The sequence below is a fragment of the Passer montanus genome, unplaced genomic scaffold (genome assembly GCF_014805655.1).
Source record: "Passer montanus isolate IOZ18808 unplaced genomic scaffold, ASM1480565v1 scaffold105, whole genome shotgun sequence".
NCBI lineage: Eukaryota > Metazoa > Chordata > Aves > Passeriformes > Passeridae > Passer > Passer montanus.
In genome coordinates, this window is record NW_024357059.1 from 1,383,229 (window position 1) to 1,455,317 (window position 72,089).

General features: G+C 38.4%; 2 protein-coding genes and 1 long non-coding RNA gene across 9 annotated transcripts in view; 1 reads left to right on the forward strand and 2 right to left on the reverse strand.

Moving 5' to 3' along the window:
* Positions 1-2,268: 2,268 nt before the first annotated feature.
* Positions 2,269-31,916, reverse strand: GDA (guanine deaminase). The gene is made up of 14 exons (XM_039719042.1): positions 31,598-31,916; positions 26,592-26,680; positions 24,729-24,900; positions 22,207-22,294; positions 20,873-20,978; positions 18,035-18,062; positions 16,526-16,633; positions 15,957-16,064; positions 13,744-13,841; positions 13,152-13,219; positions 12,546-12,692; positions 10,224-10,342; positions 9,354-9,381; positions 2,269-8,631 (listed from the first exon to the last, which is right to left on the reverse strand). The coding sequence occupies exons 1-14, from the start codon at positions 31,811-31,813 to the stop codon at positions 8,561-8,563; spliced, it is 1,446 nt and encodes a 481-aa protein (XP_039574976.1). The 5' UTR covers positions 31,814-31,916; the 3' UTR covers positions 2,269-8,560.
* Positions 31,917-45,132: 13,216 nt separating this feature from the next.
* Positions 45,133-64,006, forward strand: LOC120507108. Its single transcript, XR_005628685.1, has 3 exons — positions 45,133-47,178; positions 47,323-48,252; positions 48,327-64,006. It is a non-coding gene; the product is annotated as an uncharacterized LOC120507108 (long non-coding RNA).
* Positions 64,007-64,041: 35 nt separating this feature from the next.
* Positions 64,042-72,089, reverse strand: part of CUNH9orf85 (chromosome unknown C9orf85 homolog) — an 18,750-nt gene continuing 10,702 nt past the window's right edge. For 2 of the 7 annotated variants that reach the window (XM_039719096.1, XM_039719104.1), the window contains exons 3-6: positions 70,334-70,447; positions 69,429-69,577; positions 68,259-68,405; positions 64,042-65,155 (exon numbers count right to left, since the gene is read on the reverse strand). In XM_039719096.1, coding sequence (XP_039575030.1) covers positions 65,124-65,155; positions 68,259-68,405; positions 69,429-69,577; positions 70,334-70,447 — 442 coding nt within the window. In that variant the 3' untranslated portion in view covers positions 64,042-65,123. Of the gene's footprint in view, positions 65,156-66,553; positions 66,604-68,258; positions 68,406-68,426; positions 68,744-69,396; positions 69,578-70,333; positions 70,448-72,089 lie in introns of those variants that run through there. The other 5 variants (XM_039719132.1, XM_039719117.1, XM_039719123.1 and 2 more) reach the window with 5 other exon arrangements.

Here is a 72,089-nt window from a genome sequence, read left to right on the forward strand (position 1 = left end):
TTTCTTTCTTGGGTTCTCTAAAGTTCTTAAAACTTTAGAAGAGGTAAGAGAAGCAGGAGAGGCAGTGGGGTAGCACTATTTGTGAGGGATTGTTTAGATTAGATTGAAACCCATGATGATGATAACAGGTTGAGTGAGTAAAGATCAGGGGAATGTCAGCAGAGTGGATGTCCTGGTAGGAGTCTGTTACAGACCAGCTAGCCAGGATGAAGAGGCAGATGATTCATTCTACAGTAGGCTGGGAGAAATTTCAGAAGTGCCACCCTTGCACTCATGGGGGATTTCAACTTGGCAAATATCTGCTGATAGTTTAGAAAATGAGGGTGTCCATCCTGAATCTCATGTCTCAGAAGGATGGTCTCCCCTTTTGCATCCTTACCATTTCTATGTCTCCCAGTAAATAATTCTAAGTAATTTATTGTCTGATTCTACTTTGTTATTTCATCCATGTAGTAGGTAATGCAGAAAATGTTGTCATTGAACTTGTTAAGTGTGCTTCTGGAAATGTATATTAAAATTGCTTTTTTAATACCTTTGACAGTGATTCCTCAGGTGATCTATATCACTCATTTGTTACAACTGTGTACTTCTTTTTTCACCACCCTAAAAGTACATCTATTTTTTTCTCACTCAGCAGCAAACCTCTTTGCTGATCTCATGTGGCACATCTGTTTGCTGTTTCACAAGTCATAAAAATACAAAAATGGGATTCCTCCTCAAAAATAAAAGGCCAGGGAATAATTTTTAGAGCACTAAGAGAGTACAGTGAGTATTAATGCTGCCCTTAGCTAGCTGGAATTGATATTCTGTATGAATTATCAGAGAAGTTGGGTTTCTGACAGCTGTGAACTTTCACCATTTTGCTGGGAGGTGAGATTGGTTCAAGCAGGGGCTGAGATGAAAATGTACCTACTGCTTAATACTTTTTGTTTCTAAGAAGAAAAATACTTCTATATTTTGAGATGTTAACACCAATTATAACACCAATTATAAAAGACAAGGCATTGCTTGTATTTCAGCTTGATCTTGCAGCCTTTATGCCATATTATTAAGGTAATTCCTAAAGGCCATATTTAATTAAAAATAATGCAAGAATGCAGTCACATGCTTTGAAAGGAAGAGCTGATTACAGATTACAAGCATAGGGCAAGCAACCTGCATTTTGCATTTTAACTATGCTCTCTAGTCATTAACTGCAAATCCATTAAGCTGAAATATAAACGATCCAGTATCTGATCTCAAACCAAGAGAATTTTTGTTTTCTGCTTTACAGTCATTGGAGAAGACTGATAAATTTCCATTGATGAAGTATTCAGGATTATTCAGTGACTTTTTGGGGGGATTGCAAACTGTTTTCACTTGTACAAACTGTGCCTGCAACAACTCATTGTAGTAAAACAGACAATTATATACTGAGACTTACTGAGAGCATACCAAAGGCTCTCAGATTTTCTAATTGTCTTGGAAACCCTCTACACCATAAGAACTCTGCTCTCATCTGGGACTCAAACTAATTTAAACAGGTAAGTCTCAACAGAGCACTCCAGTGAAATACTGCAAAAGCATTTCTTAATGGTGTTTTCCAAAAGTAAAGCGTCAAGTAGCAGAATTCCCATGCCAAAAGCCTAAATGGACCCTCCTAGTAAGAACAGTAATCTATAAATAAGTTTTCTTCCACTTTCTATTCTCAACTGGTTGATGAAAATACAGAACAGCTTTATTTCTTGTGCACAAAATTTTGAGCAAGTTGATAACAGCTTGCACATAATTCTCAACATTTCAGTATGTAATTAGTGGTCCTCTTATGGCAGTTTTTCTTTCAAGCAAATCCACTTCTGAGTTTCACAGCTGCTTAAACTAGCGAGATTTTTATGCCTGAGCTTTGAAAATTAAGAAAGTGAAGAAATACATATTAAAGGAGATGTGACCCTTTCGTTAAGCTTAAGAAGCAAGCATTTCAAGACAGTATACTTCAACACAAAAAAATATAAAGTGGCTACTGAACACTGGCTTTGATTTATGAAGCCAACAAATCTGGTAATAAAGATACATCAAAATCTGTAAGAGCTTTGAATTAGAAAAAAAAAAAGATCCCCTAAAATAAAATTCTACATACTAAACAGAGTTTGCAAATTCCTGTGATGGGGGGTTGCCCAGGTTCCCCAGAGAATAGGACATGTTGCTGTGTGTTTTTGCCTTCATTGTTTATTAGTCAGCTTGTCAGCTTTCCCTCTCTTCTCAAAAGTCAAGTACAGAAAGAGACAAGAGTTGGTGTAAACACAAGGCCTCTTTATTTTGTTTCAGCAGTACATGACTTCCTATTTAGCATGACCAAAACCAAGCAGAACAGTGGAAATCGCATATACCATTTCTCCTAATACATTGTTCTTCCTTGATACTGCACAAGTACAAAAGGAAGGATAAATTCAACATTAACTCCAGTTAGGCATTTTCACATGAACCAGAGCTTACGCACAACAGGTGACAAGCAGACAAATCAGCATCAGAAAAACTTACTCCAGCAAGATGTGAAGTCTCCTTCGGGGAAACAAAATTTGTCTTGAAGCAAAGGATGCAAACATCCTCAGGTAAGGAGCACATGCTAATACTTCCTAAAAACTTCATCACTAAAAGTTGTTAGAGGAGTACACAACCCAGCTCCAAAGCCACAAGGCCAGACAGGATGCTGTTTACAGCCTTCAGTTCTTACCAAAACTGGCCCCTTCTCCTGCTGTCTTATCTCCAGTTTTTTGTATCTAAATATGCCTAGGAGCACTTGGCCAAGGAAAGCTGCTGATGGCTTAAATGCAGATCACAGTAAAACAACTGTGTTTGTTTGTCAGCTGCTCACAGTTTATGTCCTAGCCTTGACTGAGTTTCATTTATGAGTTGACTCAAGTCATTAAGCCAAATCATTGAGTCTAAGAGCTGTGCAAACGTAACAACATCTACCTGGGTGGGACAGATATTTTGTGTAGAATCATTAGGCAGACTGCTGTAAGATTTGCCCTTTATCCTCATCCTTCTCCCAGCTCCACTCCTTTACCAGTTATTTCCAAACTAAGACTCAGCCTGTGAGAAACCACAAACCAATACCAGAATTAAAGCCAATACACACTTATGACTCATGACTGGATAAAGAAGTGATGGTCTAGGCATGACTAAAGCATTCACTTCTGCAGAAGTGACTGCCTCTGCAGAAGCCACAAAGAACCTTTTGGCTGGAAAACACTAATTCTGGGCATTTTCTAAGAAAGAATTTCCACTGAAGTTAAACCCCATAGATTTAAGCCCAAGTCCTACTATCTAGAAGTTAATAATAGATATATGATTGTGTGATTTAAAATGTACACATTGGTCTCAGCAATGAGCTTAATTTCTAAATAATCTGATATTTAAAACACTTTGTATTCAGTCATTTCAGTCACACCAGACTGTATGTCTGTGCTACACTCAGTTATCAGTGCATCACCAGGCACATGACAGGGAATGATGTCTGGGGCATGCAAAACAGAAATTCTTCACTGGGACCAGACTAATTCAGCCTCCGCTCTGGCCAGTGCTAAATGTTTCACAGGACAAGTGTAGATGAAACATAAAATGCCCTTACATTATGTTTCCTCTGCAGCCATTACAGGTAATTTTGATTTAAATCTTGGATCTGAGCTCTAGAAGCTGTGGAGGGTTACATAATTATGCCATGAGCAAGTATCTGGGCTTGTATTATTAAGCATGTAAGCAACTGCTTTGGAAACTTGGTCAGGTTTTGGACCTCCATGACTTTTAGAAGGAATGACATCCATGATCTAATAGAACATTTCTTGGGAATGTATCTTTTTTTCTGAGCATTTCACACCTAAAATTTCACTGACATGTCATCTTCTTTTTACAAGTTCCTCAGATCAATCTCCTTTCTACTTTGCAGTATTTTGTATTCTGCTATCAGTATTTTCAAATGTCTTCTGAAATTAATTTTTTACCTGTCCTTGGGGACAGTGCTATGTAGAGCCAGGAGATGGACATGATGATCCTTGAGGATCCCTTCCAGCTCAGCTTATTCAGAGACTCTACACGATCATTTTACAGGTGAGTTGACTCCTAACACATACCAGGTTGCAATTAAAGCAGCATAGTTTTTTATTGAAAATCCAGAACTTTAAAAGATGTCCACCTTACCATCTGTTATGGATTGTTCCTGGAAGTCCTTAAAATCATATTTTTAAACAGCTCATCTGAGTAATGACATTAATATCTTTTCCTTTTAAAACTGGAATATCCTTTTAAACAACTTGGGCTTAAGTATTCTTTTAAAATGAATAATCAATGGTAACTATGTTCTCTTTTGCTCAATTTAACTGTAGCTATTCAACAGTAATACCTTTTGCTAATTTGCATTGTATTATGATATTTGAAAAAATTCTATTTCTCTGCACTTCTTTTTACATTAAATGTTACTATTCAAGTTCATAAAACTATTGTATTTTTTTCCATTCATGAGTGTATAATCAGGCACAGAATTTTAGACAGGGTAATTTTAAAGTTCCCTTTTCTAAAAGAAAGCAACCTTACTGAAAAAATTTCAGTGCAGTGAAAAAATACACTTTTTCCCCCTACAAAACCTTAGAATTACACAAAAATACAGCATAAATATAAACATTAGGCCAAGGCAACATTTTAAAGTGCAGAACTCCACTTGCCACACATGAATAATTCAAATAATGCTGCATAATGCATAGGCAATTCTTACTAGTATTTCAAAACCTAAAGTGACACAATGAGACCAACATATAACAGTAATTCAAATGCATTCTATTTACAATAAATAAGTGCTCATCTGACCATAGAACACAGTAAGCATATTGTCCCAACAAGCAAGCTCTACACAAATACCCTTTTTTTTTTCCTTTGTATGAATGGCGTGCTACCATTGAACATAAAGTCATATTAAGAAAGAAAGATCTCATCCACCATCTGGTAAGAAAACTTGTGGGGAGAGACATCTGGAATCTGTTGCATGTACATTTTTCCAGAGGTTTCATCTTTAGTTAATCAATTTATACTGTCACATTTTTCAATTTACACTGATGAAAATTATTCCTATATTTTCTTCCACATACTCATATCCTCTTAATGTTCAGTTGTTTCATTTTAACGTTTGGGGTTTTTTTGGTTGTTTGGTTTTTTGCTGGGGAGTGGTGTTGGGGAAAAGGGAGGAAGGTAGAAGAGGGTTGCTTCAATTTGTGTTCAGCTACTAAGTTCTGTGACGGCATGAGGACAGACGGGGAATAGTTCAAGTTCTAGCCTCTACTAGCATTTTGGTTTGAGACAATAGTGCTGTTCTAAATTACCAATCATTCTCCTTTGCTGAACTTTGGTTCAGTTTGCAGGGTGGTTTTGGTATACAAGAATTAAGCTTATCTTGGAGAAAACTACACTGGAGGCTCAGCTGCCTTCCAAATACACTCCAGTCTCTAAAACAGACACTAAGAATCTGAACCCATTACTTCGCCTGCTTCAAAGTGCTGAGCAGTAGGGGCATCTATCCAAGGAAGCAGAATGTATGTAGTCTTGAGATGCATGTAGCATACATGTGTAAGTCGCAGCAGTAACAGCTTTTACCAGTGATCCTCCCCCACCAAAACAAACATCTTGGCAATCTACACACAGGCACAGAGTCTCAAGGACCAAGACTTACAGTGGGATCCTTAGTGATCTTTAGTGAGTAATTTTCCCTAAATTACTTCTGAGAATTCTGACTATTACATTCTTTGTATGACCTAAAACCTATAAATGTTTGTGCATAAGCCATCTTCCACTGAACAAACTTTTGGGACTGCCTTCAATGATCCCACTTAGCTCTTCTGGCAGCACATTTTTTCTCCATTCAGATCTATTTAAATGTTGTTGTAAAAAGACCCTCAGTTTATTTTTATATTAACTCCTCCACTGGCCTCCTCAAACATCAAATTCAGGCTTCTTTCCTTTACCCCTAAACACCTCAGCATTTAATGTAATGCTATCCATCTTGGGCTTCATTCCTCCTGTCCTGGGCATTGCAGAGTGCTGCAGGTAGCCCATGGCACTACCTGCAGGCAGAATTCATCCTCCAGCTGAGATTCTTAAAAAGATGATTTTCCATTGCTATGTCTGGGTAATGTCTGGATACTAGACATTAGAAAAGCTATAATCAAAAGAGGAGTTCCTACCTTGTCCCTGAATTTAACAAGAGTCAAACTATTCATGACCCAGTACAAATTCAGATACAAAGCTCACTGGCAGCAGTTATTCTTGAGTCCCTTTGTAATTGGCCCAGCAGTGCAGTCCTGAACTTGTTAAAGTTTTAGTGTGTTCTCATATTGCAAATAAGCAACCTGTCCACCCCCTAAAAGTATTTTAAAAATGCTGAATCCCTTTCTTAAAAACACCACAAAATAATGGGAAAACAATTAAGTCAGAGACAGTTAAGGCTACCACTAAAATAAAAGCATTGATTTAATTCATAGCTCTGGAGACAAAGAAGTAGGGCACTAGCATACATTGTACACAAGCCTATGTGATCTTTCTTCATCACAGGAAAGCCAAAGCTGGAAACCATGTAATTCCCTAAAAATAGTTTCAAACAGTAACTGGGAGGATTAAAACATGTGTCTCACAGTTCTTTGGTTTTGAAATGTGAAATTTGGTCAATTAAATTCATGTCAAAATTCATGAGAATAGATGTCCCTGAATCAAGAAAGCAAGTTAAAGAGATGAAGGTTGTTATTTGCTGAACAAGTGTGCTACTGGGTAGGTGACTGGGACACATGCAAAACATAATGGTTGAGAAAACACCCTGATGGAATGTGTAAATCTTAATCCTTAGATCTTGACTCCTAAAGCCTTAGAAGTCTTGGAACATAACGGGTAGGAAGGCTGTACCTCGGCGCGCAGCGGCACGGTGCAGCAGCCAGGAGGATGCCTGAGCCAGCTCTGGCTGAGCGGCTGCACCCAGGTGATGCCTGCGAGACACCTCCTGCTTATTCCCTGCTGTTTGGTACAGCCCCTCAGCTTCGGCAAGGAAACCACATTGAACAGACTGTACTGCTATAGTGCCCAAATTAGCTGTTACACTTCCCCTTGACGCTATGCTGTCTCATGTAGGCAGAATCATAACAATACATAAGCTCTGATAATTCTTTTAAAATCAGAACATTATGAGTGGCGTTGGACAAGCACTCTCTCTGAAGTAGACGTGTAGTGAAACTTTGGTGCAGTGACCTCCCTTGCTTTGTAAACAGAGGTAAGTCCTATATCCCCAGGCAGTGAGATAAAAGTGCGAAACAAGGCTTAGTAAAATCAAAGAAGCTTGAATTAAGCCTTAAACCCATATTCAATACATGTTTACAGTATCTAAATACAATATTGGTCATTAATGACCCTGAAATTAAAGCGGACATTCTTTATGTTGCACAAACATAATAGAGCAACAAGAAGAAATCAAAAGCAGGGAAATATGCCATTTTAGGAAAGAAAGTCACACAGATTTCCACAACAAAAAGGCATATTTTTTTACCTGGAATCCTGGAATTCTACAGGGCTGGAATTATGGCTGCCACATTGAAATACACAAAGAGCACAATAAGCTGAGCTGCTTTTTTCAGTGATGATTTTCACCTCAAGTCAAAGGTGGTAATGGCCAGAAAGAGACCATTTCTCTTGGAAATTTTTAAATGCACTCACTTCCCTTACAGAAAGGAGAAGGGACATCATCATATCATCCTGTCTGAATGGTCGGGAGCAAATGAGTTTGGGAAGATTCTGCAGGATTCTCAACTTAATGAAGCACTCCCTCCAGTCCAGAAATACCTCTTAATTTGTTTGCCTTCATGTAGCCTGTAGAAATATCTTAGTGCCTGCTTCTAATTTAAAAGAAGTTTAATTCAGCCATCACTCAGATCAAGGTAATTCAATGGAGTGTCTGACTACAAATGACAATCCTAAACTATTAAGTAATGACCCTTATTTATTTATAAACACAGACTTCTAACTTAACTCTTCATAAAAAATAATGTTTTAAATTAAGATTTTTTAAGCTCATAGGAAAAACTGAAAACTACATTCTCCAAAAGGACACTGATTTTTCCGTACTTGATAATAATATTATGGAAATTGCATTCTTCCACGATATTCATTACCTGCAAAATCAATTTACAAGCAATGGGTTTTTGTTTTTTTTAAATTCCTATAGAAAATGAGCATCTCATTGTACCACATAATGCTTCCTATACTATTATTAAACAGAGCCACATGTGCCCTCTATAAATAAGTTATTTATCAAATCCCCAATCAATGCACAAATGCTATTTTTACAAAGAAATTTAAATATCCATTCCCTCTAGAACCATGAAAATTTTGGTATAGTAATTCTTGAAAGGTCTAACGAAATTTTCAATGTATGCAAGTTTTTAACATTATCCAAAAGTGAGGTGTCATTCTTGATGATCAGGCACTGTGCTTAATCAATCTTTTCCAAATCAGATGCAGAATGATCAGCAGAGTATTTTGCAAACAGAAAACTGATTTATACAGAGCTTGAAAAAGGAACCACTTGCTTTCCAGCCACATACACTTCAGAAATATTCCGATCATCACCTGAAATAACATGGTCAAAACTGAGATTTGTTCATAAATACAAACACTGATTTAATTAATAACAATTATGCAGTCTACAAAAACAGTTTTGGAACACATTATTTGCAGCAACCATTTCCTAGAACTAAGAAAGTCCATTTGGAGAGAAATAGTCAGGGCTACCACAAAAATTAATAAATATTTTAGCAACCCATGTGCTTTAAAAAAAAAATAAACATAGCATTCAGCTGTTGCAATAGTGTCATGGATTTTCTGTATATTCAGTAGATCCAAACCCCAAAAATATTATGTATCTGTACAGAAAATTATTTTTTGCACAGTATTTGAACTGGCTTGGGAGCCAGCCATCAAGAAAGCTGGTGTGACCCAGACAGCTCCTCAGAAAGGCAAAAGTCTCATTACAGCACGACACAGCTGTGGCCACAGCTGGCACCAGGCACCTCAACATCACAACACAGCAGCAGTGCACCCCTGGTCCGGACACTGCCCAGACATGTTTACAAGCAATTATAAACCAGATTTTATTTATTAATGCCAAATATTAATGCTAATTATTTGGGACATGTTAATGTTCATAGAACAGTTGAATAAATATATTTAATTACTGCAAACAAATGTATACTTAGTAATGTAAAAATAAATTTATTATTAACCCCAACATTTAATTTAGACATTTGATATAGGAAATGAGAATTCAACTTGAGCTGAAAATCAAAACATACCTAGATACAGGAACTTCTGGAGAGTGTCCTTTAAAGAAATGGGAGAAAACAAATTCAGAAAGCAATATGTGCTGTCCCCGATCATAATAATTTAAAGCTTGAAAGAACTGATAATAACACTTCACCTAAATATTCCTAGTAACAGTGAAATCAAAACCTAATATACATAATTTACTTTTTGAAAACAAGGCAAATTTTAAACTTTTTGTAAATTGCAAAATGCTAATAACAATAACAGCTTAAAAGGTTTAGATTTAAACTTAAATAATTCTTTTTACAGAATTGGAATTGTTTCCAGGCAGTCTGACCACATCTATAAGCTCTAGCAACTGCTCTTCACTATCTTTTTTAGTCAGAGAAGATTTTGAATGAGAAGAGGTTTCCATACCATAAAACCAGCACTGCTTTAATGTTAACATAAAAACTATGCTTTTAACTCAAATTAGCCATCTTGAGTTCTTGCTTCATTTTGTAACAGCAATGTAGAAAAGGCAACCTAACCTTTTTCTGGGAACAGGCTACCATTTTTCAGTCTGCACTCTAAGTATTGACTAAAAATAAATTGCTTATTCTTGGCTGCCATTTGTCACTGCAAATACATAACTATAATTTTCATCTTGGGCTAATAAAACATGCATTAAAATATTACATGCATTTTTGCTCATGGTGTTTTGGAACTGTCACTGGGGTCAGCAAGATTCTGAAGAAAAAAACCCATGGAACATCTAGGCTGAAGCACAGACAGCAGGGGTGTAGTACACCCAATTCCTGTCACCAGAATCACTCTCAAGAGACTTTTTCTCTCTGTATCATGGACCTTCACCACATCACTTCCACTAATGTTTGGATCATCAATCCGGTTCTGATTACCTCAAAATCATCAGCAGAGAACAAGTCAAAAGGGCTATCTGAAGCCTTCGTGTTGATTAACAGTGCATCAAATTCTTTTCCCACCTCAAAGTTTCCAATCACATCACCCAGTCCTAGAGCTGAGGAAGAAAATAAGCTCATAAACACATCATCAGGACTATCCTCCTTCCACCATGTAGAAGTACCTGGCAACTTATTTGAAATATTCATAAGACAAACAAAAATTTAGATGGTTACAAGGAAAAACCCAAAACCAAATTGAATAGTATGTTAGCACCTGAGCTCTTAAGAGACTTAAGAAACAATAGGTTATATTCCAAAAACATTTAAACTCCAAATGGGGCAATGAAATTAAGTCAGAAAAACAGTAAAGCATATAATAACACTCACTTGCTAAGGCAGTATTCAACTACATTTTTTAAAAAAGTTTAAGCAATTTTGAAAGGTTGTTAGACATATTGCAATAGTAACATATAGTAATATGATAATAAAAGAAGTATCCAGTGAGTAATTGCAATTAGCAGGAACAAAGAATAATATGGTGTGGAAAAATAATCATAGAAAGTCTCAAGGTCTCATACCTACCTGTACGGCTTGCCTTGTGGTCTATTATTTAGCTTTATTTTTAAAATGTTTCATTACAAGCACAAGTTCTCAGGCCCACATGCCTGAAAATCTAAAACTTAATCTTCAGGGACTGAGTAATTGCAAGTGCTTAGACTACCCAAAGAGAAGCCTTTGTGCCTCTTTAGAAATAAATTAGGACCGTTTTAAGTTCTAGAAATAATCTGTAAATTAAATCTATTTTTCCAATACCCTGAAATTAAGTCCTCAAAGAGCATAATACCTGCAAATAATTTCTTTGTTTTCAGATTGCACTGATAAAGGAAATTCAGTCTCAAAGTTACTTTAAGAAGTCATTGAAGTTTGTGAGTGGCAGGAATATGACAATATCTTAAAGACATTTAAACTCCTACAAATTCTGAAATATTTTGATTACCTACTAGTTTCAACTAAAATGGTCTCATGTTCCTTCAGGTTTTTGAGCAGAATGTAATTTTTAGATTAAACACAAGAGGGTGATAAATGTTTAGAAGTCTTAACAAAGCAAACTATAAAAACAAAAATCACTCATTTAAATTTCTGCTGCTGAAATTTTCTGTATCCAGGCTACTGGAAGCTTGTAGAAGTAATTTATATTCTACCCTTAAAACTGATTCAGTAAGGATAAAACAGCCTAAAATCTATATTAAAAATTAACACTTTACTAAGGAAACCTAATACAGAAAAAGCACAAGAGTAGCTGGGAAGGGAAACGACATAAGAGTTTCAGATTTTATTGATCTTCCTTTCTGTGTCTCAGCTAGTTTATTCTTACACTTTGTGTAAGAGTATATATTGTAGGAAAAAGAACACTATTTGTTTCCTACTCATCTTCTGTCTTCTCTACTTCCCCCATTACACTCCAGGAATTCAAACACAGTTCTGAGAAGACCTGATTGACAACATTTTCACTACATCTTTTAAGCTTCCATTAATAATTCCCAATGGAGCTTTTTGGCAGCTACAGACAGGTTACACTGAGAAGATTTGGGACCAGTGCTTTGGAAGGTAGTGAGCTCATTTCTGGTAACTGAAACAATAATAGGTTTTCACTTACATATGGATTTCCTCTCTGCTAAATCATATCAGTTACACTAAAACTTTTTAAATTTTATCTATTTTTATGTGCACACTGATTACAGCAAAACTGGTTCTCCAAAACTGGATAACCCATATACTATATGATTGCATTCTGCAAATGCAACTGTGTTTTGAACAACCATGGTGGAAAGCCTGTTTTTCTGCTTTTCCTTGAGTGAGGAGTGATTTGCATGGTGTTTTGATTTGCAACAAACTTCCTCACTGACAGCTCAAAAAGCACAGTAAAATTAGAAACTGATGACAAATAGAATGCATGATTTTACAGTAATTGCAGTTTTTCTTCTAGGTGATGGTTGCTGAGAAAACAAATTTCCAGCTGGTACAATAAATAGACAAGCACTTAACAGCCTTATGACTAAGAAGTCTGAGGATCTTTGCAAAGCAAATGTACAAACCTGAAAAGCCATTAAGATTTCGTTATTAAACTCTCTGCATTAATAGAGTACTCTTCTCTGAAAAGCCTAGTATGAGTATGAGAAACTGAAGGATTATCTCTGCCTACCAGTTAGATTTCACCCTGGCACCAGAAAATCTGTGAATCTCCCATGAAGGCAGGGAGACATATAATCAAAGAGAGTTGTAGCTCTCCATATGCACACTGAAGAATTTTCTTCTTACCTTGGCTTCCTCCCAGAGTGGCTAGCTGAAAAGCTTCTTTAAGAGTTAGTCCTGTTTCATTCACTTTATTGATCTGAAGGCTATTAGATGCCACCATTGTTTTCCTTATAGCATCAAGCATAGAAGCCGAATATCCACCTGCAACATCTAGAAGGGATCAGAGTCTTAGAAAAAAGCTTTGGGTATAAGTCTCTACGTTAAATTTCTGTAAGTTTTAATTCAAAGTTCTAAAGCGACATATGTGGCAAACCCAACAAGTTCTACAGCTAAGCATTGTCTCTGAAGGCTTAATTCCCAATAAAGGTGCTCTCACACATAGTCAGGTGAATAGAACACAACACAAAAACAGAAACCTGAAAAGTTGATGTTCAGGTCCTGTTTAAGCTCACAAACAGCAACAAACAAAAGTCTTCACTAATTTTAAAAATTTGTTTTAAAACAGTTTTGGACCAACCCTAGATTTCAATAGTCTAGACTTTCTTACTTACAAGTGGAAAAAAACAAAGGAGGACCAAAAACTGGAGACATGCTGACTTTTAAATATGAACAGGTGAATGTATCTCCCAATGGTTTCCAGAAAAAACACTTTCAGAGCAAACTACTAACCTGTCCCAAGACCAAGCTTCACATTGTGTTCGAGAACCTTTTGCACATTTAAGACACCACTGCACATCCTGGATTGGAAGAAGAAACACGTTCTGTGTGTTACATACAGAAAAAGTTCAGGAAAAGCAGGACTGCAGAGCCATTTTATGACAAAGACTCTCCCTTAATGTGTACAAGATTTGGTTTATTACTATTCTGTCTGGATACCATGCAGTATCTCATGTCTGCTCAATAGAAAGAAGAGTTTATAGTCCATTTCCCCAAAACATTAGCAGACTTCAGGGGGAAGAGAAATGCCACTGACATCTACCACTGACAGAACAGTCAAAAGAAACAAATTTTTAGAAAAGAAATATTTATATAGATATGGATATAGATGCAATAACTAAACTGAAAGACCACAAATTGGCCCAGAGCATGCTATGCAGAAGTGGATAATGAATGGTCATGTCCAGTATTTCATTTCTGGTGTCATGAGGTATCATATAGCTTCCATATCATAGCTTTGCAATGGTAGCATCAACTCAGGGTACTACACAAATAATAGCTTTATTTAATTATACAACATTCCTATTTTCTTTTTTTAACTTACGAAAAGTTAGAATTGGGACAATGTGAAATTGCAGCTCCACGAAGACTAAAAAGTTTCAGCTCTTCGTCAGAAAGATGACAGGCATGTGCCATCACAGTCTAAAGAAAAAGAGAATCACAAATTTACTCAATATTTAATTTACTTCTGTGGCTGTGAGGTTTGCTGCACCGCTTTAAATAACCAAAAAGGACATGTTACCATTTAGTGAAATTAATGCATTTCTTGAATTAAGCTCTTAAAACCCACAAGGGAAAAGCTGATTAACTTCAGTGTGCCTGACATATCATTCCTTCAGCTTTTTTGCATTTTTTAAATATAAGAATGCAGGGTTCTTGCTCTTGCAGTGACTGCTGTGACCAAAGACAAAAGCTAAAACTTCCCAGCTGTCCTGGTGCTGTTACAAGCTTACAATTTTTATTTTGTAGCTAACACGGAGATTAAGTGGGGCTAGGAATACATCAGATAAAATGGAAGGTGTATGTACTCTTAGCATGTTTTCTATTAGCTCTCTAAAGGTTTGCACCAGGGAAAGAGAGAGAGATTAACTATTCTTTATGTAAAATATAATCTAATTTTTTATACAACCGATATATTGCTTTTACTTTTAGGCTGACATAACTGACTTTAAAAATAAGTTCACAAGAAAAACATTGAAGTATAGGATAGGATAATTTAATAGTGGATAAACCAATTATTCCCATACAAATCTAATTTGCGTTACCTCATATGCCAAATGCCCACTGAAAGAGAGGAGCAAGAGTTCTGTTACAATCTGCACATAAAATTGAGCATGGCACAGAGGCTGCTTCCACTGAGCATCTCCTAATGGCACTGTACCCCTCACATCTCTATTCATCAAGCTCACTGTAGCTGAAAACACAAGGAGAATAGCCACGTCTTCAGATAAGGACCTACATATGGTAGCTACTGAAGCATATCCCTGCCAATCTGTACTGTTTCTAAAAGGAAAGAAACATTTTAGCAACAGTTAAAAAAAAAAATCCCTGCTTTTAAAACACTTCCAAAAAATTGATTTGGTGTCTTGGTTTGAGTGGATGGGGAGAAAATATCTGAGGCTCTGCTGCCATGCTTGTGTTTAATAGAATCCTTTTCCAAATATACAGGACTCTGACTCCAGAAAGTGCCAGTAATCATGATTTTTCATGACCATTTTCACTTGTGTGCATACAAGTCACAGAGACCTGTGCTTTTGCAGCAAAAATATGCTCTTTAGAACACTTGCACACCAAATCAGCATGCAAAGGACCATGTAAGAAAATAAAGAATAATTCTGTGTACACACTTCTGTTGTCCATATTGATTTCTCACTCAAAAGGACAGTAAATAAGTAATTTACTAGGGTAAAATTTCAAACGCAGAATTGGGAGCTCAACAGCTAATTCCTAGGGAGTTTTCAGCTGTTATCCTTGTGTGTCTGAAAATTCTCTCACAATTTTTTAAATGAACTTGACTGATTTTTAGGTACTCTGACCATAGTTAGGCTGTTCATATTCACTTTTGCATGGGCAGTCCACTATCTAATTAGGTGTGCCCTGGGTCTCCAGCCTGTCATTACTGTGGGCAGGTATATCACATTTATCTCAACAGCATAAAGCTGTAATGAATTCCAATTCTTTGGGCTAGTGTGCCTCTCAAAGCTCGGTAAAATAAGCTGGTAAAATGAGGTGAGAGTGCTTTTGGATAGTCAGAGCAGTAAAGTGCATCTGTCTGCAAGCACAGTTGATGTTTAGAATTCAACACGGAGGGCTACTTCTCCATAGGAAGAAAGTGAAGCTGGTCCAACGTAACACTACAGAAGAAATCTTCAGGCAAACTGCAAAAACAGGATTACATCTTTGGAATATAAAGATAAATAGGTAATGTACAAGAATTGCCAGTTCCTACAATACCAGCTTTAACTAGCTTCCTTCTAATCCCACTGCCCTGATTCTCTTTGGAGCCTTTAGAAAATGCATCAGGGAGCATAAAATATTTTTCTTTTCACCTCCTCTAAAATACTTAGGAACACTGTAGGTTTGTTTAAAGATCCAACACCTCAACATAGAACATAAAACAAATTTCCTTTTCCCCAGATGTCACTGACCTTGACAGAACAATACAAATTTTTCAGGTAAATACAGTAAACCATCATATTCTAATGAATTCTACATGGACTAATGTAAGTCATATTTGGGAAGTTTCTATGTGGCTACCTTGCTGGTTAGCAGCTTGTTTTTATCATACAGTTCAGTGTAATTCTGGTAGGCAGGAAACATGTCCTCCACAAGTTTGATTTCTTCCTTAGTCTCACTTATGTGACTCTGCAACAAAAAAATGCATAGAGCGAGTCCTTTAAACAGCATTGAACCTGACATTGCAATCTTCTGAGCAATCTACTGGTGCTAAACATACATTCATAAAAAAGTGCTTGTAAAGCCTATAGTTCAATCTAATCCTTGCATCTCTTTTTTCATCAGACCTCAAGAAGTTTTCATAGGACCTAAAGAAGTAGCCCCATTTGTTCCTTAAAGGAATAAAGTGATATGAGACGGTACACATGTCCATCCCAGCAATGTGATGACACAATGGCCCCACTTTGTTTCAGGAAGATGTTAAAATAATACACAATGTTATTGTGAGGTGAAAGAGAGAACAAGCATACAACAGAGTGGATGCTGAGCTCAGGGCAGCAGATATGTATCTCCTCCCAAAGGTTCTTTAGGTGGTCAGCATGCTGTCTGTCCACACCACTTAAATGGCACACAGAGCTCTCAGAGCTTACCTGCACGTGGAGATCGTGGGTTTGTGCTAAATCCCCAAGGGCATTCAGCAAGTCCTCTGTGCAAGAGGGGCCAAAGCGGGGGGTTATGATAGGCTGTACTCTGGGATACTGAAAATAACAGGAGATGAGGTTTGTATTCTACCTATACATTTCAGTAACCATAAGACTAGCATTTACTTGGCAATTACATTTTGTCTTCTACATTGCTTACTGCTTACTTCATTCTTGCCAACTCAAATTAAGCTGTATAGTAATTTCCTTGCTTTCATTAGACATCTCATTACAGAAACAGAGAATGAAAGTGGGGGTTTCTTACAACAATTTTAATAAACTTTATTAAAGAATTTGTTTTTATTAGAACTTTCATCAAGTTGCTGAAATTTCACCAGTCTTCAGCAGCACTGGATACTTTTTCATATTTGCTGACAGTCTAAATGCATGATGAGAAAAAAGTCAGTTGAATGACCAGATTTTTTTCAGTCACACTTCTGTGACTATTGAAGATATAATGATGCAAAATTGCAAGCTTCTACAAAACCAAAGCTATTTTTGTGTCCAATCTTCTTTACGCATAACAGCAACAAACCCCTAAACTCCTTAGATAAGAAGAATGGTGGTATAATCAGATATGCCATACAGTAGGAAATAGTGGAGAAGACACTAAGAACTAAAACAGAGGTTTACACCTTGCATCTCTAGATTAAAATTTTCCTAAAGAAAAAGTTAGCAGGATTACAATTTTGTCACCAGAGGCAAGAGTTTAGCACAAGCCAGTAAGTGATAACTTGGACTGCAGTTCCTTGTATTATCTCCCAGAAAAAAGGAGCATAGGTCTTTGCAAATTAGCCAATTTACTCTAGTGATACATAGTTTAGGCATTACTCTAGTGATATAATCAGTTTAGGCACTAAACTCCAGGCAACTGCTCTTGAATAATTTGAGATGGGATATGAAAAGAAGTCACTGAAAAGCAAAGGCTGATAAGAAAAGTACTACTGTATATAATGTTGGAGTGTAAACTTCTATCTTTACCATAGCAGTGTAAGCATGAATGTCTTTAGAAACACACTTTAAGACATGCACTGACCCAAACCACTAATTTTATAGTGAATTAGTAACTTTACTGAAAAAAATGATGATTTCTGCTGGTGACAATTCCTTCAATTAGTCTGTCTACTTCTATACTACAGAGTGATAAATTGAATTCCACCTTTCTTAACAAGAAAATCATCCTTTCTAGGAAGTCAGGCTTTTCAAACTCAGTAGAGAAACACAGATAACATTGCTCTGCTCTGAGAAGAGAAAACTGATTTTATACTGTTATAAGTACATTTCCCAACATGACTAGAACATTTTTCAGAGTGACGATATCTGTAAATTACACAGAAATATGTATATTTATTGATTTGTCACTAAGACAACAGATTCGGATAGCAGGATTTATTATTTCATGTGTTCACACAGCATCTTCTGAATACAGAAGTGAATTCAATAAAGAACACTACTTACTTTCTTTTCCAGTAGTTCTCTAACAAACCTGAAAAAGGGTAGAAATAAAGTTGCTATAAATCTGCCCTCTATGTAATAAATCATGAAAAATATAAAAAAATATGTACTTGGATACCCCGTTAAACATTTCAGACAGATCAATTTTTATACAAAATGTTGAGCCAGACCTTCAGAAGAAATAAAAAAAGGGAACACAATGAAGTCAGCACAGTGACACCAAATTATGCTAGTTTTGAATTTGACTCCAAACATGATGACTATTGTTTCATAGCAATACTCAGCATTAGACAAGCAGCAATTATTCCGATCTCTCTCTGAAAACCAAACACATCCTACATTAAATTAATTGAAAACATAATTATAACCTAGACCTGCAATACTGAAGAAAGAAAAAACATACCAAACTTAAATTTGTTTGCCCGTGAATTCAAATTGCAGTGTTTAAACCTTTTCAAATCCAAATTTTAAAAGATGCAGCAAAATTGTATATCTACAGTAGATTCATATGTCCTTGTTCACTTAAAGAACCCCTGATTTTTGGAAATGCTTATATTAGTGTTAGTGTATAGACTATCTACCTTCCAGAAAATAAAGATTTACTTACTCTGTTAACTAAAATGCTACCTCAGACCTCTACAAAAAACCCCAAGCAGTCACTACAGATAATGCAGATGATAATTAAACTTCCTCCTACTAAACTTCCTCCTACTTTGGAAGCAGGAAAATCTTCGAAAGCCCATTTGTTCAGTGTATGTAAATGACATGTGAAAGACAGTTTGAGATGCTTTCTGGACAGGATCTCTGTGAATTTTTATGTCACAATTTGTAGTACGAAAATTGTGTAATTTTAATCACAACACATGTTGTATCAAGTTTTTCAAATGTGTCCGGAGGAAAAAGAAAATGAACCCTGCACTAGATCACCAGATGGAAATGAGAAACCTGAGTTTGACTTTTGCAATGACCAAAGGAGTTTGAGCCCACCCCGTCTAACTTGAGAGCTAAAATGCCAAGCAAATTAGCTATCACCTGCCTGTTTCTCCTCTTAACAATTAACCTGATCACACTTGATCAGAAGCTTTATGATCAGAACTTGATCAATAAAATACGCACTTGAGCAGAAGCTTCAACAGAAATCTAACGCCCAGTTGACAAGTCAAAATTTCAATGTGACTGTTTTTATTCTTTCTCACATTCCTTGAACAGTGTGAGCTGTTTCAAAACTGATGAAATATGATTAAATATGTTTTGCAAATATAGACTGTAATTTGTTGGGTTATGTACTTCTCCATAAGGAAAGAAGCTCAGCTTCAAATCACTGTCTTCTGTAGCAGAACAGACTTCAACATAGGTTCTCATCTTTGCAGCTGACTATAACTAATAGTAGCATATCTAATCTAGAGTTCCATTCCCTAACTTTTTATTAAATCCTCTTTGACAAAGAATGATAGGTTCAAATTCTTGATTAATTTAAATTTAATATATGAAGTAGTTGGAATTGTATCTTATTTCCATGCACACAATATAAATATTTCTGAATGTTAACTCTAAGTAACTGAAATGAGTGTAGTCCATTATCTGACAGTGTGACAGATAACATTTCTTAGATTCTTAAAAAAACAAGCAACAAAAACCCAACTAACATGTTGCTCTCTTAATGAAACAGCTCTTTCATTCTTCTGCAATTGAACTGCTGTGATTCGGATAAGTACTCCAGATCCATGACAAGAAGCACACAGCCCTATTCCCTACACAGCTATGGAGTACTTGTGGCAACCTGTCACCCAAAGTTGAGAAATGTTTCTTATTACACAATCAAAAGGGAATAAGTTGGAGGCACAAGATAGACATTTAAAAGAAAGCTCTTTAAATCCTTCTGAAGCTTTTGAAACTTATTTTAAAGAAGTTCTGCTTCTTTCAGACCTATTTGGCAGGACTTGCACTGTATTATGGAAGCTGGGGATTTACATAGAGGGAAACAAATGTTAGAAGAGTGAAGGTAACTAAGACTGCATGTTTTGAAAATTTCTTTAAATATAAACACTATTAGAAATACATGACCATTTCTAACTTTTGATATCACGCCTTTAGCATGATTTATAAAAACAAGAGAGCAACCGCATATAAATATATATTTATATAAATATAAATATATTTATATTACTCTTAGGGGTTTTCTCTTTCAGCATGACATCTGACACTTTTATATAAGTAAATAGATAGTCCCATGAGAAGAGCTGTATGTGTTCTTAACTGTTTTCTGAGCATGCGTGTGAAAGACATGAGAAACATGATAGTAAACTCCTATAATTCAGTCTTGGCTCTGCTCCGCTACAAACGTTGCCTTCATTTGATTCTCCTTCGTTCTCTCAGCTGCATGTTGGAGTAGTTTGACTGGTGCTGTGATGGAGAAGAGATGTTTAAAATGGGGTACATGAAAGCTGAGTTCTACAACTTGAATAAAGCCTTAACCTAAATGGTGGAAGGAAATAGCTTAGAAGTTAACAGGGATGAAGGAACTGGCTGCCACCTCACCACTGTATGTCAGGTCCCATGACCTGACATACACAGCTGTAGAAGGGAAAAGAGGCAGTAGAAAACAGACATATCCTCTCAAACCCTAGATATGTAGTTTCTCCCTCTCTTTAGAAAAGCCAAAGAGATGCTACTTGGGAAGTGCAGGGTTATTGCCAGGACAGTAGGGGACAGTACTATTGGAAGAAAAACCCTGATGCTAATAATTTCACACCTGTAGCTCTTGGACAGATTCACATTCACTTCTCAGATGTATGAAAAATCTTATTTTAAAAGGTTATGCCACAAATTTTATCATTTTACCTTTCTGTCTCTTGGATAGAGTCAGCAGTAATCTCTTTGTATTCTGGAACACTGTCATTCACATCCATGCAGACTTTTCCAACCAATGCTCGTTGACCAAATTTATCTGTTGAGATGCATCAGAATATAAATCTCAGAATCACTGGTTTTCAGAAACCATTACCAAAGCTTGTAGGGAAATAAACAAAGTCCACCCCACCCACTTCCATTTAGGATGACCAGAATTTATGCTCCTGTCTTGTCTCAAGTTAGGATCATTCATGTGACTTTTAAGGATAAAAAGAAAAGACAAAATAAGGAAACAAACAACATCAAATAGGAGCTGTCTTCCACATTAATACTCAACTTTATAAATAATAACTAGATTACTATAATTGAACCACAACCAGAATTCTTAATGGTAGTCTACGAAGACAGCTATGACACAAAGGATGAGAAACACAAGCATCAAAGTACAGTAGCTGTTAGTAGAAGACTACCTGAAGATGAGAGAAGGCATAAAGATCTTAGCAAACCATCTCTCTTTTTACTACCAGGCAAAGATTGCTAACAGACCTCCCACATGCAGTTAGAGGGAGAAATTTCCAGATCTATTCTAGACTCTTTCTTGAGATTTACCCATGCTAGATGAATAAATCAGAACTTGTGTAAAACACATATATAATATCCAATTCTAGGCTGTCAAATGTGTTTTAAAATCAGATCTCTTTGTCCACATTTACTATTTAAGTTGTTTAATGTAATGGCTTTAAAATTTTCCTAATAAATCAGAATAGCTAATTTTTGATGAAATTTTAAATTCTTATTAAATTTCTCTGCCTTTTGAGCTGTCTGAGCCTTGAGAAATCCTGCAAGAACAACAACATTTTCAAACAGCAAGCATTTGCAACTATGAACAGAAGGGAAGAATAAAATTCTGATGCAGCTTCCACTTCTCTGATTTCAGAGGGTGTGTGAAGATTTTTGATATTGATTGAGACCTCAGTGTATCAGGAAATTAATGCACTGACTGGGCCTCCTGACATTCAGTTCTTTAAAACCTCAAATAACAAAAGGTTAGAAAAAGCAGAGAGCTGCAGCTGAAGAACAAGTCCAACAGACCTAATTCAAGCTCAGCCAGCAGCTGATTTGGGAATGAGAAGGAATAACAATCATAGGATAGAGGTGTTTAAGTGAAAATGGGTAACAGGTGGGGTTTGGGGATGAAGTGTGACAGGTTCAATGAATAAAAAACTAATTAGGAGACAGATCCCTAGCTAATCTAAACTCCTAAACATTGTTTCCTTCAACTAATACAATCCACACAATCCTTCAAAACTCACTGTTAGACTTACCTATAATTTCAGCAAGAAGAAGGGAACTGTCTGTGTGAATTGTTGCAAAGTAGCAAGCTGTAGTCGTGCCATTCTTTAGAGTTCGTCTCTAAAAAAAGAAATCAGTTTCAACTGTCTGAGAAAAAAACCAGTAAAGCTGTCAAAATTCAGAACAGGAAGTCTCATTTCAAACTGCAAGAACATTTAGTTATTGTGAAATTTTGCAGTGAAGTGGGAAGGTAAAAATATAGATTTTTAATTTCATAAAGCTTTTTTTAAGTCTGAGGGTTAATAAATACAAAAAACTCCTCACAAATTTTTTCAGTGGCTAAACCCATAGAAACCAGTCTCTATTCCTTTCCCCAAACAGGAAATACTCCAACTTATATTTAGAAGTACAAACAACTAGTACTTTTTGCCGTTTCCTAGTTATGAAAGGGTCTCCAATTTTCATGGTGAAGCACTGTTTACTAGTGTTAGCAAAGCAAAGATTTTGGGGAACATGGTGGTTTTCTTTTAGCAACCCGATCTAGCTGGAAAAACAAGTCAGGTTTTCATGTATCAAAAATCTTTGTTGTCCCCAAATACCAAGTATCAAACTTAACTGTAAAAGCAAACTGAGCAAAACCACTCAGACTATGAGCTAATTATTTATCTAATATACCATTTGAAAGGAAATCTCCATATTACTTTTGGGGAACATATTAGTAAATTACCAGGTATTTTAGTTACATTAATTCATGATGAAATTTGTAGCTTCTCTTGTCCTTGGGAGTGATGTAAACTATGTTGACCACTTATCCAACATACAGGCCTAAACTATATTTTGGGTTCTGGCTGCCAAGTAATTTGAGAATTTTCTTAATTTTTTTTTTAATGAGATAAAAGTGGGATGTCCCACACAATGTTTGGAGGAAGTCTAGAGTTAATTATTTGACAAACATGAAGCCAAGCTCTGTCTATTCCTTACAACACTCAAATGAGAATCTTTAGAAGTTCCAAAAAAAATCTCAAAATAGTAATGCCATTACTAAGACAAGTTGCCTTTGTCTTTTCTAGCTTTTAAAATTCAGAATTCTCTACTTCTGATATTCTAACAGCATTGTTAAAGTAAATCTAAAGACATTCTGTTTCCAAATCATCAACACAAAGAGAAGGTTCCGGCTAAAAGCAGGAAAATTTCACCTAAATTGTTTCTTTTGCTGAGTATAGAAGGTGTTTGTTGGAAACAGAACTTTGATTTGAAAAAATCCACTGCTTTTTCATTACAACTTCATAAGCACAATGATACTTATGAAAAAAAATCTGCTCCTTGAAAGTTTAGCTCTGTTTCTAACAGATGAAGGTTATAATTGGCCCCATCAAACACTGCAGAGTGACTGGTATTCTGTATCTTCTGCGGGTGAAGACATTTTCCTGACCCTGTTCTATTTGATTCACATGGGGAGAGCCTAACTTCCACCTCTCTCTGGCAGCTCTTTTGCAGATTATACTGTGACACACCTTGCAGGGTGAGCTCTCTAGATGTGCTGGGGTCACTCAGCCTGCACTGCAACAGTGTGTTGGGCACACAGCTCAAAGGTGAGGTCACCTCTACGTTTTAAGCACTTGAAGGCATGTGTGCTTGTCACTGGAGCTTATGACCAGGCTACTCCTGCATGCTTTTATCATGGCAGATGGCAGAAAGTAATTTCTTTTAAAATTTGTGTGGCAGGGAACTGCATAACTATTTATTTCAGATTTGTTATGTTATTATATCGACAACAGATGCTGCCAGGGTAATAGACAAGTTATGCTGGCCAAACAATTTTATCTGTTGAAGATATTTCAGTCCACATATTAGAGGATAAATTTCAGTTACAGACCAGAACTATTACTCTGCAATATGACCTAGGTGCCTGTTGTTCATTCAGTGGATCTTAAAAACTTTATGACACTCAGAACCAGTCTAGCTCCAACACAGTCTTTGTTTGGCCCACAGTACCATGGAGAGACTCCTTCTAAAGCCCCTGCAGTGAAAGACATTCTCACTATAAAGACCTCTGCAGCAGCAATGTCTTCCTTTACTCCTCCAGAACACCCCAGATTTGTCATCTATCAGAAGTATCTTCTCTTTCATGTGGTTTTTGCAGATGTCATAACAGAGGATGTTTGTGCAAGAAATGAAACATCCCCTGATTTTATTTTTTTTTACTATGCTTGGTTATTGCTACATTGAGGTGGTCTACACCTGCTGGCTGTACAAATTCTGAGCGCAGGTTAGTTTTGTAGATTAGTAATTGTCATTATATTCAGAAAAAGTGATAAACAGTTCATTTTTAACCTTGTGATTAAATGAACTCTACTGCCAGCAACATGAGAACAAGACTGTAACTAGGAACAGACAGTCTTGACTAGCAATTGGAACAGTGGCTATCTTGGCTTTATCTGGTTTCCATGACAGTAAAACATTCTCTACTCTTTCTGCTGACCTTCTGAGAACATGCCAATATTACACAAAAATGAATGTCATCAAGTAGGTAAACATCATTTGCAGGACTTACAACAACTCTGGTGTACACTTCTTCTGCAAAACCACTGTCCTGGTATTTGGCTTCTGTTGGGAATGTGTATGCAGTCAACCACTGCAAAAGAGGCAGGTCTACTCTTGTACCAGTAAATGAATACTGAGGAGCATGAATATGTGTATCAACCAATCCTGGCATGAAGAATTCACTAAGGAAAGAAAATAAAATTGTAATAATACAAAATGCCTCAAAATTCTCCATAGTAGTTAGCTTTGTTTTAAACAATATACTTGATTAAAATTCACCAGAATAAGTGGCAAGTACAGATTAATCTGTCTCTTCCAGCATCAGCCTATTAACTCCTGCTGTACCTCTACCCATACCCATATTTTGGTATGAAGCAGTTGAGTAATATCATTTCCACAGCAAAATACTAACTGTGAGAAAAACAGCTTAAGAGCATGATTAATCTAATGGTCTCTAATATTGACCCACCCTAAATGCCAACAAACAAAGGGGAACTGAACTCACAATAACTAAAATTACTCTACTATAGAATCCACCTGAAAAAGAGATTTGTACACAGTCTTGTTTCCCAGTTTGAATATATATGGAATGCCTCTAGCTTCCCGACCATTAAATTTACAAAATGTGACTTTCTATATGCCAGTTTTCTTTCTATGTTATTTATATGCCTATAGAGATATATAAAGTCAATGAATTTCAAGGCTTAATGGAAGAGCAGACACTCTGTCTAAAAATGCAGACACAGACACTGGTTAAAAAAGCACTGCTCAATATCTTGACGGGAAAGACAATTTACAATGTAACTGTAAAACTATATGTTGTCATGCAATGTTCATGCAATAAGAGGAATTAATATATCAACATTACTAGGAAGTTGCTATGGCTATTTTGTTTTGTGCTGAAACTCCTTACTGCATAACATTTCTCTCACTCCTCTTTCCTTCTCCCTGACTATGAATGAACTGAATTTTTTCTCTTTTTAGCTCCTCTTTTTTTCAGTTTTCTTACAGGCAAAAATGCTGAAAAGTCTTCCTCAATCTGATTCACATTCTCAGCACCTTCCATTTTACTCAGGCTATTTCAATTGAAGAAAAAATCTGATTATTCATATATACTGAATGATTAGCCTTTCAGCAAAGCATAGAAGTTTTTCAACATTTGATTACTAGAGGGTAGTTGTAGCTCTCAATTATAAGCCACAACTCATTTACAGCGCTACTACATGCAAAGCATAATCCAAAACTTTTCACACAGTCCAAAGCTTTTTCACTTCACCATAAAAGTTGGAGGATTTCACTGGATGAAGAAAAAATAAATGCTCCAGCTGCAGTATAGTGAGAAATCAAAAGCTCTGCATTTAAAGGGTTTAAATCTTCATCTTGTATTAATTTTTATTATGCAATGTGTCAAAGTCCAAGCAAATGAGTTTCATGTCTGCAGTGTCAGAGTTACCTACATTTACTACATCTAGACTTTCATGTTAGGCACAGCCCACTGCTAAACAAAATGGATATAAAATGTAAGCTCAAGATAGAATGGCACTCACTTCTGTGAGCATGGAAGAGATTATGCTTGAAAATTAAATATGGCATTTTGTTCTGTGCAGCATACATCAGCCAGCACAATTCAGCCATGTCTGCAATCCCAAACCAAGGAATGCTAAAAGAATACGGACTGTCCATCCTCCGAGTTGCATCCAGGCACCTTTGGGTAAAAAGCTCTTAGTGCACTAAATTGGAATTTTGGCCATTAAATGTATGGGCAACATACGGGTTTAATGTTGTCGCTGTCAAAAGGTATTCCAAAGACTCGCTTTACCTCACTCAAAGAACAAACTGCATTTCCTGTAGCTAATCTTAACAAAACACATACTGTTTACTCAGTTGTCTTATGTCAGATGTTTTGAACCCCCACGTCTTAGCCAGTTGCTCTAGCTGATCAGCTTGTTCCACAAACACAATCTAAAAAAAAAAGAAAACATAGTTAAGTACCTTAAATGTGCATCCCACATCAGCTTTATGCGAAGGCAAAACAAGTTATATCTTAAAACCAATTTTACACACTTACTACAGAGGTGTTAGGTTTGCATTGAGACACATGTTCTTTCTGACTATCAAGCATGATTTTGAAATACCTTCTCATAATCCAGTGAATAACTGCATCCACCTTGTAACTTGTAATAAAACAATTAATTTCTTCTCAGGTAATACACAGGCAGAACAGCACAGACCTGAGTGTCCCACAAGGTAATATCATGCTATGGCCACTTGTGAAGAGTTGTACAACAGTCTTACAGGAATGCAGGTACAGTACTCACAACCAGCGGGCTCAAATTACCTGCTGTGCCTATGACTGACAGACATCAAGCTAAGTATTTTCTAATTTTCTGCTTGTGTTGGTATTTTTTAATTTTTTCAGTGCCTACGATGAGAAAATAAATTGAAGGGGGAAATGTGGATAATATTTTCATTTTACAGAATGGGCTAAAAGGATGCTGAGTTCTTTGTTTATTTTAAAAAAAAACCCTACAATCTGTTGATCTGAGCCAAACTCAACCCCATTTGACTCCTAGAGAACATATACTCTACTGATGATGAGTTGCTGTTGCCTAGTCAGAATTTTAACACATTTCCAATTTATTTTTAACTTCTGTGGTATTTTAATCTATGAGATGACTCTTAGGTGCTGAATTCTCAACACTTTGATTCTCTGGTCTATCACTAATAGGCATGACAGCTCCTCAGGAAACAGAGACTGTGGAGCCTAGGAACTGTAATGCCCACTACAGGCTCCATACGGGATCCAAGTATCCTCAATACTTGACAATTTAGAGGACTTGGAAGTCTCCCCTGGCCAAAGACTGCCTATCTGAACTTACAGAAATTCCTGCCCCTAACCACAGCATCTGCCAGAAACCAATACACAGTCTGCTAATCCTTTGGTTATAAGAGCTCATTCCCTTAAGCTCAAGGGAATACTCTTCCTGTTATCAGTATCCTTCTCCTCCTGGGATGATATCCACACTGAGGGCCTGTATCACCCTCATGACAGCAGCTTCTAGGGCAACAGTTAAAAAGAAAAACAAAACTACATTGAAGAAGGCAAAACTTAGTACTTGTAAAATGGCAATAGGAAGAAACTTAGGAGGAAGAGCAAGAGGACTGAAAAAAGCATTGTTCCCACTTATTTGCAGGCCATTCTTTATCTGTATGCTTCTTTTGCATAGAAATACACTATTTTCTGTTTTTTCCATAGGCAAAAATAAGCCAAGCTGCTAAACTGTAAACACTCCTAAAATGTACACAACAAGTTATTGGCTGTCTTGTCTTTTAAATTAGTCATGGATGGCATGATTTATATTGTTTAAAGAGCAGATGTTTTACCTTTTCAGTCAGAAAAAAAATATTAAAATAACGCCATATAAATAAATACCACACTAGCAAAAATTGTAAGTTTGTAGTGTTCCATTAATAGTTAACAAGAAGCAGTATTGTCCTCCATGCAAAGAGGAATACATCCAACTTAATTTAACTGCAGAAGGTTTGGAATACAGACCAGAAATATCTGATGTGCAATAAAGAAAATGTCATTCAGATATTGAAGTCAAAATGGATGCAGAGAAACGAGCAATGTAAGAGCTTCTGGTGGGGAGAAGGGTGAAGAGGGAGGGAAAAAAAGAGAGAGAGAAAAACATGAAACACCAGATGACAAATTCTGAAAACAGGCGTTGCCATGGAAAAGCAGTGGCTGTAATGTACTCTTAGGGTGCAGAAAAATAAAATACGTAAATCATGGAAAAATGAAGAAAATCTGTTTCAAGGAAGCTGGATACATTAAATCAATTCTAAACCTGACACCTGGTTTATTATGGTTGAATTAGACTATGGGTAAATCAACAAGACATCTATACTTTTTTCAAACAAACTTCCCAATGGAATTCCTTTGTCAGCCAAGAGTTGTTCCCCATTGCTTTAGGATCCATTTCTAATGCTGAATGCTTTAAACTCTTTGAGATCCTGTGCCTGGATATTTGCTCTAGTATTTGCTTGTGCATTCAAGGTAACCAACTGGATGCACAGTTCTTTTAATTAGTTCTGCACCTCAACACTGTAGAAGCAAGAAGAAATTCTACACCAGAGTCACTACAGAGTCAAGAGAAGTGCACAAGACTAAGAACTTCAGCTTTAAAGAAGGAAGCCAAGGAGAATAACTGGCACTCTGGGAAAGGTGTATCACAAAACACAAAATTAGTGGCTGCTAACCCCATTGTCCAAACACTTCTGTAAGTTCTCACGTGTTACTCACGTAATGGGGCTAAAGAATCCAAAGATCAGGGGTAAAGTTCTCCCAACACTTGTGACTAACTCAGGCCTTTTGTATACCAAGTGATGGCCAAAGCTCTTACATTAAAGCATAGCTGGTCAACTAAACCACGCATCAACCCTGATGTAGCAAATCCTGAGTGCCTTCAAGCACCACAGAGCAAATATTTTACTAACAAGAAAATGGAAAGGTAATTATACTGGCTGAAGGAACATGGTTTGCTTGGATCCAACAGTGCCTGGCTATGACATTCAGAGGGGAACATGAGAAGGGGACTATTCCTTTCCCCTCCCACATGCTCTCCTCCCTCCCTGTTCCCGCAGTTAAATGATGCCTGTTGTTTGCCTAGTTCCCAAAACTGGAACGCGAGGCTAAATGAGAGACAAGAACATTTGCAACACCCAGCGGCTAAAGGAACTGCCCACCTGCTGAAAAAGGGGAGCAATGAACTCCAGATAGATGGCACCTTCCTCCTTGTACAGCTGACACATGTCCACTTGCTGTCACAACTGGCTTAAATCAAACCTGATGCTCAAAATCCTTATTCCACAACTCTTGTTCTTTTCATGACTTCCACAAGGGCTTTTAGCTTAATATTTTTTTCTATTTACTTAATATTCTACTCACCTAGGACAATCACACCAACATTTCAATAACAATTAATATTTTGCACCTATGTCTGTTTTGTTTACCCTGAGGAATACTGGTCTTTCTCTTTGCCATTCCTCAAGGAAGACACTACACTGCTCTGCAAACCACTCAGTTAAACATGGTCCTTACTTTGCTAACTTGATGATAAATTCAGGTTTTATATCCAAAAGCAATGTTTTTCTTCATAAAACTTTGTTTTCATCTTGGGCAAAGCAGAGAGATGACATTTTATATCCCTTGGATGTAAAATGCAGGGACTCACTGTAAAACAGAACCCAGTTGTTCATACAAGCTCTGACACACAGCGTCAGAGACCATGCAAAATTTTTCCATGGTGGAGTCAGCAACATGAGGCAAAAGAAGGACACCTGTTTAGTTAAATCTACATATTTGGGAGGAAAACAGAAGCAGTTTTGGTGCAAATTTGAAAAATAAAGGAAAGTAATTTTATAACCACTATGTCTTTCTTGAAAAGCCACCTCTTCTGTGATTCCAGTGGTTGTTCTGCATGAGGCTACATTATGAGTAATAGAGAGAAAAGAGAGCATATATTAAAATGTCAAGAATTTGTAATAAAAAGAGAATAAAATAAAAGTGCTTGTCACTGTATTCTGGTGGGAATTTTGTTTTAGGAAGATAGTGTTGCAATTGATTTAAAAACAAATTCTGCCAATTTATGCAAGAAAAATAGTATACTATTAATCCTTGTTCCCTAGGAAAAGGAGAGAGTAACTGAGAGCATAGATCCCTAGGTGTTGCTTACTAAGATACCTCTTTTTCAAGAAAATCACTAAAAAATCTTGATTTCATATGGATGCTGTGTAGAGACACTTTTCCAGAACTGACATTAAAGAGAGTGCAATAGAGTATAGATTTCTGCCTTGTGCACCCGAGTTACACCAGCCAAACCTTTTTCATTTAGATCTATTGTTTAAGACCAGCCAATACATAACTATGCAAGTTTTTACTCCCCTCCTGTTCGTCAAAATACAGTTCCTCACAGAGTTCTAGACACCTTGCACCAGACTCCTCAACAGCTACAAAAGGGCTGTCTTGAAACAGGCCCTCATGGTCAAATGTGAATAGAGAAAATGCACTGTTAGTGCTCAAACTGTGTTTTGCACATATTTCAAATGTCACTGAAGCCTGACACACTGAAGCCTGTTATTTAGCCACAAGAAAGAAAGCTACTTTTTTAGATTTAATATAGGGTGACCATATGTTATTGAGTTTACAAGAAATCACCAGTTTACTTGCACAACCTGCACTATGAAACTGATTTTCAAGTGTGATAAGGGCTAAGGAAATGACACTGCCTCCCTGCCAGACTCTCTCCTACATTATCAGCAAGTGCAATGCTTGTTTTAAGCTTGGTTCATACTACTGAAATGCCCCACATAATGATCTTTCTAACTCTTTATGGGTATGCGCCATGGGGAGGATTTTTGTGACAAGAAGACAAAAAAAGCCTCGTTTAGATGGCTGTGCAGTGGGTAGACACCTAATTTCACCATCACTGTTTAGACATCCTGAGAATCAAAATCCAGCTTGTGAAACTGAAAGAAAACAGAGAATCTGAAAGAAAGCCAGGTCTAGGAACGCTGCTGTTCCGGGAACACCCGGCACAGCCCAAAAGCAGATTTATGCCAGCTGCAGGCTCGTGCCGAAGGGACGCTCCATCCCGGTTAACTCCAGCTCCCGCAAGGGCGAAATTCCTTCTCCGCGGCGCCTGCCCCGACAGACAGGAGCGCGAAAATGCTCCGCTTTCCCTCCAGAGAGCGGCGGAGCCGGCCCTGCCTCTGGCCACCCGGACTCGGGGCCGCAAGGGTCACTCCGGGCATCTCCCGCCGCCCGCACCGCGCCGCGCCGGCGCCCGCCACGCCCCGCCCGAGCCCCCCACTCACTGTCCCGTTATCGTCCACCCCCAGAAGGTGTCCGCGCAGGATCTCCATGGGGGCGGAGGCGCTGGAGTGCACGAAGGTCCCCTTGAAGACGTGAGCGAGCGGCGGCCGCTGCGGGGAGCTCATGGCGGCGGGTGCGGGCTGGCAGCTGCCACCCCGCGGGCTGCCTTCCCTCGGTGTCTCTCGGTGCCGCCGGCGGCTTCCTGGAGCTGTTACCATTTCCCCACCCCCTGGTGACTTTCTTTACGGGGAGTGGTTGCGGCGCAAGGAGGGCGGGAGGCCGCTCCGCACCCTTCGCCTTCCCGCGGGTGTCCGGCGGAGCGCGGCGTGCCCCGCAACCCCGGCCTTCCCGCCGCTGGTGCCCCATCCCAGGGATGCGTTCTCCCCGTGCAAGAGCCGCGAACGAAAGGAGACGTGCCCGGTGGGTTTTGGGGTCCCAGTTTCTCGCTGGGGAGCGGTGAGAGATTCGACAATGTGGCTGGTAGTGTCTGACAACTCAGTTTTGCAACCAACCTGCGGATTGTAAGCATTTGCATAAGTTTAATTTGCAAGAGGATTTGTAGGTTGGAAAAAACCTTTTAGACCCTCAAATGTCGGACTGTCTCGTCAGTCCTCAGCCTCTGTATCAGACATTAGAAGAATGTAACAGTAGAGAATAGATGCCAGCTGAGGTACTAGAATTTCCAGAAGTAGGCAGCCTCATTCACTATAGAAAAAGAGAAAACAACCTCAGAAGGATGAAAGGCAGAGAAAAATTAATTTTGTTGACTCAGAGAAATGTGTCCCCGGAACAACATTCTGCCCCAACAACCTAAGTCAAAGTACATAATGAACACATCCTAAGAGGCTCACTTCTGAGAGTGCTGGACTATGACAAAGGCAGAATTATGTGCATCAAGGATAAAACCATGAATGTCCTCTGAATTAATGTTTGAAGTGACCTTTATTCATCAACTTATCAAGTGAGAAATGAGCTTGGCACCAAGGGCACTGACACTACCGTTCTCAAGGCTGGATTGCAGTTTGTCATTACATGGTTTATCATTAAAGACCTTTGCAATCCCCATTGTGCTGACACTACACAAATGCTTGGCAGATTATGTTTCCTACAGACTCTCCAGACTAATGGTGGGAGGAAAGAGAAACACAGCAGAAAAGTGCAGAATAAATTTAATTTTAGTCTGCTATGGGCAAGTCATCAGCCTCTGTCTTGCCTTTTTTGCATAAGAATATGTTGTGTTACTGAGAATAAAGTTAAAAAAATGTTGGGATGTTCATATGTGGATTTTGTGATCAGCTAAGTCAGGCAATAAAGAGTTCTCAATTAGGACTTGCAAAAAATCCCTCTTACAAAGTGGTTTCTCAGGGTGTTACAGTTGTGATCGTCAATGCTGCAGCTGAAATGAGCTGTTTTCCAAGCTATTACTCCAGGCAAGGAAAATTGTCTTTTGCAGCAGGAAGGATAAAGAGTGGGAGAAAGGCTGGTTTTGCTATTGAGTAATCAGATGAATGGAAATAAGAAATATGGTGAAGGGACCAAGCAGCAGTAAATTCACTTGCTCCTCCTGTGAAGAGAGGAGTGAAAACAGTTTTCCCAGCAACAGCTGCTGCTCCACACAACCTGCCTTTGCCCTGGCGGCAGCAGGCAGTACAAGAGCTCAAGATTTTGTACCAAAAGCTGTATTAGCCTGATTTGCATTAAGTGAAGCCCACAGCTGTCATAGGACAGCAAACTGGAGAAGTAAACCAAGGGAGCTGCTGCTACCAAACTCATTTACTCTGTTGTTCAAAGTAACATTCAGCAGAGCTCAGTGTTTCTGAGGAACCTTTTGGTTGTGTGGTGGGGAAGGAGGCTGCTCCTGAGAATCTCTGTCTGCTTCAACACTAGTTTTCCATTAAAAATCTCAGGGATTGCCTCCAATACCCTTAAAAAAAAGAAGTGCAGTGATTTGAGTGAGATGCAATCCAGGTAGTATTTATGCAAGAGAAGAAACCAAAAATATGGACTGTCTGTTTCATTAGCACTTTTACGGAGAAATGTCAATAACAAGCACTACTTATTTTTTGGGAGTTGGTTTTGTTTTTTTTTTTTTTTTGCTTTAATGTGTTAGTGTGTTCCAAACACTCTGAATCTGTACAATTTCCTTGTCAAAAGAACTTCCAAAAAGAGGTGTCTCTGCTTTTCCCAGCTGTCACATGGAAGCATGGGAGCTGTGGAAAACTGCTGGCGGAAGAATGGTTAACACCCTTCCCTCCTCCCAGATTTTTTTTTAATTTTAATTTGCAGCCAGTTACATATGAATGCCCTAGATGCTTACATGAGTCAAGGTGAGACCATGGCCAACTATGAAAAACTGAGCCATTGTTCCAAAATGTTGTGAGACTGAAGTATGTTTAGTTTTTTTCTGGGATAAACTGGGCTAGGCAGTTCACCATCTGGAATAGAAGTATAATGCTCTGTTGTGACTGTTACATAGTAATTAATTTAAGGAGTAGCTTTTCTTTTTTTTTTTCCTTCCCTGAAATAGTTGATGGTCTGGAGAGAGAAATTTAGCTTCTTATAAATCATGCAATGAGTGTTCTTTTAGTAGAACTTAATATTGTCATATATATGTTAATGCAATTAATAATTAAAAGTATGTACTTTGATCTAATACTGTTTAAAAGAATAAGTCTGTCTCATTATTCCGTGGCTTATCAGACTTTCTATGTCTTTTAAATTATTGGCTTCTAGACAATTATTGAAATTAATCTTTAGGTGAGTACTGAAGCCAAACATATTCAGGATTAGAAGAATAATCATCAATGTATTTCTAAGACCACAAGGACAGATTTTAACAGAATAAGAGTGCCTTCATTCTCCTTAACACTTCTACTTTCTGATCTTTTCTTCACTTGTCACACTGCCAAGGAAGAATTCAATTAGTTGATTCAAAGTCTCAGAGCACCTAAGCTGATCCTGTAACTTCTGAGATATATAAGAAAAAGAAACCTGCTTCTTCTCACTGCTTTCAAAAAGTAGTTGATGGGGTACTTGCCACCAACAAGAAACTCCTCCACCATGAGCCTGTTGAGGTCAGTGCCTGTGCAGCCAGAGTGCCAGGATACAAGAATTACTACTCTGATCTGGCAATGAATGTTATTATAGCATTTATGATCAAAATGGACCTTGTCCATAATTTGTAACATAGCAACTAGGTAAGAGGAGAGAAAAAAAAATACACTTGATTTCTTTGCCAATATTTTTTTTTTCTGGATAAGGAAGAGCTGATTATGCAGCTACTCAATCCTTGGGATTATTTAAAAAAAAAAAAAACAAAACCAAAAAACAAGCAACAACAACAAAAAACAAACAAACAAAAAAAAATGAGACAAACAAAAAAACCCAAAGGAGTGGAGCATGATAAATGCCTACTCTCAAGTGAGAAATTAGGTTGGGAGCTAGGTTTTAATCCAGCACAGACTACTACATACACCTTATTTTCTCACAAAAATTTATATAATCAGAATATGTTACATTAGTTAACTTTTCCAACTCCATGTAAAAGTGAAAATTACCACACTCCAAAAGAATATGAAGAAATTACAATAAAAACAACCTGTGTCATTTGCTTCCATGAGTATTCACTCTGCAGGTCCCAGCTGTAGTTTTCAGCCTTTGATATACAAGTCTACAAAGCTTTGGGAAGGCAAGGCTCAGACACTGCCACGGGATGCTGGAGCTACTTTCTGATGCTCCCTATCTCCTAAAGAGGCCAGTACTGGCATAGTACTGTCATAAAATATCCCATCATTAGAACTTTGAAATGGCACATTCTGCTTGCTCACAGATACATAATTAAATGAAGCACAGATTGGCTGATGTTAATTCTTACGCTCTTGATTTTTTTTCTGTTTTACTGCCAAGGCTTTTTCACAACAGGAATTGTATTAACTAAGCCAGAAAAATTCTTAAGGAGAGACAGCAAATGCTACACAAATATCAGTAAAATTCATTTCTCATAAGAAGTACAGACATTAATAGGTGAGATATGTCAAAAGATTTTGTTGACAAATTCATTGTATTTTCCACAAGAAAAAAAGAAAAAAAAATCGATGTGCTTGGTGGACTTTATCTCTGATCTTGTTAAAAGAGAATACAATTGAATTTGTGCGTCTGCTGCTGTTAGCAGAAGTTTATGGGAAAAAATATGGACATGACTTGCTGTTACTGCCTGAGAACTTTCTCTGAGAAATTTTATCCATGGAATTACATTGTATGGTGGAGCCAACACACATTATAGAATGGGATCGACTTGTCTCTGGTCATGGCAATGTCATAGACCACTGTAGGTAACTGCTCAAAGACTTTGTTGTTAGTCTCATTTTCATGCTTAAAACCAATAAAACCAAATAATAATCTCCAACATACTATCAGTGGTGATTTATCTAACTTTGCATTGCTAACAAAAGATAAAATATTTTAGACATGCAGTCACAAATAAATTGTCATAAGGAATTAAAGTGAGATGTTACAATTTATTTCTGCTATATTGCTGTCCATACATGATCACTTTTCCTGCTTTACCAAAGACCAAATTTCACTGATGCTGGAATTAATTTTCTTTTTGAGTGATTTGTGAACTCTGAACCATGATGAATAATCTAATTCACACATATGATTAATAGTCTGTGTATCTAAACCTACTCCTGTAAAATCACTTAATGTTTGCAATGTATTGACCAGCAGTTGCACTCCTAAGCTGTTTGAAGGATCTCTTCAAGTGTGCCAATGTTCAGTAAAGTAGCAAAATCATAATGAAAAGTTTTGTGATCAGGTTGAAGGAAGTCTATTGGAAATATAGAAATAACATCACAGTATTATTAGTCCATCACTTCATTACAGAAGCTAGTAAAACATAAATATATAAACTATAAGAATCTAAAAAATAACCAAACATTTTTGAATTCCATTTGTAATAGTGATGCATTTACACTGAACTAACTTACTTATTTGCAGTTACATAATTTTATGGATTACCAGTTCTGAAATTGAAAAGGAATTTATTTCAATAACTTTTTGACAGAAACTTCCTGCTTTGCATCCAAAACAGGATTTTGAAGCCATCTGAAAGTGGTGGTCTCTAATTTGAGGTATACAATATTTTGAACTTCCCAATAGTTCTTCTTAAAGAAGGACAGAGAACAGAAGGAAGCAGGAAAAATGAGAGAAAAGAAGCAACATTTTGTAGAGGCACATATTCATGCAAGGTCAATCTGAAAAGTTGATAAAAGCCCACTTACTTCTCCAAAAGGCAAATAAATGTGGCAAGTGGGAAAAAGTGGAGTTTTCATCACTTAAAGGCTGATCATAATGCTCACTCTCTCACCAACACTTCCCAACATCACCCTTTCCTAACAGGGCTTCATGGGATGCTGTTTACCTAGTCTGAAGCATTATGGCTACTGGTCAGTGGTCTGTAAAGGCCACATGAACATGAAAAAACATGATTGCCTACAGCTGGAAAATTGCAGATTTAGATATACTTGAATTTTCTCTGTTCATTTCCTCAGTCTTTGTTTTTGTCTATATTTTGCTCAGTATTTCAGAGGATTTTTGATAGTGTCTTTTTCATAAAACCACTGTTTTTTCTATGTTGCTGACTCTTCAGCACTCAATCATATAAGCTGAACGTAGTACAAGTAAGTGTCATCTGGACATCCAATAGATGTGTTTATGCTGGCAGTTTGAGCAGATTGAGCTGCAAATTTAAATTCCTTTTCCGAGTTGTGTTTGTTTTTTTGCTTGTAGTTTTGTTTCGTATCTACATTCAAGTAATGAAGTGTCTGCTTGAGAGCACCAGTTGTGTGCTTGCCGTGATTTTCATCTTGGTTGAAGTGAGCTGATGATGACTGCATACATGAAACCACAAAAAAATTTTCCATCTGAAATCTGTTTGCAAGATCTTCCAGTGGTTTTCCTTTCATACTTGCACAATTTTCTCTTAGTAAATACTAGGAAATCTGAGATGTTGCTACAGCAATCCAGTTTCACATGCAATCTGTACATTTATTGATGTAGGAATCATGTATTAGGTGTAGACACATGGACACGTAAGATATGTGGTATTAGATATGGACACATTAGGTACGGACACGTGGTGCCTTTGATGATTATCAGCTAGTGTCAAATCATTTGCTGGTAAGCACAACTTGGATATGCAATTCTAGAGCCACAACAGACAGCATCAAATCAAGTTTCTATCACAGAATCACAGAATCAGTTATGTTGGAAAATATCAGAGTCCAACCTGTGACCAAACACTACTGTGTCAAACAGACCATAGCGCTGAGTGCCACGCCCACCCCTTCCTTAAGTACCTCTAGGAATGGTGACTCCACCACCTCCCTGGACAGTTCATTCCAATGCCCAATCACCCTTTCTGTGAAGAAATTCTTCCTAATGTCCAATCTAAACTTTCCCTGGTGCAGCTCAAGACTGTGTCTTCTGGTCCTGTTGCTGTTTGCCTGGGAGAAGAGGCCGACCCCCATCCTGCTGCAGCCTCCTTCCAGGTAGTTGTGGAGAATGATAAGGTCTCCCCTCAGCCTCCTTTCATCCAGACTAAATACCCCCAGCTCTCTCAGCTGCCTCTCATAGGACTTATGCTCCATAACCTTCACCCACTACATTGTCCTTCTCTGGACTTGCTCCAATGCCTCATATCCTTCCTTCATTGAGTGGCTCAGAACTGAACACAGGATTTGAGATGCAGCTTCATCTGTATCAAGCACAGGAGGAAATCACTTCCCTAGTCCTGTTCACACCACACACTCAGCTGGCTGTTGACCATTACCCCCAGGGATTTTTCCCTGGGCAACTTCCCAGCCAGCCTGTCCCCAGCCTGTAGGCTGCATAGGATTGTTGTGATTGAAATGTGAGATCCGGTACCTGGCCTTGTCGCACCTCATGCTGTTGGTCTCAGCCTATCCAGATCTTTCTGAGGGGCCTTCCTACCCTCCAGCAGATCAACACTGAATCCATGGCAGTAGGTAAGGTGAGAGCCTTAATCCATTGAGGGCACTGTCTCACACAACACCCTTGTTGATAAATTAGAGGTGTGCTTCATTCATGGACTACTAGATGGATAAGAAACTGGCTGGATGACTGTATCCAAGGATTTGCTATTAATGCCTCAGTATCCAAAGGAGATCCCTAACAAGGGGTGTCCCTCAGGGATCTGTATTGGCACTAGTAAAGTTGTGTCTTTATTAATGACAAAAACAGTGGATTGAGTGCATTCTCAGCAAGCTTGCAGATGACACTAAGGTGAGTGATGTGAGCTGATGTGCTGAAAGGACAGGATGCTATTGAGAGGGACCTTGACAGGCTTGAGGACTTCATGAGGCTGAATGTGAACTTCATGAAGCTCAACAGTACTCAGTTGATTGGAGCAGTCACCAGCATCAGCAGAGGCTGTGAATTGAGAGCAGCCCTGCATGACTTGGGCATATTGGTATATGAGAAGTTAGACATGAATCTGCTGCATGCCATTTCAGCCCTAAAAGTCAGTTGCATGCTGAGCTGAACAAAAAGTAGTGTGGCCAGCAGGGTAAGGGAGAGGATTCTGTCCCTTTGCTCTGCTCTTGTGAGACTCCACCTGCAGTACTGCATCCAGCTCTTGGGTTCCCAGCACAGAAAAGACAAGGATTTGTTAAAGGAAGGGATGAAAATGATACGTGGCCTAAAGCACCCCTTCTGTGAAGAGAGAGTTGAAATTGTTTAGCCTGGAGAAAAAAATACTCCAGTAAAGATTTTATTGTGTTTTTTCAACATATATTTTTCTTACATTGATCTTATATATGAAACTTATAGGAAACACTTTTATCTGAGCCCTTAGTGATAGCACAAGGGGTAGCAATTTAAAACTGAAAGATTGTCAATTGACATTGGCCATAAGAAATAAATTTTGTACTGTAATGGTGATGAGACACTGGGAACAGATTCTCAGACAAGCTGTGGATGCTCCATCTCTGGAGGCGTTGAAGACCAGGTTGGACAGAGTTTTGAGTAACCTGAACTAGTGGAAGTTGTCCCTGCCTGTGGTAGAGTGTTTGGTCTAGTAGACCTTAAATGTCAAGAAACCCTAAATCATTTTGTGATTCTAAGTATCTTCCTTGTGAAGACATGCATTTTTGTTTTCCAAAGGTAATAACAGTGTTCACAATTTTATGGAGTGCTCTTCTTGAATCTCAAGACATACTGAGTCACATACCCATGCTCTGGTTGACACTTCCAGAAGAGAATTCTGACATAATTCACAAAATAATCACAGAGCTACTCCCAAAGGTAATGCCAAGGCAAAATTGTTCTGCTGGAAATGCATTTGCAAAAGCTCTGGACAAACTTTACTGACTGGAGCATTATGAACATATAGATAGACAACATACCACAACTAAGCAGAACACCAAGACACAAAGAAATGTTGCAGAGGCCATGAATTAATGTTAACAAGCATTGGACCACTTGTCCTTTTTAGCCAAGAGTTGTTTGATCATGCTTGGTGTTCTTTACTTCCTCACTTCAATTTATTGACTAGATTGTAACAAACAGCACTTTTTCAGTTCTGTTTTTATGTGACTCCTCTTTATGCTGTGGTCTTTCTCCTGCATATCACACACTGAATCTTTTAGGCTGGAAAATGCATCTAAGATCATTGAGCCCAACCTTTGACTGCTCACCACTAGACCGCAGCACTGAGTGCCACATCCAGTTGTTTCTTGAGCACCTCTGGGGATGATGATTCCACCATCTCCCTGGACAGTCTGTTCCAATGTTTAACAACCCTTTCCACAAAGAAATTCTTCCTGATGTCCAACATAAAATTTCCATGGTGCAGCTTGAGGCTCTGTCCTCTTGTGCTGTTGCTGTAAGCCTGGGAGATGAACCCAGCCCCATGTTGCTGCACTCTCCTTTCAGGCAGTTGTAGGGGGTGAAAAGGTCTTTCCTTGAGCCTCCCCAGACGACACATTCCCAGCTCTCTCAGGCACCCCTCATCAAACCTGTGCTCCAGACCCTTTCCCAGATCCATTGCCCTTCTCTGAACATGGTCTAGCACCTCAAAGTCTTTCTTGTAGTAAGGAGCCCAGAACTGGACAGTGAACTTCAAGTGTGGCCTCACCAGTGCTGAATACTGGGGGACAGTCACTGCCCTGGTCCTGCTGGCCACGCAGTTGCTGATTCACACCAGGATGCCACTGTCTTTCTGGCCCCTGGGCACAGCTGGCTTATATTCATCTGCTGTCAAACAGCATCCCCAAAACCACCAGCTTTCCAGCCACTCTGTCCCAGCCTATAGCACTGCTGGGAACTGTTCTGACATGGGGCGGGACCCAGCACTTGACCTTGTTGAACCTCATGGAGCTGGCCTCAGCTCAAGTGAATGGATGAACACCATCACATTCTAATTTGTTCTCAAACATGTTTTGCTGACTTGCAGTATTCAAGGATTGTTATGGTTTACACAAGTTTTCTGCAGACTTTCTTAAAACTTCCAGTAAATTTTCCGATTAAGTGTGCTTTTCAGTTTTTCATCTTTGTGGCATGAAGAGGTGTCCTTTTCCATTCAAGTTTTAAGCTGAGACACTAAATGCAAGGGTCTTAAACTGCGCTGTTCCCTTCATTCATATATGTAGCTAAATTTTGTATAAATAAGAGAAAACTGTGATCCTCTAGTCTGGTGATTTATGTAATGTGTGCCACTAGCAACACCTGAGGTTTAGTATGTTTATTTAGATATGTCTAGGAATACCTTGATTAATAATTTGCCACTATTAGAGAGTTCATTATGGTCTTCAATAAGATGTGCCAAATTATTTTCACTGATAACTACCTCTCCTAGCCAAAAAAAAAAAAAAAAAAGACACTTTATTTATAATTTAAATTTGTTCACATTGTATTCCGAAACAAAAATATTTTTATATTGAGTAGGAAAACTCTTTATGAAAGTTGTTTTTTCACTAGTATCAAGCAGATCCCTTCACTCTGTGTTTGACAAGCTAAATGGTTTGTGTTTTTGATACAGCCTATTTTCCCAACTTAAACAGTCTCAATAAGATGTGCCAAATTATTTTCACTGATAACTACCTCTCCTAGCCAAAAAAAAAAAAATAGACACTTTATTTATAATTTAAATTTGTTCACATTGTATTCCGAAACAAAAATATTTTTATATTGAGTAGGAAAACTCTTTATGAAAGTTGTTTTTTCACTAGTATCAAGCAGATCCCTTCACTCTGTGTTTGACAAGCTAAATGGTTTGTGTTTTTGATACAGCCTATTTTCCCAACTTAAACAGTCTTTATGTCTTTTTCTGATTCTGTCTGATTTCAGTGTCTGTCATGGACGTTGAGAATTGAATGCCATATGCTAGAAACAAGTAAAGCCACGGTAAAGCCAAATGCAGAGGTTATGTAATGTCCCTATTTATGCAGCTAAAACCAGCATGTTTGCCATTTTTCTTGTACTGTTGCACTGACAGGCCATATTGCTTTATAGACAAATAAATCTTATGTCTCAGTTAGATGCAGAATAAGTACAATGTACATTAGTCACTCATGAGTATACACCTTATATTTGTTTCTGTCTATGTATGCACAATTTGCTTGAGACAAAGCAGTCAAGATGTTCAAATCACAGAAGTGGATTCTATTATTTGCTACTCTTCCTATCTGTGTATTTTGCAGAGTGCAACAGTGAAAATTTGTAATTTTTTTTAGTAGGTAGTAAGAAGAATGTGGAGCACAGCATCAGTATCTCCACAGTTCTAGTGGAGATACCGTAATATACTTCCACATGAATAGTGTGGCTAGAGGTCTGTCATTCTCATATGAGTTAGTGGGATGGTCAAAAACAGCTTTTGTATGGTACTCCATCTTGTGTTATTTCTGATAAAACAGATTAGCTAAATACTCAGTGTGAAGGTTTTTTTTAAATTTTAAGTTTTTTAGAATTTTATTACTCTACTATAGCAGAAAAATCTTATCTAAAGATAAAAGCACTCAAAATCATCTGGTAAATACTTCCTGTGCTTTTTTTCTTTCATCATTTCTTTTAATGCTTGTGGGAAAGAGCAGTGGTATCTCTAATCCAAAGCATCTGTGTGCATCAGTTGGCACACATTAGTAAATGTTGGCTCTGAAATTCTTTAAAAATCATTAAATTAAAAATATGAAGCAAGTAATCAAGGTTTCCCAGATAAGGCATATTGAATGACAGCTCATCAAGGATCTGGGGACTGTGCTATGCACTTACAGCCTCACTTCTCTCAGCATTAGGTTCCCAATTGTCAACTTCAGTCTGCAGCAGGGAAGTCACTGCTGACCCCGTGTTGTCAGGCAGAATGTCACACAGGCTCTGGCTGTGTCACCTCTGGCAGGCACCTCTTTTGTGTGTTACTGGCTAGGAATTCTGGGCATCTCCTGGTACCCATCTTCACTCAGCCCTCTGATCTCCAGAGTCTCTCTTCACTTCCAGGGAGTTGTCTTTTTTTTTTACGTACTCTTTTCCAGGCTCCACCTTTCCTAACCCAAACAGTCTGTGTGCAGAAGCAGAATATGTCACTAGCCTCTTAAGTGGTTTCTTACAACCCTTCCAGAACTGGAGAATGCAGGACATGCCATCTGTATTTAAACCAGGTATTATCGGTATTTACGGGTCCATCCTGCGACCCTTGCAACTATCAAGGCTGCTTCCTGGGAATGCAGAAGTTCTGCTTCAAACATCTACTCACATACACACAGGTATTCAACTATCTGCTGCCTGGTAGCATTCACAGTGAAGCTATTTTTTTTCATCCGTGGCACAAGCACGGATTTTTGTGATTCAGAAGTTCTGTCGTGACTCACAGGCTCTTTTGATATGCAAGTATGATGCTTTAAATAGTACACCATGACAGGAAGACAGAGCAGGCAAAGTGGATTGTCTGCTTTGAGAATCTTGGTCCCTGGTAAGTCACACTCATTCACACACTATCAGTGTTAAAACACTGTAATTTGGGGTTTTTTTTCTATTAGATACAACAGGGAGGGGGAAAAAAACCCAAAAAAACCACGACTAAGTCTTTGTAAAAGGCAGTTAATTTATGCAAATCGTTTTTTTCTATTAGATATAACAGGGAGGGGAAAAAAAAAACCAAAAAAACCACGACTAAGTCTTTGTAAAAGGCAGTTAATTTATGCAAATCGAATAGGCTCCTTTTTCTCAGTCCTCCACACAGAGCTACAGAAAAACAGCTGGGGCCTACCACCTACTACCCAGTTTCTCAGTGAGTCCTTCACTGTCTAGGGGAAGAGTTTTATTCCATTGCTCTGTCAAGTAAGAAAGAAATGGATGTCTGGACAACCAGGTAAGTAACAGCCGAAAAATACTCTGCTCTGGAAGTGTCATTTGAGAAAGAGAACTTCTACTATGTGATTCTACACGAGTTTTGCTGTGTGCCAACCCTACAGCTTCCAAGGCAAATACAGGCAGAAACACCTGCTGGGCTGAGAGGGAAGGGAAGGGAAGGGCTTACATACCCAGGATAAGTTCTGTAATTCCCATAGTATCAACACTGATTTCTAATTCTATTCTCAAAAATGGATGTTATAGAAAATTCTTCATTCTATTTTTTTTTTTTCTTTTAAAATGCTATTTTTCCCCAAGAGATTTAGGTAAAACATTACCTCCTGAAAAGTGTAAGTGTTAGTTAATGAGCTGTATTTGCAGAAACTACAGACCTCCCAGGCCTGCAATATTAGAGATCATGTATGTGTGCCGTTCTTCAGTGAAGGTTCTGGGTAGATAAATTCTATGACAAACCCAGACAGATTTTGAAACTGTCATGTAATTGGTATCCACTACTGCAGTAATGACAACCAAGAGGGAAGGCCATCCCCTGTGCAGAGGGGATTGCCAAGCCCAGGCACAACCCCAAACAGGATCATGATCAGTTAGATGGTGGTCTGGGTACAAGAGATGTGTGACAACTCCTGGTTTCTAGGAAACACATGATTACTCCAGAGGCATTTGCACAGCACAGCAGGTGGCCAGGGGACACTGGGAAACTAACAAAACTGGATGTGTCTGGGCTATTCCAAAGCTGTGTGCTAGATGATTTTAAGCAATGTTCCAGTGATGCCAGGTCTGTTGTGTCACATCAGGGAAATCAAGCAGAAATGTAAAGTATCCGAGCAAGCTTCTGACTGCAAAATGTCTTGGGCCTCTCAGTTACCCCAGCTGATTTCTTGCTATGAGTGGCTCCTCAAGCACTGACCTCAAAGTATGTTCTGTTGTTGCAAAACTTAAATCCCATGTATTTTTAGGAATTTTGAACTGGCTGAACTGAAATAATGGACAATGATTTTGAAATTGTTGCTGTTAGACTTCCTGATTTCACCTCATCTATGAAATCACAAAATTTATATATAAAAAAATGATATCAAATTATAAGTGTGAAAAACAGGTTCACTCTCATGTGAAAATTTAGAAAGTTTAATAAAGGACAATAGGAGACAAGAACCATAGAGCAAAGGTTAAAAAGGCCAGGTGCCTCTTGGTACTCAGCCAAGACCACACTGTTATCTTTGTGGATACCTTTAAATACCTTTTTCCTTACATCAGCTCTTTTCATATTCATAGACCCTCATGCATTTCCATAAACTAGTTCACATTTTCCAGGAACAATTTTACATGGCCCCTCCTTGGGCCCACCTTTTAAGAGCACGCATGTTTCTTGGCCGTGGTTTTGGCTCCTTCTCCTTATCCTTTCCAGTTCAGGCCTTGGTCCACACTGACTTCAGATGGTGAGTTGGAATATCTGTAGCAGGTGTCCTCATCCTATGTTCATTGGATCTTATCTCATCCAAGCAGACATTTTAACACAAGCATAACTATTCCACTACTATGTCTAAGCTTAATTAACAACAGAAATAAAAATTATACCTTTATAACAAAGTTATTTTAACACTACACATATAAAATCCATTTTAACACTTGCAAAAAGCCAATATTATAATATGTATCTATAATATAAGGAAGGCTGATCTGCAGAGAAAGCATTTGCATCTTTCACTCCTCAGGTGAGCAGTTAGTTTGAACTGAAAAGGTCAGGTTATTTTGACACAACCAAACTGCAAAAAGAAAAGTGAGCAATTGCATTTTTCACCACAAAACTAAACTGGAGTTTATACTTCTCTATATTTTTGGCGGTATAGTACAGCAGAAATACAAGATTTTGTGTACATTAAAATCTTATTTTATTAGTGATAGGGACCCATTTCTTCCTCTAGGGAGAAGGAATGTTTATATTGTGGGACAAGTTTGTACAGTGAAGGAGTTGATCAGAAAAATCAGACTGTAGCTCATTTTCCAGGCAACTTAATTGAACTAGCTTTGGGACTGAGAAGATACCTTTTCTATTACCCTATAATGGTTAAAGACTAAGCAACTGAAAAGTTGAAGGTTGTATTAATACTAACAGCAACTCAGTGTGCCTTAAACAAAAATAGCAACACCCACCAGAATTTGTTAACTCCTCACTGCCAAATAACTTCATTCACTTCCCACATGCAACCACCCACTTTGTTCATAACTCATTCTCTTAAATCATGCTCAGATGCACCTGATTAAAGATAGTCTTGAGGATTTTTTTAAGACTGGTTACATATTATATGCCTTTGCAGTGAAAGTGTGCCTGCTAAGACAATATCTATTTCACAAGGGGTACAGATAGGCTTGTATGTGCAAGTTAATCAGTGCTTCTGGGCCTGCTTTTCTCCCTTTTTTCTGACTTAAGCTTCTGAATTTATATGTTCCACTTAGCAGCAGCTCTTTTTGTTGTGACTGTCCAATCTCCATCAAGTACTTGCTTGCACAGTACCACAGTACTTGCCAAAAAAGAGCTTTTTCATAGCTTTCTGCTGAACAGATCTCTAACCGAGGTATAAAAAATTTCAGAGAGGCGGTTTCAATGTGGAGGATGTGAAACAGCTTATTATACTAGCCCTGAAGCTCCTACCCCTAAAGTATTTTCTTAAAGGGCTTGTGAGATTTATATTTGAAAATTTGGAAGCTTAATTTTATCTCAAGAAGAGATCTCAAGGGCAGTATGAGGAGACAAAACTGAGGTCAGCCTGTCTCTTAATATGAAGTAGCCTCTACAAGTAGTTGTTCTCTCAGGTTGTTCTTTCAGGTAGTAAATTGTTCTTTCATAATTATAATGGCCGCAGCTATTTCTACCACGTCAAGATCTAGCTTCAGGTTGTATACCTGTTCTCTAAGCCATTTCAAAGGCCCCAGTTACAACAGACTGTGGCTGGAAGACTTTGGATGAAGAATCTGGGAATTCAGTAACAGAAGGACAAGAAAGGAAGGGAGAAAATAAAAATTAATTAACTTATTTCATGTCTATTCTTGTTCCAGCCAGGACAGGGTTCATTTTTTGCAGTAGCCAGGAGGGGTATGGCCAGAACCCAGAAGTTATTCTATACTACCTCAATTCATTGCCAGGAGTGGGGGAAGGGAATCTCTTTCAGGGAGAAGGGCTCCCTCTTGGTCATGGTTGTAGGTGAGCATTTTACATGTGAATCACTGTCCTTTGTACATTCTGTCATTAATATTGTGGCTGTTTGTATTCATTTTCTTATCTCATTGCTATTTCCAGTAAATTGTTCTTATCCCAACCCATGGTCTTTGCCTTTTGTGCCCCCAGCTCCCCTCTCCAGCACACAGCACCGGAGAGGGGGAGGAGAGAACAAGCAGTGCCTGGTTTTAGTGGGAGCGCAGTACTGGAGAATGCCATTCCTAAACAACAGCACATCAAACTAATTTCCTTATTTTCCACTGGAAGTTCCATAAGAGGAGGCTGCAATAAGACTTGCATCTGCTATGAACTCAAATTATACATCACTGCAGCTGCAGTAGTAAGAGAAGACTAAGACTGCATTTGTAAGATTTGTGGCAAGTACTGTGAATAGCATATTAAAGAAGGACCCAATAAACAAGGTGATGACTTTATTCTGGAAAGAAGTTAGTCCATTGTTCTTAATGAAAGTGAAGGGAATTTTTCTTTTGTATAATTCCCTTCTTTCTGTCTTGGGACCCTGAATAAAACTGTTTCTTCATTATTTCTAACATTACTTCTACAGGCAGATACTTGAGAAATTGTTTATTTTTATATTTGAAAGACAGGGTTTGAAAGATTGATTGCTGCTTTCTGCATTAGGGAAGCTCTGTAGAATTACTGAATGTATCATGTAGGTTTCCATACTATTCTGCTTCAGATTAGCATAATTTTCAGTGTGGGTTTTTTTTTTATTTATGAGCTAACTATTTGTGAAGTGTGATTAAATTTTATTTCTGTTCTTAATAATGGGGAAGTCCTTCTCTCATGTCTCATATCAGCTCATAACATATATAAATTTCATGGCTAAACTGAATTTCCCCTTCAAGATTCTAAGTGTTGCATTTATACTGAGCCTGACACTCTGAAGCCACCTTGCCTCATAGATTGATCCTTAATGGAGCTGAGCTGACTCCCACTAGTTGGAAAACAAGCTTCATATTTCCATTCGGTCATCCTGAAGACTCAGTGAACACTAAAGGAGGAACGCATATTCAGGAATCTAAAATATTATTACAGGTCATTCCTTTTGGATCTTTCTCTTAACAAAATGCATATTCAGGAATCTAAATAATAATGACCTATTATTACAGGTCATTCCTTTTGGATCTTTCTCTTAACAAAAAAATGTGTTTTATTGAATCATGTATTTTCAGCTCTTGTGCAATAGGAGAAATAAGAGAAAGCAGTTTTCATTTTATTTTCTGAAACTATTTAGAAATGAGAGAGGCTAGTGCTGCTACTAGGATGGTATATATTGACTATTCCATAGAATGATCATTCATTGTATTCAGGAAAACATAGTGATGGATAGAAAGCAGCAGAAGAAACATTCTGCAGATTATATCACTAAGAATTTGTTCATTATGTACATATTTCAACATCCCACATAATAGAGCTACCACATAAAAGGATAAAAATGCAGCAAAAATATAATCATTTTTCTGTTGAATAAATACAATGTCGGGTAATCTTCCATCAAGTCTTGGGAGTTACAAGAATTTGGCACTGGCTCCCACTTTCCAAACAACCAACCTCTAAAAAAGTAAGCATTTCACAACTGAAGTAAACATCACATAGCTCAATTTGTGTTTACTTCAGATGAATGTTTATTCATGCTCATTTATTTCTGCAAATGTAAATTCTTTGGATTAAGAGTCTTACTGCAGAGAATCTTTCTCCAGCAGCAACAAATAACCTTAATAAATTCTTGTTGACTACTCCCCATCACTGTCTTCTCTCTCAGATGCCCAGATGTGGGCTCCAGGATGTCTCCCTCCTTGATTTTACCCCAAAGTGATGGCCAGCCAACAGGCATATCAAAGTGGCTTTTGCCCATTTTTGAAGGTAGCTCTGACACTTTGTTTTCTCCAGTTGTTGGGGCTCTCCCTCGTATCTACAGCCTTGGAAAGCTGATGGAAACTGGTTGTACAAGGACATCAGCTACATCCCTCAGCACCCTGGGGTGCAGTAGGACAGGTGTCAGGACATTTGTGGGTGTTAAGTGCTCCTGCATGATCCCTGACTTGACCATTAAACTAGGCTGGTAGCTCTTCTTCTCCCTCACTGAGTGCAGAGGCCTGGCAGACTTTGCTGGTGACAGCAAGCAGGGTGATGAAGACCTGCCTTATCCATGCCTGCTGTCATTGAATCACCTACCCCATGTGACAATGGTCAGCCTCCTGTACCTAATGTAGTAGTAAAAACATCCATTGCCCCTGACACTTCTTGCAAGCCATTGGAATTTGGGCTTCCCTTATTCTGCCTCTACATGCCTTGGCCATTTTTATTTATTCCTTCTTTACATCCTGCCCCTGTCCCCCACCTATATTTGCTTTTTTTTGTGTTGAAGATATGTCACAACTTGCTTGCTTCATCAAGCTGGCCTCCTGATATGTCTCCTTTTTTCCATGAGGATGGACCATTTTTTTTACTTGGAGAATGTTGTCTCTGAAGGCCAACAAGCTTTGCTGGAATTCTTTCCACTTCAGAGATACCTCCTCTGAGATCCCACATACAAATTCTCTGAAAAGGACAATGTTTTTGTGCTTGAAGTCCAAGTCTGTTCTCTGATTATGTTCTCCAGCCACACCTCCCAAGTCCAGAACAGAAAATTTAAAAATCGGGAGAATAAAATTGCTGTGTCCACCATAGGAGAGGATCAGTTTCAAGACCACCTAAGGAACCTGAGTGTATATAAGTCCATGGAACCCAATGAGATTCCTCCATAGGTCCTGAGGGAGCTGGCAGATGAAATTGCTAAGCCGCTATCCATAATTTTTGAAAAATCATTGCAGTCAGGTGAAGTCCCTGATGATGGAAAAAAGGAAATATAATATACATTTTTTTAAAGAGTAAAAAATACCCGGGGAATTAAAGACCAGTCAGTCTCAGTTTAGTGCCAGACAAGACCATTAAGGAAATTGTGGAAACTTTGCAAAGGCACATGAGAACCAAAGTGTTGATCACTTTCTGTGATCACCTTCCCATATATGGAAGAAATGTTCAACAGGTTTGTCATCCACAAAGGCTCTGTGGTCTTCTCTGCAGTGCTGCTCTCCAGCCAGTCATCCTCTGACCCGTGCTGCTACTTGGGATTATTCCTCACCAGGTGCAGCACCCTACACTTGCCCTTTTTTAACCTCATTGGGATTCCCTGTGCCCAAATCTGCAGCCTACGAAGGTGCTGCTGAAGGTCAGCCCTCAGATGGATCAGCCACTCTCCCCAGTTTGGTATCATCAGCAAACTTGCTGATGCATTAGGTGACAGGTGACTTCATCTAGGTGACAGAATCACAAACTATGCTGCGTTGGAAAGGACCCACAAGGATCACTGAGTCCAGTTCTTGGACCTGTACAGCACAATTCCGAAGAGCCACACCAGGTGTCTCAGAGTACTGGCCAAATGCTCCTTCAAACTGTGTCAGGCTTGGAGCAGTGACCACTTCCCCAGAGAGCCTGTTCCAGTGTCCAGCCATCCTCTGTGTGAAGAAAATTTTCCTAACATCCAGCCTAAACCGCTGCTGACACAACTTCAGCCCATTCTCTTGGGTCCTGTCACTGGTCACTGCAGAGAAGAGATCAGTGTTTGCCCCTCTGCTTCCCCTCGTGAAGGTGTTGAAGACTGTGATGAAGTCTCCCCTCAGTCTCCTCCTCTCAAGGCCACTCCTCACAAGGCTTCCCCCCAAGGCCCTTCGATCTTCGTGGTCTTCCTTTGGACACTCTCTAACAGCTTCATATCTCTTTTGTATAAAACCTTTCTCAATGAAATACCTTTGAGGAGTGACAACTCCCTCTCTCCTTACTGTCAAAAATTTCAGGAATAAGCATGCTCCTAAAGCACTTGGCAGTTGGCTTTTTAGGGTAGAAGTGGCAGTAATGTTATCTTTCCCCATTTTCACAGTGGCTCAGAGCAGCTAACAGGGGCTCAGACCTGTCACATTTACTCTTTTTATTGAATTTGCAAGACCTTGGGTAGGAAGATCAGCAGTCTTGTTCTGGCTGAATTTTTGTTGGCCAGTAGCTTTCTTTTCATTGTCTCAGATGTGAAAGCAACTCCTTTAATTGAGAAAGAGCTGGTGATGAATCTGTTTTAATTGTGTATAGTACAAACCACTTCTTTTTTTTTACAAGTAACAGTAATGAGCAGCCATTCTATGCAGAATGGGATAGTTATACCTCTGACACAAAGGCATAAGGCAGAGAAACACAGGTCTGGTACAATAGCAAAGGTTTGAAAAGCAGAGCGATGCACAATATGATGCAGAGGAGTACAGGCATGGGATGATAGAAAGTGGGGAACAAGGCTGGCACTGGAGAGAGGCTTTGCATCTATAAACCACTCTCCTGTGATCAGTTAAAGAAATGCAGACCCAGAGCTGGCCAGAACTGATTTTAAAGATAACAAAGAGAACAAATAAATATGCCATATGTATAGAGCACCATACATAGTAAATTTGGATGTAGTATTATGCTATATACCACTGAAGAAAAAGGAAAATGAAAAAAAAATGTGCACAAGTGGCCTCAAGTGGCTCCTGGAGAGAGAAAGAAGAAACCAGTGAAATTTGTATCTTTTTCCTCCTGAATGATTCATGAGGCTGACAGCTTTGGACACTTCCCTCTCTAGGGGCCCAAATCTGTTGACTTCAAGATGCAGGGGAGAAGTGGGAAGATGAGCTCTAGGAAAAGGGGAATAAAAACTACAGAATGGGTGTGTTTCCCTTTTAATTTTATTATTACCAAGACTTTTCCATATAGAAGGGATTTGACTGAAATTCTATTAGTTCATGTTCTGTAATAATTAAATCTAGATCAGAGAATCATAGAATCATTAAGATTAGAAAAGACCTCCAAGATCACTGAGCCCATCCTTTGATTGAGCACCACCATGTCAACTAGACCATAGCAGTAAGTGTCATGTCCAGTCATTTCTTGAACACTTTCACTGAGCAGCCTGTTCAGAGCTTGACAACCCTTTTAGTAAGAAAAATTCTTCCTGTTGTCCAGCCTGAGCCTCCCCTGGCTCAGCCTGAGGCTATTTCCTCTTGCTCTGTTGTTCAGTGCCTGGGAGAAGAGACCAACCCCACAGGCTACAACCTCATTTTATGTAGCTGTAGAGTGATAAGGTCCCTCTGAACATCCTTTTCTCCAGACTAAATAACCTCAGCTCCCTCAGCCACTCCTTATATGACTTACTCTCTAGATCCTTCCCATGCTTCACTGCCCTAAGAAATTTAAAATTTTTCTTAAAAGCCACTGGCAGACTGGCACATGCAGCTTCTCATATGAATGTGTTTTCATTACTGGATACATGATTACCCTACATTTATCTACAAATGGACCTTGAGCTTATTGTGCCTTCTAGCAGGGGAGCACAGCTACCTCTGACCAATGAGCAATACCATGTCTGTTGGGGAGGCTCTACTCATTAACCAAGCACACATCATTAAGAGAAACACACATGAAATGTCAAGGAAGAAAGGGAACACCTGCCTAAGCTAACCAGATCAGTCAGATCAACCCACGCCATCAATGGCATATCAGATCTCACAGCCAGGTTACCCTCCCTCATATCCAACATCATCCTAACAATATATTTCTATTTACTTGTATGTAAGTTATGATTCCTCTATTGCATAAGCAGGATTTTGAGTATAATGCTGCAACAGCTGCCAGGCTGTAGGGAATGAAGCCATCTCAGAGGGACAGGGTGCTGTCTGCAGCAGGGGTGCAGCAGGGCCTGGAGTCTTTGCTGAAGGCTGTGCTATGATGACAGTGGTGTGGTCCAGGCCAAGGTGATCAACAGTGGTGAGAGGGAAAAAATCACCAGACATCAGCAGCCTTCTGTCAGTCATAAAGTAGATTTTAATATTTTTTAGTTTTTGAAGCACAGTCAGAAAAAGCTTGTCCTACCAAATCAGGTAGTTTACCTTATAAGGCTGAGATATAGATACAGTGTAATTAATCAGAAAATAGTACAATTAGACTTCATTAATAGCTTAACTGTTCTGCTAAAACCAGTTTTGAAACTAGTTTTTGAAACTACTGTTTTTGAAAACCATCTGTAAGGTTAAATTGTGATGATAATGTAACTACTCTTCTCACAATAGTATGTACATTCTCTCAGGGGTGTGAAGGATTTGAATATTAGCATGTATAACTCTGTAAAACAGATTTATCAGGGCAGGTAATGTGTGCTTGTAAAAGACATTATCTGTGAGAAAAGTCTGCTCCTCAGGTGTTCCCTGCAGTAATGTCTGTCTTGTGGCTCTAGTGCTCCTATCTATTAAAGCATAAAGACCATTGTGAAGACATAAACAGTGGTGTCTTTTGGTGGTGTTGCAGCTGTTTTTGTCCGGCATCTGGGGATTGCTGTGATGGGAGCAGATAACCTCAAAACTTCCAGGCTGTTTTTACTTATACTCAAAGACTTGGCAAATGCTTTTTTCTTTTTTTTCCCCTAGCAACTAAAAATTAATCATTAGTCAGGCCTTATGTATATCATACCACATGTATGATACACCTTGCTGGCTCTTGATTTCACAGGGTTGACTGGCTTTAGTTCTCTGAGGTCAGGATGGCTAGGCTCAGGACCACTGAGATAAATGAGAAACAAATTTGGCATGCTTGGCCCAAACTATTATTTCCTCCTTTTGTAGGTCAAAACCAGCTTAATATGGTCATTCCAGACACGTGTTACTGATTTTGTAGAGGGGTGTTACCTGTTAGGTGACTGCTGTCTGATTCCTTCTAACAGTTGCACACTGGATATCACTGTCTTAGTCGTACTATTCTTATGCAACCATACCAAACAAACCTTACAAAATCTGTAGCTTCTGACATCAGTCAGATATGTGTGGCTGCCACACTCACAGAACAAAGTCTCTAACAGGTGTGATGCCTGAGGTAGGTAAGAGAAGGTAAGAGGTAAGAGAGGCAATAATTTAAATTTCATTTAATAAAGCATAGTAAGCAATGCACAGGTTTTGGCTCAGTAACACTGTAGCTTAAAAGAATTTCAAGCTAAACCAGATCAAACCTCAGAAAAGATACAGCTGTCTGATTTGATGGTCAAGAGATTCCACAGAAAGAGAAAGAACAGAAATCATCTCTTTCAGCAAATACCTCCCCAAAGAATCCCTCACACCCTCATTTCAGAAGAGTTTGGTGAAACCTTTGGGCAGAAACAGAAATGTGAAACATGACCTCAGAATATAGCACAGGTTTTCTGAGTTCATCTACTTTGTTCCCTGACTCATCTCCTTAAATCTCTTTTCATTAATCAAATTCATCCATGCACTTTTGGTAGAGAAAACCATAACATCATTAATTCAAAGACCAACATAATTATTTAAAATTTTGGAGTGCACTTCTTTCTATTGTAGATCAGGGAGTACGGCCGAAAAAAAAAGGTTTCTACTTCTTAGGAAAAGGTCTTATCATACATCTCAAAAATTATTTCATCTTTGTTTAAATGAAAGAGGAAGATATCAGTCTTTAGTTTCCACACAAAATAACTGGAACTTATCGGCTAGAGGGTTTAAAATTATGAGTACTTTTAGTTGGCTTTTTTAAATTCCAAATATTGTTTGAGTTGAATATCATACTACAGAAATGCTAAAGGGTATGTATGTCATGTACTGCATTGCATTTGTGAACTGCAAGGATTAAAACAACATAATCTCCAAAGAAGCTTGTACTATAAACCAAAAAATAATTGAATTTTCAGATGCATGGCTGTCTCACCTGGTAATTCAGCTTCTGGGAACGATCAGTGATGACTGTGTCAGGGAACAGCTTAGCCAAAGTCAAGAACTGAACCACCAGGCATCGGCAAGTATCTCCAGAGATAATCCTAGCCTGGGGCTGGTAGGGTTTGACATACTCCAAAAAGAATGAAACTTCAGTTTATATTCCTTATCTTTACAAGGGGATGATCATGCATCTCCGGTTTTACTCTACACCAGTTTTGGGTGTAGACAAGGAGAGATGGTCATCAGCCTATCCCACCAAACCAGCTCTACCACAACACATAATGGGAAGAAAGAAATCTTCTTTATCCTGACTGGACCCCAACAGCCTCCTCGGATCCCTCAAAATTACACTGAGCTCCCCTCCATCTTTTCTCACTCCTACTTCTTTCTGCTACAAAATTCAGTTTATATTTGCCAGCAATGAAGGAAGGAAAATTTAATATGTTCCTATTACTAGAACAAAATATAATTTTTATCAACAGTCCAGAGAATCCCTGTAATACTGTGGGTGTGATTTAGTGTGTCTTCAGGAAAAGACCTTATAGCTAGCAGCAGCATTCTTCTGTTTCTTACTTTCCATCAAAATATACTAATCTGGCACTATGTCCAGCTCTGGTGTTAATACAGTCACAGTCCTGCAGAGGTGAACACTCTCAGTTTTAAAACTTGATCTGGATTACAGGAATAAGCAGCCTCAATTTCCATTTTGCAGTCATGGTTCAGAAGACACTTAAAGGCAAGTTTTCTCCTCAGCTGAGACTTTGCTCCATGAAGTATAGTTGAGTGAACTTTTGTTCTTTCTAAAAAGAGCTGTAATGAAACAGTTACAACCTTGCTTCAAGTTTTTTTTCTCATTTTTTCAGAATGATTATATAGCAAAAGTAGTTAAAGATCTGGAGGCTTCTTTGCAAAGTGATTTTGGAAAATGGTGCCCTGTCTGTCTTGGTACTTGAGCTTCTTCTTTTTGAGAAGGCTTTATAAGATAAGACATATTTTCAGATTAACCAACTGAAACTGAAGAACTAAGAATGTATGATGTTGAGTATAAACACATGCCAAAGTGCCTTCCTTACACTTCCAAAATACACAGTATATAGAAGCAGGGAAAAATAAAGGAAAATACTTTCTCTAAAGCTGGTCTCAGCCACCATAATGATCCTAGAGTTAATCAGGTGGAACTGTTGCTGCTCCAGTTTTGTCAGACAGAGCCCCATGAAGCAATATATCTGAGTGCAAGCAGAGCACCTCACTAGCAGACATCCCTTTATGGTAAGGATAATTTATGGGCATATGCATTTTAAGGTAATACTGATGAGATATACTTGTCTTTATGTATTTATAATGGGGTGAAAGATGCAGATGATTTTTTGTGGCATGACCATGCACAATCCACATTGATCTACATGCTGTAAATATCAGGCCTACAGAAGAACAACTTTTGGGGGATTAGTTGTTAGTGCCAGGAAGATAGCTCACTGGTCAAGAAACCCCACTGTGCAGCCCCAAATGAAGGGAGAGGGTGACCCTTGCTGGGCAGGGCCTGCTCAGGGTGGTTGGTGGTGGCAGTGGTACAGATGGGGGCAAGGGACTCCTTTCACCACCAGCAGCCCCCATTCTGTCTCCCTCTGGGCATTGACTCCCTCCTGGCCTTTCCAAGCTGGACTTCCCAGCACAGTGGTGATCCTGGAGATGCTTCTCAGGTTGGGTACAAACCTGCCAAGCACTGGCTGACCCTGTGCCAGCTGCATGAGCTGCACAGGGCACAGCGTACATTTCCTGTGTCAAGGAGTCAGCACAGACCAGGTTTGCCAGGCACAGGGGTGTTTTTGAAAGTCTTATCTCTCATGGAGAATGTCCTTTGGACTTGTTTGGTCAGCTTTTTTTTTCCTGGTTTGTCATCAGAACTGCCTTGCACATATGAGATTAGAGATAACCTGCTGTGTGATACAACAACAGCAGTTTGGAGTTAGGCTGAATGGCAAGAAGCTTTTCTGTTGGCATCACTTTATGAAGTAATGGAGTTATTTTGGCAAGGTAATTCTTTTTGGGGGATTAAGGAGGGAATAAAGCTGTGAATGGTGACAATCTCAGAATATGTGCAGAAGTTAAGTTTTTCCAGTCACCATGGTTACTTGTTTCTAAGCTAGAAACAGGGAGGGAATGTATAATTTATATCTTTAAACTGACCTGCCTTATTGAAACTACATTGTGTTCTGAGTTGGACCCACTTCAGTAAAAACTGTTCAAAGAAACAGGCCTGCATTTGATGTGAAATACCATAGATATTAATCAGAGTGATTAATTCCTGCACTCTGCAAACAGCAATTGTAAAAAATGAAGTGACCAAGTCAGAGTCAAAGTGGGTTTGTTGGGTTTTATTTGATGGCACAAAACCAGATTTGATATTTTCTGAAGGTGAATTAAGACTCCAGTTTTTTGCCAGCACAAGACCACGAGAACTTTTTAATCTCTTAAAGCAAGTGTTTTGTGGTACATGGAATATTTTCTAGGTCTTCTGCATTGATATGTTTGACCCTGTAGCTGTTTTTGCATCAGGAAATAAATTGCTAGTAAGGAAGGCAGTGTCTGAAAAATATGATTAGGAAAATGTTATTGAAAACAGTATTTCTGCTTATTAATTTCTATCTACTATCTAAAGAAAGGACAAGATTTCTCTCTTCTTGTCCATTTGCTCAAACTCTCATCCAATCATTACTAATTAGCAGGGAAAAGAGCTGGTAGTTCTGGGAGAGGAAGTTGTCCCTGCCCATGCTAGAGGGGTTGTAACGACATGATTTTTAAGATCCTTCCAATCCAAATTATTCTATGTTTTGATGTTACTTTATGTACACCAGAAAGAGCTTTCAAAAGGATATTTTCCAATGTAACCTCCAACTCTTAAAACATTATATTACATCTCTTTACCAAACATATCTTGTTCCATATCCATGCACTTTACTTCCATATACAATTTACTTACATGATGGCCTGTACCTTTTACTGCAGAGCCATTTGCAATTCAGGAAACACTATGGATCAAATTCAAATATTCCTCAGGAAAAAAACTACTTTCAACTTTTAATAGAGACCTTGTCACAACCTTATCCACTTTAAAAAGCACGAGGGATATGCCTACATATATTAGGTGTCAAGAACTCCTAGATTTTTTCTGTGATAACAAATATTAATTTTACCTAATTTAATTCAATATTAGTACTGTTACTAAATGAGAACAATATTGTGAAAGCTGTAGCTTTCAATTTTTGTTTCCATTTCATGCTGTTGATTTGGTCTTTAATTATAAATGTTCACATTGTAAATCATGGTGAAGCCATCAGTTATGACTGTGACCAGACATTTGATTTTGACACTTTTATGATTAACATTATGTAAAGAAAGAGTTCTTGGCACCTGAACAGTGCTGGTGCAGCTAATCCAGCCACCACATTTACTGTAGCCGAGGTAAGTGATTCATTAGCTGAATTGTGAACAAAAGTGAACTTCTTGCCTATTGTATCAGCCCTAAAAAGTAAAACAATAAAAATGCATCATTTGTTTTAAGCAAATCTTAGACTTTACCTATAATGGTTCAATTGCAAATATCTTTCAGCAGAGAAAAGCACTGATGCCCACCCACAATGTGATGTTACAAATTTAGAAACACTCTTCTGCTGTTACCATAGAAATCATTTAAGTTTGCAACAAAAATTATGGGGGAATTTAGGAAGATTCAACAGATGCTGTTAAATTTCATCTATTTTGTTTTCAATGCACAAAATACCCTGAGGGTAAAAAAACAGTCAAGTTAGCAGAGAAGAGATGTTTGAAATTTTTAGCTCTACCTGAGAAAAGTCTAGAAGAACAGGAGATTTGCTGGTAGCTGTCTTATCCAACTCCTCTGTGTCCACCTGTTTTAGGCCATTGGAAGATGAGTCCTTTAGTTCCCAAGATTTGGGTCAGAAAATTCACTTTTGGGATGAACAGGAATTACACCTATTTGTTGGGCTGAAAAAAGTTTTCCCCAAAATCTACCTTATTTGAGACTTAAGACCTCCTTAGGTAGAATGGCCTTTCCAGCAAGAGAAATTCACATCAGAAATAAACACTGCTATAACAGCTTTTCAAAACAGCTTCTGTGTGACCAATTTGGATAAACAATCACTTGTGGATGTGCTTGTGAATCATCTCATTACAGTGAGATTCCATGTGAACCACAAGGTCTTCTCAGCAGGAGCAAGATTTGATCTGCGTGCCTGCAACGCAGAAGGCTTCATGTTCAAAGTCACCTTTAGCACAGTAGAGATTTGAAAATGTCTGATCCAGACACCATTAGATTTAGTACTGAGATTCATACTGATTTTTATACAGTCTAGATTTGACGCAGTGCTTACACAGGACCAGGGTCTTTTCTGTTTCTCATCCCACACAACCAGAGAGGAGGCAGGGGAAAGGACACCGCCAAGAGAGCTGAGCCCAGCTGACCAAAGGGATATTCCACACCATAGGACATGATGCTAAGTGTATGAAGCAGAGGCAGAAAGAGGAAGTGAGGGACATTTGGAGTAATGGTACTTGTCTTCCAACCCACCATCACCTGTGACGGGGTCTTGGTCTGCTGGAGAGGGATAAACACCTGTCTGCCCATGGGAAGCAGTAAATTCCTTGGTTTTCTTTGCTTGTGTGTGTGCGTCTTGCTTTACCTTTCCCTTTACCTTTTGCTGTACATATTGCACTGTCTTTATCTCTACCCACACTTTTTCTTTTTTACTCTGATTTTCTCCCTTATCCCACCAGAAAGTGAGGAGGAAAGAGGAAAAGTGTGAAGAGCAGAATCAGCCAGTGGCTGTTTGGAGCTTAGTTGCTGGTGTTAAACCCTTTAAACTCTTCTTTCTTTCAAAAACATAAATCCAAACCACTGCACTGTACCAACTGCTAGGAAGAAGACAAACATTAATCCAGCCAAAAAAACAGGACACCTGACATAAATGAACAATTTGATATGTCTCAGAAAGTCCTTTAGTACCTCAGAAAGAAAACTGGTGCAGCGCTGTTCTGTAAAGCTGCTCTATAGTCATTCAGACCTTTAACACTAAATAAAACAACATGCTGGCATGGATTTGAAGGCTCTCATGCATATAATTATCTGCTAGAGACCACAAATCAAAGTCTGAAATTAATTGTGGAAGAAACAAGAAGGAGCTCTGAAAACCTCTAAGGAGGAGTGGCCCATAAATAGTTTTCAGGTCTCTATTCCTAAGCACTTATGATTGTACTATGTCCCTCTCATGACCACTCAAACTCAATGTTCTCCAGAACACACACACACACAGAGTCATGAAGTGAAGGACTGAGGAACTTCCAAAAGAGAAAAAGACCAACCACAAACTCAAAAGCTGCTGCTCTTCTCAAACTCAAATGATTCTAAATAACTGTATCCTAAATATTTATCACCTTACTATTTTTTGTATGTTTTGTTGAGTCTTCCAGTTGCTGACTAATGAAGAATATATTAATTATTTTTAAAATACAGGTTTAAATCTTTATTTCAAGGAAAGAACTGCTTATCATGCATTATACCCCATAGTGAACACTGTGACTTCCTTTTAGTGAGAGGCAAACAATTAGATTGGTACATATGGATCCTCAGGTATATGCTGATATAGTTTCTTATAAATTTGTTCAGTGTGTGTCAGCAAAGGTCTGCACTGAAAGTTTTGCAATAATTTATATTTTTGGTGCTCAGAGCTGAGTTTGTTTTAACATTGAAACAATTCTGAAAGAACATTCAGTTCATGAATGTATTGGGTCTGGCTGACATGGAGCTGACTTTCACCACAGCAGCCCACAAATGTTACTCCTGGCAAAGCCCTGCTCTTCTGGTAACAACTAAACAGTTCCTGGAAGTGAAAAGTGAATTTCTCTTTTTGATTTGCACTGCCCAAACACCAATTGTTTACTTTATATTTTACTTTCAGAGATAGGATTGGGGTTAGGGTTGGGTCTCAATTTGCCATCTCTGTTAAGCTGTAGGAAACAGCTGTGTGAGTATTTGGGCCTCAGTTGTGGCTGGCCCACCATAGTAAATGAACAGGTGATTTTTGAAAAAGAATTCACAACAGGAATTAACAAAAGACACAAAAGACTAACTCTTTTCTATGTATACTTCTTTTTTTTCTTCTTCTTTTTTTTCCCCCCCAAAACTAAAGAGAAAACTAAAAAATGTGTTGGTCCTGACTCACACCTCCATGTCCTCTCAACAAGCAACTCAGGGTTGCTCCTCTGAAGCTGCTGTGGAAAATGAGAGTTCTTGGTTAAATGTGATGTGCTGGCAGTACGTTTTCATTTTCAGGTTTCTTTCTCTCTCAACAACTGTACACCAGGTTCTCCAAGATTTCTGGGGAAATTAATGAGCTGAGCTTAATCTAACTATGTGTAATCCTTTGATTTGTGTAATTTATTGTGTTTGTGCAGTGTTCATTTGTTTGTTTGGTTGGTGTGGGTTTTATTTTTATTTGCATGTATATGTTCTAATTAATTAAATATTCACATTACAAGAGGCCAACTTACAGTATGCGGTCGGTAGCTCTGACTTTTGGAAACTCAGCACTTGCCTACTTGTGCTCCTGCAGCTGCAGGTGGGTTAGCCAGGCTGGGAAGTACAGCCTTTTAAGCTTTCCCTACAAACAAACTTCACATTAAAAGCAGAATTTCCAGCTCAGGTGTCTGTCCTTGATCCTGACCTCTTCCCTCATAAGCTTGCTGGAAGAGTAGATGGTCTGGGTCGCAGCTCAGCGCACAGACCAAGGGGAGCCGCTTCCCTCTGAGATAAAAGCTGGCCAGCCAGCTCTGAGCAATGAAAACAAAGCCCCCAGAGGTACCCAGCCCGGTGTATCACCGAGCAGCTTGAAGCTAACTTGCAAGCAAACTTTTTCACTTTGTTACAGTGACACCTGGTGTTCAAAGATAGCTTTTTCGAGAGCGAAACATGAGGACGTCGATAAAAGCAGCAACACGAAGGCTTGTACTTTGGCACTGACAAACAAATGTTCCAATTTGCAAACACAAGGTTTTGTCAGGTCCCCTTTCTTCCTTCCCCACTTACTAAGGGGCAAAAAAAAAAACGTTAAAAGGAGTCTCAGTGACTTTGTGCGTCTACTGTTGATGATTTATGTATGCATTATACTCTGGAGCAACAACTGTCACACAGATTTGGGAACCTTTTCAACAATGAGACAGCAAAGCAGTCCTCTAAATATAAAGGAAAAAAACTCGAACCCAATTCTTCATTAAAGTGTGTCAAACATGAAGCCCACGAGGCTATCTTGATGTCAAATTAATTAGAGAAGACATATTTAACTACCAGTATAGTTTACTCAAGGTCAGTAAATCAAGCTCCCTTCTAACATCATTTACCTTCAAGAAGGAGCACAACATTCTGTCCTGGTTTCAGCTGGGGTAGAGTTAACTTTCTTTACACTGGCTGTCATGGGGCTGTGTTTTGGGCTTGTGCTGAACAGAGGCTTCATTATACAGAGAAGGTTGTTATTTCTGAGCACAGGCTATACAGTTCCAAGGCCTCTTCTACTTTTTGTGCTGCCGCAGTGGTAGGGTAGGGGTAAATGGGAGACTGGGAAGAAACAGAGCCAGAACAGGTGACCCCAAACTGACAAAAGGGATATTCCAGATCATCATCCTCAGTATGTGGAGGGGGGAAGAAGTAAGTGGGGGGAAGAAGGGGGGACATTTTGAGTGCTGATGTTTGTCCTCCCAAGTCACCATCATGTGTCATGAGGCCCTGCTCTCCTGGAGATGGCTGCACACCTACCTGCCTGTGGGGAGCAGTCAATTAATTCTTTACTTGGCTTTGTTTGTGTGCATGAGTTTTGTTTTCCTATCAAATTGCTTGTATCTCAACCCATGAGAGAGCTCTCTAGCATTTGCCCTTCTGATTCTCTCCCTGGTCCTGTGGGTGGAGCAGTGAGTAAGCAGCTACCTGGGGCTTGGCTGCTGGCTCAGGTTGAGCCACAACACATTCCCCAGTACCAGACTAACAAAACTCAGAGCTACTTAAGCAGTAGCTCTGTGAAGAAAAGATCTACTCAACAGAGTCACTAATGGTAAAATGCTTTAATGTTAAGAAAACCAGAACCACCCCCAAACCCCTCAAAAATCCCCAAATAAAAAACCCAAAGTCCTACTAAAAAGTTTATCAAATTACAAAAATAAAGTAGTGATAACTGTGTTTTGTCACTGTGAAGGCCTAACTTCAGTTCTATGAGTGGGATTCTTATCTGAATCAGTCTTTTTCAAATAATTTCCATTTACACCCCAGAAGAAATATTGAACAGTAATTACTGTCCGTTGTAATATCTCCTTTAAATTGCTTTCATTTCAACAAAAGTAAAGCTATCTCAAACAGCAACAAGGTATTTCATTCCTTGGAACCTCAGCTGACATGCTGGGAGACAATAAACACCAACTTGTTGTCAGGTTAATTACGATAAAGCTCTAGGTTTATTATTTGGACTGACTTCCATGCACACAGTGACAGCTGAAGGCTGCAGAGACGAATAGAGGCAGGTACAGCTGTGTGAATTTCTGTACTTCCATACAAGTTGTTTCCTGCCAGACCCTCATCCCCTTCTTCCAACCTTCCCCCACAACCCTCTGCCTCTAAACGGCATTTTGGACAAACTTGGCTGGACAACCCTCTTTGACAGTGTCAGATATTTGAGAGAGGCCCTTCTCTCCATTTAGAGACTAAACCATATACATTACTCTTCCTTTAGAACCACACACTGTTCTCATTAATGGCACATGTTAGTGGCAAGGGAAAAGAATGCCCAACAGGACTCATTCTGAGCATCCTGGTAAAATGCTACGGGAGGAGGGGATTGTTGTTATTGTTTTGTTTGTAATATTTTTGTGGGGTTTTTTTGTTTGTTTGTTTTGTGTTTGGGTTTCATTTCATTTGGGGGAAGTGTTTTTGGTGGGTTTTTTTTGTTTTGTTTTGGTTATTTTGGGGGGGGGGGGGGGGGGTGAAAACAAAACCTTTTTTTTTTTTTTTTTTGTTTGGGGGGGGGGGGGGGGGGGTGTGATCACAACCAGTCAGCTGCTAATGCGGTTTTTTTGAAGTAACATAGACAGCCAGTACCTGTACTTGGTCTCCGTAGACCTTAGGTGCAGTCATGAGGTGAGGATGAGAAAGAAGCAACTAGTTAGATGTGGTGATCCAAAATGCAATTCTTTCTTGAAGGGAGAGTTCATAAAGTCAGAATTACTAATACCCACATGCAGCTCAAGATAGTACAAAAACTGGAAATAAAGGAAAACTTCCTGCTGAAATACAGTGAAAACCATAGCTCTGAGATTCTGGTCACTGCATAGTTTTGGGATGACTTAAACCTTAAGGCAACAATTTTCTAAAATATGAAGATTATACCAATACAGCTTGAGTCTTTCTAGGTATTTTCTAGACAAATTCCTTGTGATCTTTTTAAAGGATAAGATTAGTTTTATAACATAAAGATTGTCTTATGACTTTTCTCTAAATAATGCAGGTACAACTTTGCTCCATTCTGGAAGGTTTCATCACTAACTTACTATCAGAAAGACTAAGCTGCTACTGAAGAGTTATTTTCTTTGGAGAATGACATATTAGCCATTTCCAGAGGGATTTTTAAAATCTTTGTCATGTAGGTAATAGTAAATCTACTGTTGCTTAAAAGAATAGAAGTTGTCTGGTTTTACAGGGCTTATTTTTCCTTGGATATGGAAGGTTTGGGATTATTCTGAGTTTCTCCAATACTATAAAAAATATTGTACCTTTTCATCTTCCCCCCGTCCCCGCCCTCAAGACCCATGGCTTTATTTCACTTCACGTTCACCTCACAAGTGTATTTTGTATTGGGTTTGCACAGCAAGGTTTGGGAATGTGGGTGGTACAGAGTTGCTCTTTCTGAGAAGGTGATCTACCATCTTCCCCTGTGTCTGATGAAGCCCACAAAGCCCATCTCCAAGGTGGATCCACAAAGCAGAGCAGCTTGTTTTACAGTTCTAGCATCAATTCCATTCCTTCTACTGGGAATAACCAGAGTAATACATTGTTGCCAACAGTCAGAAACTGTAGAGCTCTCACACAGCCAGAAACTTCCACAGTGCAGCAGCTGTGGGAAAAGGAAAAGAAATAACCCCAAAAGAAACATGTCAGGAGAGTCTATAGGGAAAAAAAAAAATCTAGCTGTTACACATGTAGCTTTGCCACTACATATTATTCAATAATAGTTTCACTGCTGATACGTTTCATAATAATTAAACTGTGGATACTTTTCATAGTTTTGACACATGGTGTCATACTTGCTCACATAAAATTAAGGAAACTGCGAGTCAAGTGCAAAAAGAAGAGATATTACAATCCTGAGGCCCAAAAATGCAAGATGTCCTTAAAAGAGAGATTTCAAGTGAGTGCTGCCATTTGGTAACAGGCATAAACCTTTTTTGTTTTGTTTTTGTATAAAAACATGGTATTCTCTGTTGCAGTTTAAAAGGAAATTATTAAACTATTTGGTGCCATTTTCAAAGCATTTATAAGAATACAGCTGATCCTTCAGTGTGGGTTTCTGAAGTTATGTCAGGGGCAAATGCAAGGAGAGATTTTTCAGGTAAAATCTTAATGCCTTTGGCTCCTGTTTTTATATCCTCAAATTTATTATTGATGACTGCATTATGAGTATTACCCCTATTATTACAAATAGATGTTTTTCTTATTGACTTCAGAAAAAAAAAAAAAAAAGATAATTTTAATGTGATTTCATCTTAACTATTTTTAGGGGCTCCAGAAGAAAAGTCTGCTACTTGAAATAAGCCAAATGTTTTATTTCTAGTCTGTTACAGGTAACTTGTCTGTGAATGTGTTATCAAGCCACAGAAAGATCACACTTCAATTGTAAAGTAGGATTCCTAAACTTTGAAACAAACTCACTATATGTGATGAGTATGTATGCAGAGTTCATACCTTCTTTTTCACCAAGAGTTTTGAATTGTATTAGCTTTCAGATGAAAGGTAGGCAGGAAAATTAAGTGAGGTGCTGGCAGTTTGCATGAGCAGCTCCCTAAACATCTGATAAAGAAAAGCATCTCTCCCTGTCACTTACAAAGCTTTCCTCATTAACTCTGACAGTCAGGCTGATGCTTCCAATAAGCACTTACTTTTGCATTTTCTACCAGCATACATTTACTTATGAGAACACCTAAACAAAGAAAACATACATAATTATAGAGCTAGAGGTTTACAAGGTGGCTCACACTTGATGACCTGCTATATTTTCTCCTATTTTCCTTGCTAATGTTGTGATTTCCATCTCAACATCCAAGTACATGCCCACTACAGGGAGAAAGCAAGCTGTACTTTTCTTAATTAACCAGTAGTTCTATAAACCTTCAGAGGCTGGTATTATTACAGTATTTTGCATGAATACAGAATAGTCAGTAGGCAAGACAAGAACAGAAGAGTGCAGCCCATGAAAAACTGGAAGTAAATCATGGAGCAATGTTTTTTGCATTACCTGATTCTTCAAAACATTTGATGATAGGATGTCTCAGAGATGCCTGTGAACTTTGACAGGGAAGATTGTTAAGGAATTAGTCTAGGAGGTAGCACTCTGTCCACATCAGGCTCTCGTCATATTGTAATGGATCCAGTTGTCTCAAGAAATCCCTATGCATAGGAATTTGATTCCCAGAAATGTGTACAAGTCAAGCATGTCGAGTTCTGGCAGCTCCAGATATGATGAGTATTTCCCCTTGTGGAGTAAGAATCATCTGGGATGCCTGCCTCACCCATAATGGCAGTCCACTACCTAATTAATTACTTCAGTGTTGAGTCATAGTAAATGACACTCCTAAGGGCAACCTGGTAACAGGAACTCAGCTGTCAGCAACACCACTGCATCACTAGTGATGCATCAAGTATTCTTCAGATGACTAATTAACATCTATCATTTTCTTCTTCAGTAATGCATTTGGTGAGGCACTGCAAGGTCCAGACAAATCCTGAAACCTCTGATCAGTCATACTGTTTAAACTGCATCTCAGCACCCTGCAGGCATTGTGGTATTTTTAATTTCCTAAGTTTATAGACACAAGTTCATTATTATTTGTAAAAGAATAGGCAGAAAGGTTTCAAAATCTCAATTAAAACTAAAAATCATTCCATCTGTATGACTACCTTGAAGATCTCAAAAATCTTTGATGACTTTTGATCTCCATTTTTAAAAATATTCTAATTTCTGTATGATTGTACTGAAGATCAGCATTCAAAGAGGTCCTACTCCTGCATTATCCTCTGTTCAATAAGTTCCTCAAAAAGAGACAAGAAAACCAAACCCCTGATACTCAGAACTCTTATAGTATGAGTTATAATAGCTTAATGCAGTTCCAAATATATCCTAATCTTCAGTAAAATGCAAACTCCTTTTCCCTTGCAAAGCTGCCATTTTGTAAGCTGACTCACAACCACCATGTTAAACGGTGTTGCAGAAATTATTTCCAGCAGTATATCCTTCAGCCACAGCTGAACCTCAGACAGAAGGCTTGCCAGAACCAAAACTGTCTGCAGATAGGCTGGACTAACACCAGCCAGCCACCACTGCAGCTGAGCTCAACCACAGCACAGTTTCATCAGCTATAGTACCAGCTCTGAACAGAGCATCAGGAGTGTGACATGAAGGCTTCACAGGACTTTCCCTTTGTACAAACATTTTTGCACTGTGTTGCAACACATTGTTTATCTCTGTCACTCTGCTCACTCCTGATACTGACAGGTTGTGTCACCACTATGAGAAGAGAATTCTTCCCCTTATTTTCTCATTATACAGCTTCTGCCAGTTCCATCACATATTTTCCTATCATTCAAGGATTTCCTCTCACCTTTCAACAAAGAACAAGGCCATTATTAATTTTTCCAAGTGGAAGAACATTTCCCATATGTACGGCACTTTCAAAAGCCAAATTCACTTTAGGTTCCCCCTTCAGAGAGACCCCTTCTGAAGCTAGATCCAGATTACTTATTAACTTTCTTCTATGAACCCTCCTATCTGGTCATCTGCAGTGTATACATGGGATATTCCTTGTTTACTCTCCCCTTGTTGACATCAACTGGCAGGACAACAGATGTGACACTAAGTCAGATGTCATTGCTGTCCTGTTGGGAGGACTTATCTGTCAGTGAAACCTCCAGATAACCTTCAGATCCAACACTTCTGAACATACCTGACAACCTCCTTTTCTGCCACTGAACACTTCTTGGTGTTTTCCAGCTTGACAGGACAGACATTGGGTGCCTATCAGCACCCAAAGGATCAAGTTTCAGTATTTCCTTCAAGGCAGGGATGGGCAACAACCTTAGAGCTGCATTTCCTCACAGAGTATTTGAAAAATATAGTTTGAGAATCAAGTTTTTCCATGCTCACTATTGCAAATCAGGCAAAGCATCAAAGCAGATGCGGCATAGCATATTGTCATAGGTTAATGCATATATATACTGTTAATTAAATGTAAAGAGCAAGAAGACAGCAAAAAGAAATCAAACCATCCTAAATCCTGTAAAGACAGTTACTGCAACTTCAGTTCTTTGTACAGCTTAACCAACACTGGAATAGAAACTGGGAAGGGCATAACTCTATATGCATCATTCTGCTGTGCAAATCTTTTCATATCAGAGAAAACTACATGAGATCCAGATGAATCTCTGAATTCTGAAAATTAAAAGAAAGTGTGATGAGAAATTCTGAAGTGTGCAGGTTTCTTCTTTACAAAACATTGGTAGCAACAAGGTCACAAATCTGTAATGCACACTTATACGTGGTAAATAAGGTTTAACTGTTCATGAACCAGTGATGGCATTTACACACTTGTTTCTTTCTTGTGGGGAAAAACAACCTGAATAAAAACCCTCAGGCATAAGGGTAAGACCCCATTTGGAAACTCACTGACAGACTGCTGCAAGTTCTTCCTTCAGAAAACGATTATAGCTGCTTTAGCTCTCCCTGTCTGTGTTTATTCTAGACTTTCAGGTAGATTTCCAGGTAGCAATAATACTTCCGACAGTCACATAATACTGAATTTCGAACAATTACACAAAAAGATTTTATTCCATAAAAACAGGAAGTTGTTATATGTATGAAATAAATAACTATGCTTACAGATAGAATTTCTGATTCTTTTCAAAGAATTTCTGTTCCTAATACACAAAACTGTGTATTAATACAAATGCCCACGTGCATCATCATACACAATGCCAAAATTAACATACAAGGACTTTAGATGTATAATCAGAGTTTGGAGCAGTTTAAGGGCAAGCACTGGTTTACCATATTTGATTGCATATAATCTCATGCATAAACACAACCTTTTAGATCTCTGTTTTTTCAAAATTCATACTTTTGAATTGTTCTTCAAGCACATCAGAATCTTCATCACTGTCTGCACTACTGAAATTTGTATCAAAATCCAGCTTATCCTTCAATTTACTTCTCTCTTGGCCAGTTTTAGAAGTCTCACTGTCAGTTCTGTCTTGTCCTTTATCAATCCTGTAGAAAGCAAGAGGGATATTATCACCACCCACTTCTGGAATTTAAACAAGAATGGGATGAAGGATAGAATATCCTCCCAGCATTCCATCCCAATATAGGACGGAAGATGGCAGGAGGTGGGAAGAAGGAGGAGAGGGGCAATAGAAGTCCCTAAAGCTACTTCACACTAAATAGGAAGCATATAAAACACAGTAAAGTACGCATAAAGTAGTATTTAGTACAGAAGAGACTGTAAAGAAAGAAAAGTAAATATTTGAACAGCTTTACCAAGTAAGCAACTGCTGGACTGTTGTCACAAACTAGTAAATTAATGTTTTACGTATCATGCTCAATAGAGAACAACAGTAAATAACCAAAAGCCTGCTAAATGTACTGTGGTAACTACACTCGGTATCAGTCCTTGATTAGTTGTTCGGTTCACTAGTAACATCATCAAGTGGCAGACAAAATGCAAACAGTAAAGTGGCTTATGCATATTTTATGATGCTCTACATTTGAAGTGCACAATTTACCCATTGGTGTTAAAATGTCTTATCCAAGTAGGACTTTAGTTGTCTCAGCCTCACTAACATCAATAAGCATTTTACCCCCAGCTGCATCTGAAGAAAGTGAGGAAAATGACTCCTACTGATTCATGTTGGGATAATTGAGAATACGGCATAAATTACAACAGCTTCTTGGCAGTTTCCAAACAAGGCTTATTAGAAAAGGGAATTATCAGGACTGAAACTATGTACTCTATGAGCTACTTACGGAATCACTATTTCTTCTTGTTTCCCACACTTAGCACAAATTTCTAGTTTACCAGCACATGGTCGACAAATAATATGATAAGGATCTTTTACAGTCTTCTGGAGGCATTTCACACTGTGAAGAGAAAGAAAATATGATTAAAAAATATTTGGACAATTACTAAACAGTCTGTATTCAAATACAATATACAAAAGAGGAATAAACACTCACAAAAGAGGAACGACACATTTTAGGCTGGTTTCAAATTAAACGCTCAGTGTTTTATCAAGCAGCATTATCAAAATCATTGCTGTTCACCCCCTTCCCTTACCTTCCTCAGAAAGAATTACTAAGACAAGTAATTAAAAAGAAATATTAAATAAAGAATTTTAAATTTAAGTTGACAGAATAAACATTTCCATTCATTTCAGTAGGTAGTTTTTACTTTAAAATTGCATTACTTCCGGTTTAATGATAAAAGCAGCATATGGCATAAAAAAGTACATGGACTTTACAAATAAAAAGCTTTCAGTTGAAACACTGAAATTACTTCCTCTTGAACTTCTCAGAGTATAAACTGAGTCAGTGCTAGACCTTGTCTTGTATGAACACAAGCCTGCAAGGAACAGGATTCTCAACAAACCCAGCCTAATAGGGTAAAGGGCTTGGGCTATTCTTTTTCAAAATATGATAATATCCTGTGGATTTTCTAATTTCCAAAATTCTGTGTCTTAACATTCAGCTGACATTTCAAAAGCTTTGTATATCTGGAGAACATAACCAGAACAATATACCCCATGTAATGTTGATCTCTTGACAGTAATTTGTAATGCCCTCAAAAGTTCTTCCCAGACATGTCATACTAAACAGAGGCACTACCAATGCAAGGCAGATTTATATTTTTTTTAAATAGTTTCACTTGTAATAATTAAATACTCAGTAGTAAATTAGGGAATACTTGTGGTTGTACTAACACTAATAATTTTAAAGATGTTACAAAACTAAAAATAAGTTGAGATACAGAGAAGTCCCCCATCCCCATCTTTTGCAATATAAAGAATTCAATTTTTTTTAATTGTCACATTTTTAATGTCCATTACACTTTTACTTCACCCAGAAGCTTCATCTGTTGAAAATGTTCATAGTCTTGTCCTTTCAGAACAATTGCTCACACAGCCATTGTACTGCTGGCATAGAAATCATCACCTGTAAAGCTAGAATGCTCTGAGGCACAACTTCCTCATTCGAAAATATGAGGGAAAACATCACGTATTCTGTTATAAGCTGCTGTTCTAAAATGTCACCTTTTCTACATCCAATGCTTCCCTGATTTACATGGGAGTTTTGCCTGCTTTCTTCCCTTTGGGAAAAAAACCCAAAAACTAAAAACAAACAGGATGCACAAATAACATAGTTATTTGAGAAAAAGGGAAAACCCCAACTTCATCTGTGGTACACAGAACACAGAATTCTTATTTCTTATTCAGCAAGCTTTCTATCTAATCATTTATTCTTTACATGAAAGGGTGAGACTGGTTACTAATACCAAAATACAAGCTACTGTGACAAACCTGGCTGTATTGTGCACCACAGCCCAGCTGTGGTTTCTCCAAGTTCTATGTTTCATTGCTGAAACACTGACTGTGTCTACTACCACAGGAGGTAAGGACCTCTGCAACTCAGCAAATAAGAAGGAAGCAGAGAGCATCTCCTTCAGAAAACTAGAATAATTTATATGTTTGTGATAGGTTAAAGTATTTATCATCTTTTTCATACA

Excerpts from the sequence above, each read along its gene's own strand:
- GDA (XM_039719042.1), bottom strand. The coding sequence starts at position 31,813 with ATGGTAACAGCTCCAGGAAGCCGCCGGCGGCACCGAGAGACACCGAGG. Across the intron at positions 16,634-18,034 it reads GAGAACTACTGGAAAAGAAA|TATCCCAGAGTACAGCCTAT; the intron begins GTAAGTAGTGTT and ends TGTTATTTTCAG. Across the intron at positions 16,065-16,525 it reads CCCACGATCTCCACGTGCAG|AGTCACATAAGTGAGACTAA; the intron begins GTAAGCTCTGAG and ends TTTTTGTTGCAG.